Source organism: Anguilla anguilla, chromosome 7, assembly GCF_013347855.1.
Source record: "Anguilla anguilla isolate fAngAng1 chromosome 7, fAngAng1.pri, whole genome shotgun sequence".
Lineage (NCBI taxonomy): Eukaryota > Metazoa > Chordata > Actinopteri > Anguilliformes > Anguillidae > Anguilla > Anguilla anguilla.
Genome location: NC_049207.1, coordinates 43479499 through 43551587, shown reverse-complemented (window position 1 = coordinate 43551587; position 72089 = coordinate 43479499). Strand labels below are relative to the sequence as shown.

The 72089-nt window shown below is 38.7% G+C and overlaps 3 protein-coding genes and 2 long non-coding RNA genes across 6 annotated transcripts in view; 1 reads left to right on the top strand and 4 right to left on the bottom strand.

The window, feature by feature from the left end:
- LOC118231307 (tryptophan 2,3-dioxygenase A-like) overlaps positions 1-3935 on the bottom strand; it is a 4767-nt gene extending 832 nt beyond the window's left edge. Inside the window, exons 1-11 of the mRNA XM_035425001.1 lie at positions 3779-3935; positions 3330-3432; positions 2955-3045; positions 2749-2819; positions 2376-2503; positions 2070-2256; positions 1401-1508; positions 1143-1254; positions 631-688; positions 458-537; positions 1-27 (exon numbers count right to left, since the gene is read on the bottom strand). The exon at positions 1-27 is cut by the window's left edge and continues 64 nt beyond it. Coding sequence (XP_035280892.1) covers positions 1-27; positions 458-537; positions 631-688; positions 1143-1254; positions 1401-1508; positions 2070-2256; positions 2376-2503; positions 2749-2819; positions 2955-3045; positions 3330-3432; positions 3779-3813 — 1000 coding nt within the window. The 5' untranslated portion in view covers positions 3814-3935. The remainder of the gene's footprint in view (positions 28-457; positions 538-630; positions 689-1142; positions 1255-1400; positions 1509-2069; positions 2257-2375; positions 2504-2748; positions 2820-2954; positions 3046-3329; positions 3433-3778) is intronic.
- An 8940-nt stretch (positions 3936-12875) lies between these two features.
- On the bottom strand, positions 12876-19958 carry LOC118231281 (guanylate cyclase soluble subunit alpha-1-like). Its single transcript, XM_035424952.1, has 8 exons — positions 19448-19958; positions 19019-19080; positions 18275-18375; positions 17401-18110; positions 16301-16786; positions 15191-15334; positions 13591-13745; positions 12876-13372 (listed from the first exon to the last, which is right to left on the bottom strand). Exons 1-8 carry the CDS (start codon positions 19688-19690, stop codon positions 13234-13236), a joined length of 2040 nt encoding a protein of 679 aa, XP_035280843.1. The 5' UTR covers positions 19691-19958; the 3' UTR covers positions 12876-13233.
- Positions 19959-31779: 11821 nt separating this feature from the next.
- LOC118232482 lies at positions 31780-32914 on the bottom strand. The gene is made up of 3 exons (XR_004766314.1): positions 32439-32914; positions 32095-32217; positions 31780-31877 (listed from the first exon to the last, which is right to left on the bottom strand). It is a non-coding gene; the product is annotated as an uncharacterized LOC118232482 (long non-coding RNA).
- A 624-nt stretch (positions 32915-33538) lies between these two features.
- LOC118232487 lies at positions 33539-39990 on the top strand. Of its 2 annotated transcripts, none has more exons than XR_004766316.1 (3): positions 33539-33843; positions 36798-36867; positions 39793-39990. It is a non-coding gene; the product is annotated as an uncharacterized LOC118232487 (long non-coding RNA). The 2 variants fall into 2 exon arrangements; XR_004766317.1 differs by lacking the exon at positions 33539-33843 and adding an exon at positions 34520-34723.
- Positions 39991-47867: 7877 nt separating this feature from the next.
- npy2rl (neuropeptide Y receptor Y2, like) lies at positions 47868-56367 on the bottom strand. The gene is made up of 2 exons (XM_035425263.1): positions 55975-56367; positions 47868-54405 (listed from the first exon to the last, which is right to left on the bottom strand). The coding sequence occupies exon 2, from the start codon at positions 54372-54374 to the stop codon at positions 53259-53261; it is 1116 nt and encodes a 371-aa protein (XP_035281154.1). The 5' UTR covers positions 54375-54405; positions 55975-56367; the 3' UTR covers positions 47868-53258.
- Positions 56368-72089: the final 15722 nt, after the last annotated feature.

Below are 72089 nucleotides of genomic sequence, written 5' to 3'. Positions count from 1 at the left end.
TTCGGTGCACCATGCACACATGGTTGTCTGGGTGACAGGTGAAAGAGAAGTGGTTACTGGGGTTATGGCTATTATTTTGCAGAGGAGAAGAGCCAAGAGAAAGTGTCCATCAAAATGACTGAAAAAAATTATGTGAGCCTTAGCAAAACTACTACACACATGGTGATTGAAACAAAACACACATGCAAAACATGCATGAAAGGGCACCTTTCAGAGGAATATCTTAGTTTGTATCATTTTTTGTGGAGCACAAAAAATGTTCTTACTAATCTGGGTTAAAGATAGGAGATGGGACAAAAGTATATTTTTCATGTATTTTTTGCATAGTATAACTTGTATACGTATATCAGAGTTCTATTTTATTTGGCATATAAAAAAACATAATCGGAAGCAATGGTGGGATTGCGTTTAGCTGCGAAGCATGTCTTGCTACTCTGTGTCGATAGTGGGAGCTCACATCTCCACTTTGTCATGAGGGTGTCGATGTCCATCAGGAAGGTCAGGAGCTGGAACGGCACCTGGAATCGGGGCTCCTCTCTGTGGGGGCGAGGGAGGGACACGGGCGAGTGTGAAACTGAGCATCCCAAGGCGCCGGGATGAAAGAGGAGGTGCAAAAAGGAAATGGACTACCTATAATAGTAGATCATCAGCGCTCCCTGGAGTGCCTTGTATGACAGCCTTCTCTCTCCTGTGTGAATAGAGATGCGTGTGAATTCAATGCTGCATTCATGCATTAAAGGGACATCCAGTAAGGCTCAATGTGAGAATAAACTTTGGACAGAACGTGATGACTCCAAGTCTCCAAAAGATGACTTATTAGACGTGTGCGTGTTATTTCCATATACTGTGATCAAAAGTTTTCAACAAAATCAAAAATGAAAGAAGTACAAATTTAATATACTGTATACCAAAATATTCAAGTTTTCTATGTACAATTTTGCAATAAAATATGCACATCTTTACAGTACTGTTTATACTGTAAAGAGAAATCTGCATGTGAAAATAGCAACAATTTATACATTTTGTAAGGTAAACACTAAATACTGACATAGTTTGAAATATGACTTCATATTTGGATTTTGGATTTACTTGTAAAATGGATAATTCATCATAATTGAAAGAGTCATGCAGAACACATTCACCTTTGCTCAACAGGTGGTCATGGCGCTTCTCATCAAAAAGAGCAGTGAAGATTTCTTTCTGTTTGCTCAAGTCCGCCATCATTTCCTCCTTTGCCTCTGACTCTGGAATTTTCTGTCAGCAGAAACATGCATATTAAGTTTGCAGTACATCTGATTTGAACAGAAACCATAATAGGGTATATACAAGCATAATATTATATATTATATAAGTATGAACAAGAATCTGTAGTGATTCATGTTATTTGAAAGATGATGTACCTCAATATTTTCCTTCTCCAGTCTCAGCCATTCTTTGATGTTGGCGTGTAATTTCCCCCAAAAATTGAACCCTTCTTCCTTCAGTCCTGGGGTTCTCTCCAGCCATTGCTGCAATGTGAAATTCCCATGTAGTTTTAGATTCCATACAAGATACTCAATATTGCAGAATTCTAACATTGTCCTTTCTTAAGGTTAACAGAGTAACCAAGGGGTAAATTCTTATCGAGATGTATTACCATCAAACTGGATGTGACAGTGAGCTGACATAAAGTGGCAGGAGTTTATGTTTCATTAGTCTGCGAGGGAGACCATTTAGTCTGCTGCATTAAATGGAGGATCGTTTGACCTCCTGTGCCATTAGTTGTCAGGAATCATTTAAAAGTATGATTCATTTGCGCAATCCCTGGCCACAACATGAATAAGTAAGCCTCGCAATTCCCTCGTGGCCTTATCTGAACGAGCTCATTAGCGGCAACATGAATGTTTTATCTGTAATTTGGCCACTTAAATCATCATAAAGAAAGTGAGTCATTTCCCCCAATTACAAAGGAGCTGGACACGCTCTATTTAAGGGTCGGAGATTAAGAATGTATTCATCTTGTTTGAAGTCCAATGCCAGCTGCCTGAACCACTGATATCAGATCTGGCGAAGGGATCTACAGTACGTACATCCACTAGAAGCAGCAGCGTCGGCTCCTGCTCGGATTGCAGCAGCTTCTCGCTGTCCTGGCCTTGGAAGTTGTCCCTGTAGTGGCGTCGGTTATAAGGGACCCTCTGGCTGTCCGCAACGCCAATCTTGTTTTCCAGCAGGCGGAACTGTAGGCTCTGGAACCCGGAGGCCGGGGACAGGTAATCGCTGCGCAAAAGTAACACGAATCAGTGCATACAATAAGAGCCTGCGAAATAAACCAATGCATGTTGAGAAAGCCCATGCCATTTATCCTCGGAGTTCGGGGAATTTTTGTGGCAACTCACCGGAAGTCAAAAAAGTCCAAGGCGGTCATCGTTTCCAGGACAGAAAACTGGTTGACCAGCAGCCTAAAAATCATGGTGATTCTGTGCAGTCGTGTCACCACCTTAAGCATGTTCCTTTCATCACGAACCTGACGAAACATTGATATTTAGAAAAGGTAACATATAGCCAACTGTTCATTATATAAGAGGCACATGTAATGCTGATACCGATGCACTAGTGCTTTGCTACCTCTTCATGTCAAGCAGACGGGTCAAACAAACATGGCACCGAGTACAGTTTTGCAATAATTAATGACTTTCATTCAGCTCTGTCTGCTTTTGAAGTACTGCATAATGTGACGATCTGTGCTATTTTGCAGGAAAAGATACTCACATGGCCACTTATGAAAATATCTCGTATTGAATCCAGCTCCCACAGTATCTGTTTGAACCAGAGTTCATAAGCTGAAGTAAAATAAAAAAAGGGAAATGAAAATCCCCACAAAGTAACTCCGCATTCATATTTTTAATTTAGATAAACAGTAGTCTACCCTTTCCCAGTTTATGCAAGCCAGTGTGAAACACATTATTATGCTTTACCCTGGTGGGTGACGATGAAAAGGTGTTCATCGTGGATTTTGTTGCCCCCCAGCTCGCTCTGAAGAACCTGAGCTGTCACCACCTTGTCCAGCTGCAATGCAAAGTGCAGATCATAAAAAATAAGTTCTCAAAGTTAGGTCCAAAACTTTTGCTTGTTCCAAATTCAGCTCTCTGTGCTTTGTTATACGATTACTGACCTACATTATTTTTAGTCTCGCCTGTGCAGAAAGCACAGTATCTGTGCAGTGATTGTGATTTGGCCGTCTAGATCACTTCATTACTTGGCTGTTGTGTACATTATTGTCAATATTGTCACTTTTTTTGTGTGTGCTGTGGTTGCTTTTGTGCTGTTTTGCTACCTGAGAATATGCATACCTGCAGGTAATCCCCATAGATGATGCCTCCTTTGCTTGCCTTGTTGACACCTTCCTGTGAGTCATCCTCTTCTTCCTCAAGCTGAAGCTTGTTCTGAGGTAACCTTAATACAATAATAAGAGCATTTAAAAATAAGCACAAATAAGAATTTAAAATCCAGTGTATCACACTACATAAAGGACATGTTTAGACCAAACAGGGGCTTTTATTGAGTGCCTCCAAAAAAATGAAAAAATGTTTGACAGAACAGAAATCTGTAAGCTGAAAACTTTAATGTCCATACTTCTAGCACGGTCCATTCATCTCTGTATCTGTTGCCATTTTCCACTAAATTAATAAATGAATGAATAAAAATTAGAACTTCCATCCAGCTCATGAATGTATACCATCAAATGGTTACGAATACAAAGACTCTGAACAAATTCTATGTTGCTGTGATAAATACATACAGATGCTTTTTTCCAAAATACGGACATCCGCTCATGGTTAGTCCAGCCGTCTGAAATAGCTATTTTGGTCAGTCGTCTGTGCCTCTGTCTGTGTTCTAGTTCTGAACTCTTTCAAAGTGAGTAAATCCTAAAAAAATCATTATTTAAGGCTTTGCTGTGTCCAATCAATCACGCACATCCAAACCCTCCCAACTCTGCTTGTTCTGTCCAAATATATCATGTTTACCTTTCTATGTTCTTTTTTTTTAGAAACTGCATGAACTTTGTTCTGGGCTTCAAAAGTTCTTATTGTGGAAGAAAAAGAGTCCGCTATTGAGTGTTAAAAGGACATATTTATATTGAGTCTCTAGATATCCCCACAACAAACATGCTGTTCCTAAAATTATACATGTATGAACCTATAAGCACACGGAGGATAAAAAAACAAAAAAAAAAAAAATATTTAAAAATAAAAATGCATATAAAGGCTCTTTGTGGGGCAGTGCACCCAACTTGCCCTGGTTTTTGATGCATTGCACATGATACAGGGCCAAATATAATTGCCCTCACTGTCACTTAGTTAAGATGAGGCAAACAATTTGGCATACTGCCTTCATTGGTGAAATAGTTGTGTTTATATATTATAGCAAAAATGCTGCATAATAAATACATGATATGATATGATATGATATGATATGATATGATATGATATGATATGATATTATATTACATTATATAACTTCTTGGAGAAGCCAATGCATGGATTTATGCCAGGTGTTTTGCAAAAGAGTCTCTGTTCCCTTCACTTTCCAGGGAATGACCTGATAAATGTAATTCTCGAGCTTTAATTGGGTGACTGTAATCCATATCGACCAGAACCGATGGACTTTTAAATATTTGGAGAATGGCTAATGATTAAGCCTGTCTGAAAGAAAGGAAAAGGTAAAAACTACATAAATTGAGTGAACTCAAATGAACTTAAGCTAGCCCTAAAGCTCAACCAAGACTACACCTTGCAAGAACAATGAAGACAATGAGCAATTCAGCCTGGCAGTTGCAATCAGCTATGTTTTGTTTTATTTTGGTGATGGACTGTAGGAAATTAATTATGGTACAAATGGAATCATCAGAAATGTATTTAAAGAATCTGCTTGTAGGATAGAACCGCTAGCCATGGTGTCATCATCACCCACCGCAAAAAACCTTGGAGTGGTGATGGACAACAGACTGTCCCTCTCCCAGGACATCACGGCGGTGAGTCGAACGTGCAGGTTCTTCCTGTACAACATCCGGAGAATCCGCCCCTTCCTCACCACCTACGCAACCCAGCTCCTGGTTCAAGCGATGGTCCTGTCCCGTCTGGACTACTGCAACACTCTGCTGGCTGGTCTGCCAGCATCCGTTATCAGACCCCTGCAGCTCATCCAGAATGCTGCAGCGCGTCTGGTCTACAACCTCCCCAGACATTCCCATGTCACCCCCCTGCTCACTGACCTCCACTGGCTGCCTGTTATGGCTCGCATCAAATTTAAGACCTTGGTGCTTGCATACCAGGCAGCTAAGGGGTCAGCACCAGGATACATCCAGAGGATCATCAGACCCTACACACCAGCCAGACCTCTCCATTCTGCCACCTCTGGACACTTGGCACCTCCCCCTCTTCGCGTCTGTACTTCCCGCTCCCGTCTGCTGTCTGTCCTGGCCCCTCGCTGGTGGAATGACCTCCCCGTGGCGGTCAGAACAGCAGAGAATCTGACTACCTTCAAACGCAGACTAAAGACTCATCTCTTCAGGCTGCACCTCTCCCCACCCCTCCATAGCCTATAGTTTAGCTCAATGTACCTAGTTAGGCTAATACGATTATGCTAGTTTTTATTTGGCAGGATTGTTTTTGTTTTTGTCTGATTCTGATTAGGCAAATGTGATTTCAGTGCTAGTTTGTACTTGGCAGGATTGTTGTTTGCTGAACAGGTTACTCTACAGGGTTGGAGTCCTGATCTATGTGGTCACTTCTGGCACTAAGACCTTTACTTCACTCTAGTGTGTTTCTTTTGCACCTCTGTACCTTGAACTAATGCACTTGTTGTACGTCGCTCTGGATAAGAGCGTCTGCTAAATGCCTGTAATGTAATGTAATGTAGCCATGTGAAAACAGTAGTTTTCCTCTTGATAGCTGTTTTCTCAAAACTCCATGCTGTTCTTTTGTCCACGCTTGTCTTTTGTTCTTTTATGATACACTCAGCAGAAAAACCTCTTAATTTACATTTGCTATCGCTTGTTAATTATTTTCCCATTATTTCCTTATGGAAGATGTGGCACACAAAAATCCTGGGGCATTAGCATAATGAACAGGGTTTCAAAATTGTTTGTGTGTGGGGTTGTTGATGTTGGTGGTGGCTGGATGTCATTTTCATTGTTATTTAACAAAGCACCACCGTGTCTCTTTAACCTCAGCTCTTTTTGCTTAAAGACACTCATTGTGTTACTGAATTGATTTAGAAACTTTTAATTTGAATTGTAACTTCGCCTAAACAAATACAGACACCAGAGCACAATTTTGCCTGTCACGAGATACCTGCATATTAGATGTTTGCACAGAAACACCATTAGAGGGCACTATAACGTCAGGCCTTCCAGAAAACCACGTCCTGTTGTATCTTCTCCAGCAAACACAACGAACGGGTAACGGAAGTATCAGCTATTTAATTGGATGAGAGACGGTCCACATAGTCATTATGTTGGTACTGTTACTAGTGGTTGTTAAGTGACGTCATCAGCTAGCAAATTGTATCTTTTCCTGTGCTATTTAAATGGGGTGGGCTGCAGCTGAGGGCTGCAGCTGAAAATGAGTCTGTTACAGTTAGCGCAAGTAGCCAAGTGTCAAGGCAACAGTAGCCTATTATTTGTCTTTTGCTCAGGGAGCTAATTTGTGCAGACGGCCAGGGCCGCAAGATGAAATCCACAGCAGTCCTTCTTCCATTGCACATCTCGCTGATTTTTACAGGCATCACCAATCAGTACCAACACGTTATTTTGAAGTTAATCCTGTCTCTTGTGGTAACATTACCTTTTTGGACTACAGATGAAGCAATTTTCACTCTACATGTTTTAGTTTAATTAACACAGAGTGAGTGGACCAGAGTCACAATTCTACCCTGCTAGTCTTCCACAGAGCTCTGGAGCAGTGATTTTAGTCTTACAGCCGAATCTACAGCACGACAAAAAAGCATTTAATTAAAACAGATATTTACTGTATCTGTGGTTCATATAGATTGAGGTAATACGCTTGTATAGGCATTATGTGCAGATATTAGGTTTCTTATAAGGTTTGATCCTCCTCTGTGCCATGTGTATATCTATTTGATGCAATATGCTTGCAAAATGTCACGTCATAGTACCTTACATTTAATTAAATCTCTTCAAACTATTTATTTACTTTAATTTATTGTAACCCATACTGCTATTACTTTTGCTTTACGTACTGTAAAGAAAGGGCAAACCAACTTCAAAAAATTTATTGGTGAAGACATTTTGTCAGAATGCAACTATTTATGGGGTGAGCACCGTTTTAAGAAGTATTTTACAGTATAGTATATACAGAGAAGACAGATAATTCAAGTCATACTTAATATAAAAAGAAAAACCCATCACTCATTTGGGCAAAGGTATTTTTAAAAATTCCTCGACCTCACATGAAGTTGGAGTTTTTAACCGAGACTGTAGTTATAACTCATTTCAAATTAGCTGGAAATGCAAGAGAGGAAGAATTAACTGTTTCTAATTTTAAAATTGACCTGCCAATTTAAAAATGGTTCAAACAATAGTTTCCAGTTTCCATGTCTAATTAAACTGCTATTACAGGTCCATAAATGAGGAAATGAGGAAAAGAAAACAAAGAAAAAAGATTTGCGATCTTTTCAGAGTAAGGAAAACAAAAGAACAATAATTTGAAAGCACATTCTTAATTAGGCTAGAATAATAACTGCAACAACAAATGGCTATTGAATTATTCTTACTTTTTCTATCAGACAGTAAAATGCCTGGTGTTAATTCAACACTAACAGAGTAGAGTCCAGTAGGGGCCATATTCACTCTAGAAGAGCTAACACTGAACATTATATTGCGTATCCAGCAAAAACTACATTAACCATTAAACAGAAGAAATGACTGAGAGGCCCCTTGTCACTCAGGCGGCTGCACGTGTAGAAATGTTTTTGCATCAACAAGAAAGAAGACGTGTGGAGATCAATCCAGACAGCTTGCTCTCTGCTGTGCACAAAGTACCGCTCCTTCCCCCCCAAAGCATTTTGTTCATGCACTGTACACATGGAGTACAATATATTGCCCTTGCTGAGTTTAAAGGATGCATCTAATTAGCTCTGATATGAATGGGTTATGGTCGGCATGGTGGTACATTGGATAGCACTGTAAGAAGGGTTCGAATCTGGCCTGGGCCTCTCTGTGTGGAGTTTGCATGTGCTCCTCCTGGGTTTCCTTTGGGTACTTCGGTTTCCACCCGCAGTACAAAGACATGCAGGTAGGCTAATTGGAGGCTCTAACTTGGCCATAGGAGTGCATGAGAGAATGGTGAGTGAATGGTGTGTGTGCCCTACGATAGATTGGTGGCCTGTCCGGGGTGTATTCTGCCTCTCGCCCTGTGCATGCTGGGATAGGCTCCAGTACCCCCCCACGACCCTGCCCAGGATAAGCGGGTATAGATAATGGATGGACGGATAGAGAACTGGGCTACTCCAACTTGTCACCTGCAATAGCTGGAGTCAGAGAGGGTGCACAGTGACTTAAATGTGTGTTTTTTATTTTACAGATTATAAAATACACATAACTTTGCAGCAATGTTCGATTAGTTCTGAAATATTCTTAATGGTTTTATGTGTATTTTTTCTCTTCTAGAAATATAATGTTAATTTTGTACATTTATAGGTTTGTAACCCTGTTTTACTGGGTATACATGAAAGTCTCAAAGGCATAAATAATTTGTTCTGAAAAAAAAAGCATAAAATGCATAATACATATAAAAGGAAAGTCAGGAGATGCTAGCTCTGACTTACCATCCATGTCAGTAACCTTTAGCAAAGTTTTGCACAGGTGGTTGGAGGCTGCATCTGCAAACAACATTTTAAGTGGATGCTCCACGGTAAACTCTCCAGTATTAATTCAACAGAGTACACATCAGTCCAATAGTCCAATAGAGTGCATATGGCCCTAGTTGATTAAACATTGAACATTCTACAGTGTAGTTAAATATTTAGCTACCAGGGCTTGCGACTAAAGAGCGTTAACAGTGGATGTCTTTTGGCTTGTGAGTGTGGAAAATGCCCCCTAACAAGACTACAGGGGGTTGATCTGCCCAGAAACAGTCAGGATCTTTAACCTGGATGTACAGGTCATGGAGTAGTCTTTTTTATGTTTTTCTCAGGCAGAGTGTCCCTCCCACAGAATATGTAGGATTGTAAAGGTCACAGTTCTACTGAAAAAGGTGGTGTTTTCTCCCTCCAAGTTGATAGAGTGGAAATAGTATTTTCCCAGATTCATACAGTTTTTAACACATACTTTCTCCACAACAATTTGTAAACCACTGCATGAATTTTAACATTTATTGAATCTAATTTTAAATTTGACCTCAATTTAGGTTATATAAAGCTGGATAGGCCTGCTTGCTATTTTACTGATAATATCAACCTTGTTTTAATAATGCACCGTACATTGGTAATTATCTTTGCTAAGCCATCACAGAGTATCATCATAAATAAAAGAATGTTCCTCTCATATGGTCTATGGGAGGAAAGAATCTCAGAGAACCCTAGTCTCTGGGAATGCAGGCCACAAATGTAGAAGGGGACGTTGTCATGGTAACTGGCCGAGTTTTATTCTGAGCGTAAAAGCTACATGTTTTAAATAATGCATCAGGATTTTAGGGCTTATGGTTTGCGAACAAATAAAATTGAATCAGACATTAAAAAGCGTGCACGCACGCAGACACACACACACACAATACAAAGCATGACGGTGACATTTGGCACGAACTTGATAACAATCCTAATATCTACACATGATGCCTGCTGTACGCCATGCTCATGACCTTTATATGAACCACAGATACAGTATTTACTGTATGTGGTATATACTGTATGTTCATTTCTCATTCAACAACTTCCATACGTCATGTGTCTGCAATGTGCAGCTAGGAATTCTAACGTTTACAATTCACGGCAGTATTTTTCTCTGGGAGATTTTTCTGTATGAATGGAAAGTGTTTACCATGTGTATGTTTTCATTAAATTGAGTGAGATCAATTTCTCATGACACACAAACATAAATAGTGTTAGATTATAGCTGGTCAATAACTATTTAATACTATTTATTAATGAAAAAGTGAATTTCACAGAATAACATTTTTGCAGCATTCTGTAGACACAGTACAGGAGTTAAGTGTTTATTTTCTAGCACAGATTTTTGATTATGAACAAAGATTACAATACCTAAAGTAGCTTGGAGAGATGGGACTACAGATGAGATGCACTCACACAAAGCAATTGGTTACCTCTGGACCCCCCCTATTCTCTGTTCTGCCAATCAGGGTTGTGTGCATGCAAGCTCGCTACACTGATCCCACGGAAGACGGGAATTCAATTTTCATGAAGTGTTTTGATCCAGTGTCTCTGTGGGTCTGATCTAAAGTCTCCGAACAGGACCACTGCATAGTATTTGAAAGAAGGCTGAAATAAATAGGATTTCACATAATGGGCAGCAATTTAATGGCTTCAAAATGTATGCCAATTAAAAATGACAGCCCTTACAGCAGCTACAACAAGCCATTATCCTCCACGCATTTAGACTTGCTGGAGATTAGCATCATAATTACACAAGAGATGGAACATCTATCCCTCATAGTTTTTTTTCTCTCCAATTGTAGCCCAACTTCTGACTTTAAAATCTCAGTGTAGCAGTGTGTCCATGCAGTGACTGATTATGTGTTGCCTTTTGGAGTGTCAGTTTTCCACCGGGTTGTGTTCTACAATTAAATCACAGGATTAAGCTTTAGCTTCCATTTTAGAATAATACTGGGATAACAGGAACCTTGCAACCAATAAGAAGAAAAGCCCAGGTAGAAAAGGTTTATCTCCCTGCATAATTCAGTGGAACTGGTAGTCAAGTGAGGGACAGATTTTTCACAAAGATGTTTTATGTCTGGTAGAGGTGTGTTTATTCACAGCACACAGACATTGTTGATGAGTGGAAGAAGTAAAATCTCAAGCCAACAAACACAGTACATTTTTTTGTGTTATATCAACTGTGATGGCATCCATTTTACTCTGATAAAGTACATTGATCTCTACCAGACTCATATAAACTGTTAAATGAATGACACAGTGCTTTACTGTGTCTGGGTTCCCAGCAGGTCTCTGGTGGGAACCCAGAGACCTGCTGTGTCAAGTAGGGTTAATTATAATGTGTCTCTTTCTGCCTGATCAGACTTCTCTTGTAAATTATCACATTGATCTGCCATCTACAGTAAATAGCAGAATATGTTTTCAAATCTCTTATTCATCAGTAAAATGTAATGTACATTTCTAGTGTGGCTCAAAGAATGCTGAAACATGATTTGAATGTGAAATGTAAATATCACCTATTAAGATTTGGTGTAAATATGTAAACAATAAGTAATGATTAAAACAATGGGCGGGAATCACTTTAGTGTCAGGTTTCTATGTCTTGCACAAATAATAATTTTAAAAAATCTCCCCCCCCCCCCCCCCCCCCAAAAAAAAAGAGATCTCTTGTTAAAAAGATCACATTTTAGGCACTTTAGCAGATGGCCTTTAAAAATGTATACTCTCATGGAACACAGCATTGTCAGTGATGGATGGGTTCATTCCATTAGTAATGTCTTGCACATCAGGTAAGACAACATCTAAGCACTATATTTAATAGCATTAATACAAAGGTGAGGCTATCCAGGCGATCTAAAACGTAGTTTAAGAGCAAATGTGACTGTGGCTATTCTCAGGAGCATGACATAATCCACAGAAAGCAAAGTGCAATTAGTCTCACTCTCACTACTATAAATATTATCCATTACTGTTTACTTAATCCTGAGACCTAATGGTCATCCATGATGGTTACCACTACACATTGTCTCTTTCTCAGCAAAATCTGACAAAAACATTAAACATCTTCACAAGACATGACATATCACTCTAAATACAGATAGATTCATATTAGGAGATTTATAGTAATGCGCAAATGTAAATTATGCATTCGGCCAGCTGTGAAAAATAATTAATGGAAAGTAGATGGCTCATTTTCGTTTGTTAGGTTCAACGATTTTGATTTCAGTTCTTCTAAGTGGCACATCCAGCCCTGGCTCAGTATAACTTCTGTATAACATCAGTAAATGAAGTGTATTGTGCAATTTGACTACATAAAACATTTGTAAAACAACATTACAAAAACACCAAAACTATTTGACTTTGAAGATATATTATAACACACATATTATTCTTTCCCAAAGTATGATTGATATTCAAGAACAATATTTAGTTCCTGTGTCTGTCCAGACAGTGTATATCGCTGCAGAGTGTAAACAGGGGAGCCTTAGCTCTACAGTAATTCTATGTTGAGTCACTGAGTTCCACAGGTGGTGAGGCAATATGAGATTAAAACCAAAACTCTCTTTCTCAGCATGTACCAGGCATATGTCTTGTGGGCAATTTAGACTTCCCTTGTTGTTTGTGGTTTCTGAGGTGATAGAACATTTGATTACAAGTACTTCTGAAGCTCAGACAGTTGTTTGTAAATTAGCATCATCTTGACATCAATAATCTGGTAGGCAGATTTATAGTACTTTAGTTCTGTTACACATTCGTAGTGTTTAATTGGTGTATGTGAGTAACTTTACTTTTTGCGATTTTATTTTCTCCAAAATCAGGATTTTGCTATTGTAACTGTTTTAAGTTTGAACTCAAACACCCTCTTTGTAATAGTCACAGGGGAAAAGTATGTCATATCAGTTAAATACACTTTTTCTATTCAGAATCTGCATTTAAAAAGGTACAATATATGATCATTAAGTAATGAGCACTGATTTGACAAAATATCAAGAGACAACCACGTTTTTGTTAATTTATTGTAGATCATTGTCATTACGTCATAATGGAAAAACAATAACAACTGCAATAAAAATGCTTATTAGAACGATAACTCACAGATCTAACAATAACACTCTGGTCTCACATTTCCAGAGATATAAACCTATTTTGCATTATAAAATCTACATGAAATCAACTGATTCCAGCAAAATGAATAACGAAAACATAAAAAATAGGCTCTACTATATTTACGTATTTTACACCAGTTATCAAATATCTAGGCATGGTTAACATTATTTCAGCATTACAATGTTATCTGTTATGTAGGGTGAACAATATTCAGTTTCAGTTGGTTTATGAATACGACTACATGGCTGTCTGGCTGGTGGATTGATGAGATGCCTCTAAGAAGTAACAAACGCCAGGAACATCTGAGGGAAAATTTGGTGGAAGATCCTGTCTGGTCCTGGGTATGAAGATGAAGTCAGGGCTGTCCTTCAAAAGTCTGAAAACAAAAAGCCAGCTGTTTATACTGCTACATTAGTTTGGCCTAGTCGAGCTTTTGAACTTCTTAAAATTAATATCAGCAACCTCAGATGAGAAGAAAAATAACACAAAATATTTGAGTAAATCTAGAACTAAACTGAGGGGAGGCAATTCTTTAGACAATTCAATTTCCATTGCAGAGTTCCTTTGTGCTACATTGCTTTACCACAACTTTACCTGTGTGTTGTCGGGCTAATGTTGATTCTCCCGGGGAGGCTACAGGATTCAAACTTGTTCGCCAATGTGACGTTGTTGCCGAAAAGACAGTATCGAGGCATTTTTACGCCGACGACACCGGCAAGAACCGACCCGGAATGGAGACCAATTCGCATCTGAAACCAAGGCATTTATTTTTGAGCAGAATTAAAAATAAAACGCACATTACAACACCAGAGAGAGATACTTTCATACATGCAACTGATTGATACGCAGGGTTGGGTATCCTTTAGATTTTATCGATTCTGCTTATCGAAACCGGTTCTTATTGAATCCTGGCTTCAATTCTTGTCACATTTTTTGAGTACAAAAAGAAACCAAAAGTGTGTTGTGCACAAAACTAGCTTTTTTTCAACAGGTTTAAGCTGCCATAACATTTGGTAAAGAAGTAACATAAAATAAGTATATAAAATAGAGACATAAAATCTAAAATCAAAAAGTTTTTGGCTTTGTAATTTGTACAGCCCATGCAACAAAGTTTCAGCATTTTCATAATCCTTTTTTTATAATCCCCTGACTGCTATAACACTAACTATATGGAGTGCAACAGATTGTTTTCCCTCATCGTGGGAGTGTGGCCTATTACAGCCGTGTTGATGCCTACGTATTATGTAACCAGTGACATTTTATCCAGGCAGTTGATTAAAATTCTTTGCATTTCACTCACTGCGAATGCCTCTGAAGGTACATTTTCATGATTCCACGAGCGGAATGGGAACGCACATTTCTTAATTCCCGGTTCGAATTCCCGGTTCTTGGAAATTTGGAACTGACGTTCGATACCCAACCCTACTGGTATGAGCGTGTTAACAGGAGAACAGCAATAATTTTGCTTTCGTATTGATTTAAAAAATAAGTATGTACAATGCAATAGAAAAACTAAATATACATATAGGGAAATGTAAATATAAATAAAAAACGGGAATCATATTGCATTCTTTATTCTGTTAAAAAACCCTCTTTTTCAACGGTCTACACCCTGAGGGCCCTCGAAGGTACTGTAAGCGGTCTGCAGGCCAGCTGACATAATAATAATCATAATAATAATACACTATGCACATCAGGTTGTTAATTTAAATGTGTTCTTGTTTTTGTTCACTGCTGAGCATTACTTGTGCCCGTTTTGTGGTTGTGAGAAGTAAACTAACTTTAAAATTTTAAACAGTTTTTTCTCACGCCATTTATATTTTGACCACTTGCAAAGCAGTTCATCTGGTGCAAACTGGCTTATTTTTCAAACAAGGGAAAGGGCAGACTATCTGATTCGACATACTGCCGTCACACCATCCCCACACCGCCATGTAACAACGTCAACATGGAAAATCTTTTTACAATAGCGCTACACTATCTGCGCTGCAACAATAACAAAATGGAATTTCAAAACATGGCCACCATGTGGGCGTGCTACTCTGCGTTATGAGCAACCATTGAAAATATGATCAACATTAAAACAGCGGACGCTTCCTTTATGAATAAAACATGTCCGCATGCTGCACAGTTTTGTACTTGAAAACAGTGTGTATTTATGGACAGTTCCATGCAGTGGCTCTCGGTACCTCACCTTAATGACCTCACCAGCTGGCGTCATGACCTCGTTTGACAGTTCCATCATCTTCAGAGCCATGAGCGCTATCTGAACAGCATGCGTACAGCTCTCTTTGTGCAAGCCACCAGCCACACAGTAAGCGTCTCCTATTGTCTCTACCTGAAAGTCAACAAGAGATTTAGAACACTCAGCAGGTCTGCCTACTCCAAAATTTCTAGTGCAAACAAATGTCAAACTGACGTGAATTCAGCCAGAGGGGAAAAAATAACAGTTCTTTCAAAAGGTAAAATAACATGTGTAATAGAAGCCATAAGCACAGTAAAAGCACATGACAAGTTAAAAGGATGAATGGTCTCCAATATATACACACAGTAAAACTGAAACTCCTGTCAGACTGTACTGCTATTTTTGAGTATTAGAAAATCTTTCTAATACTGTGTACTAGAAATCATCTTGTTTTAGTCTGCTGCTAATGATGGACTGTTTGGCCAAATAATAAAGTGGATTGCTCCAGCAAGGACAATTAAACAGTTTTTTCCCTCCTAGAGATGATTTCTCTGTTCTGAGTAGTGAGTTTGGACTCCACATAATTACTGGAAATTGGGCCAGAAAAAAGAAATCATTCCTCTAATTTAAAATGGAAATTGTTCTTGTAAAGGAAATCAGGGAATTAATTTTATCTTTTCACTTTTTTTTTTCACTTCATCATTTTTGATGAACACAGTTTTGAACTGAACCCAGACATTTAGAAAATATGAAAATCATAAAAATATTAAATACATCAATAAAAATAAGTTCCTTATTTAATGATAAAATTATGTATCATATTTATGCCTTAAAAATAAACAGCTTGTCTCCACATTTGCATAAGTGAATAATGAGAGGTTTCATGAACCACAAAGAGGGTGGCGCTATCAGATATTATGAGCGAGTTGCTTGATTTTAACCAAGCATAGAGTACGATCTTTTGACTAGTCTGTTCCTAAAAGCAGATTCACATAAACAAGCAACTAGCAGCTTGGAGGACTACTAGTCCCTGAATATTACTCCATTGGGTTCATGGAGCCTCATTCTTTCCTGGTCTTGTGTGTTAAAACTAGTGCCGGACAGTCTGGCTCACAGCACCTTGTATATGTCCAGCTCTCCGCACTGGTGGTCGAACCGAGTGTAGAGCTCGTTCAGCATGGCGACCACCTGCATGGGGGTGCACCGGGAGCAGATGGCCGTGAAGCCCACGATGTCCGAGAACAGCACGGTCACGCTGTCGAACTTCTTGGCCCGGACGTGCTGTCCCTGCCACAGCTGCCGCGCCACCTCTCCGGGGAATATGGTGAAGAGCAGGTCCACGGTCTTCCTCTTCTCCTCCTCCAGGGCCTGGTGGGCCTGCTCCAGGGCGGCCTTGGCCTTGCCCAGCCTCTTCTTCAGCCCATCCTGGGCCTTGGCCTGCTCGCCCACCAGGACCACGTCCCGCAGGGCGTTGTGGATGGGTATGTCAGAGAGGTACAGGCCCCGCCCGATGAGCTCGTCCAGTTTGTCCACGCACGGGGAGCCCAGAAACAGGATATGGTGGGACTCTGTCATGAAAATCATTTGTCCCTTCAGTTCCATCAGCTTGAATGGAAACAAGTACAAGGGGAAAATTATCAGTAGAATCTTCTTGCCATTAATTTTCTGTTTAATAATTCCCACATATAATAGAATCCATAGCATCACTTCACAGGATATAGAAAACACTGTTGTGTAAAGTATGCACAATGAGCACAGGAAAGGGTTGTCTTGTTCTCCTTGAAACTCATGCATAATGTTTCAAGTTGTGGGATTCCTGGGTGTAATTCTGGTTCGGGTGTTCCCTGAACACTTGTAGAGACTTACTATCTCTTTCTAAGATCCTAAAACCTTTTATACTCAACACAGTTTTGGCACTATACCCACAACAGAAAATGCAGGCTTTGATTGGAAGCTCCTCTCTAAGTAGGCTGTAGGCTACATCAGTGGTGACAATTTAAAGGTTGAAAGTAGCATTTTATCCTTAAGGCCCATCTTCAATCAGAACTTGTTAGGAGTGGATCTTTCAGACAAAAATCAATAAATAAATATGGTATAGTAAACAGTACTTGTGAAAAATGTAAGTCCAAATGGTACAACAACATATGCTTTATAAGAGATAAGAGTTGATTTCACACTGAATATTTTGCTGAGTAGAACCCATACAAAAAGCACCTTACCTTTGTTGTGCAGTCAGCAGGGGTGGCTCTGTCTTTTATCCTTAGAAAAAACTGAGTGTTCAGCATCGTCAAAATGCCCTGGAAGGTGCCGCTGACCACAGGAGCCACAATAATAAAATGCTCATGGAAAACGGGCCTCCTTTGGACGTCTTTACGACCCAGCCTTCGCTTCAGACCGTCTCCGATCTGCAACAGGCTCATGTCCTGGTCCAACAGGATGTGGAACGGGAACGTCTGGCAGAACAGCGCCTTTGGAATGTCCACCGAGGAGTGTGTCTTCAGAGGGCTAGGGCTGAGAAGCTTGGTGTGCTTCACCATCACGGAGTAGAGCAGGTGAGGCTGGCTGTGCTCCTCGGAAGCGCTCTCTCCACAGGCCAACTGATTCATTGCCACCTCCACCTCAGTCTGATAGAGCACGCTGGCAGCGGCTGTGATTACCCCCGGGAAGAAGAGTTCGGTCGTTTTGTGAGGATTGAAGTAGTACACGGTCAAGAACCCCGGGTCTTTGTCCAGGCAGAGCACCGATGCCTCCTTTCCACAGGCCGTGCCACCCGAAGCCTGCATCGGGCTCTGTTTCAAAAGGATGTTGAAACTGTTCAGGAAGTCATGGAGGGCGCCCCCGACCACTTCCAAAATGTGCCCGTCCTCTTCATAACATGTTCCAAAAACCTCAACCCCAAGGCAGACTCTCAAAGTGTCCATCGGTATACCTGAAATACGTAAAAACACAGAAAGTACTGATTTACTTGATGAGTGACTGAAATAAATATTGTAAACACACTGCACTTTCACCAAATTTCAAATTTCGGCAACAACAACTGTTGCAGTGATCGTTTTTAATTGTTTACTGTGCTATAGATGCATTTCACTTTACCTGATTTCACAGAGTAATTTTTCATGGTCTCTATGAATATATCTGCATCTCCATAGTTCCTGAAGACATACTGGTAAACTTCAGAATAAAGTGCAGAAGAACTGCGGAGAGAGACATGAAGTCATGCTTCACTACTGTTCACAACGCAAGATACAAGCACATTTCCACTTTATAAATGAACGATTGTTATTTGGTAATTTCCCACTTTACAAGAAACTATAATCCTACCGATTAATAATTACTTTACAAAGACCACAAAGTTTAATGTATAGTCTGCAAATGGACAAATCATGATTTCATACTTTAAAGGACCTTTGAGGATGAGAAGTGTAATATGTATATATATATATATATATATATATATATATATATATATATATATATATAGTGTATAGCTATAATACCAAACCAGTCCATCATATCATAGAATTTCTGCAGAAAAGCAGTAAGAATAGTAACTGTTTATTCTCCAATTATTTTGGTCTGATGATGGCTGATGATGATGGTTGCAGAAATGCTAACATGAGACACATCCATCACAATAGACTGACCCCCTTTTTTCAGCTCGAGACTACACTTCTATTGATGACGTTGGAATGTTTCATTTTGGTCGGTTGGTCCCAAGGAATAGTGTTATAACGGCATGTAAAAAAGCCACTTAGAAGCAGTTCCATGTTTAAGCATTGTAACGAATTGTTGACATTATGCATGACATTACATAACATATTACAATTTCACTCTTACCATATCATGTCTAGTTTGTGTTTTTTCACCATTCTCAGGAAAGCATTATGCAGCCTCTGAAACTGTGGATTGCAATATATATATATATATATATATATATATATATATATATCAATAAAATAAAAAACACAAAATTAGTCATTTGGACAATCAAGGGTTATATACCATATATGAAACATAGGCTACTACAAAACAAAGTGCGCAGTAAACCTTAACCTTAAAAGGGTATTCACGCTAAACTAAATCGCTTATAACACACAGAGTTGCACATCACCATTTTTGGAAGAGACCAGGCAGTCAAACCATTCTAACTGATGCGGAAAGAAGCTGCACTTAATTTAGATTTTATCTCACTATAATAACGGTTATTAGGCTAGTGCAAACCACTGTGCGACTGATTATTTCCGAATTCACGTGAAATACATTTACCTCTGGACATGCTAGTTTGCGGATGCTGTCTCCTAACGTATGCAGATTCACTTTGGTTCTACTTGTCTTCCGCTGAGGTAGGATCCCAGGCACAGTTCCACAGACCTCTTTGGAAACTGGCAGCAAGTCCCCCGAACCCTTCAGTGCGCAATCCTCAGAATTACCGGGTTCTGTGTTTTGTGTTCCAATAGAGAATGGGCACTCTCCAGTGATTTTCAGTTCTTTCAGTTTTGCACAAAACATCCTGAGCGGTCGATGTGGTTTTACACCTTCTGAAATACAAGCGTCTACACTTCCAGTCAGGAACTCTTATTTCGTGCGCGTCAATATGCATTCCCACGTTTTGATGTTCCCAGTAAATTCGTCGGAAAACGCATGGGTAACATCATCGCGTAAAGCACCTGTCCTACATCACACTCGTGTATTTAAAATGTCTACATCTCCGACAGCCCGTGTCCGAATAAAATATTAATAGTAACTTCGAAGGCAAGTGTAGGGTAGCAAGCAGTTGTTTGAGCCAATCACGTGTGACACAATATGCCTGACCTGTCCAATCAGTGAACGAGCTAGCCGGGTTTTGGAAAAAATACATTTCACAGGATTCATTAGGAACGAAGTGGAGCCCCAAGGTAACTAATGAATTTTAGCCTATCACGGTGGATCTTTGAGGTACGATCCAGTTAATTTATCTTAAAAAGATACTATTATTTATAAACATAATTAATGTTGATAAGCAAACGCGATTTAGAAGCAAATCACTTCGATATAATTATGCATTTTTAAATGTACTATTTGTTGCATGCAGACTTGACAAAAATACTTTTGATAAATGGTGTTGTGCTAAAATAACGCACTAAGATTGCATTTACTGTTAGTCAGTTTTCTTGTAAGTGGCTAGTATATTCCTCAAGATTGATTGCAGGTGTTCCCAAACTGTCACCTTCCTTAGACCATCACCATTTTCTGTCTTTCTGCAGCTCCTATCATAATCTATCAAAATAATCTATCAAAATTGTAGTTGCAACACGAAAAGGTACTGGACAGAGTGGCTTTCTAAGATAACTGAAAATCCAGATGACCCTGAGCAAGTTGAGGCATCTTTGAAGATGACAATGCCCTATCCACAAAGAATAAATATTTGCTGGTTCCAGGAGCATGAAACACTTGAGAGAACACTTCCACGTCCATCAGTAACAGTGTGACATACTGTAAGAAGTGTGAAAATGAAATTTAGTTATACTACTCTGCAGACTCCATTGTACCACCTCCATTGTTTTTTGTGACGAGACTCCATCTTGAAATCCATGTTGAACATTCTGGATATAACAGAGCATCACGTAGCACAGCAGACAACAGAGACAGAATCCAGATCATCCAAGAGTAATCTTGATCTAATGAAGGCTGTATTATTTTGTGTGCCAAAGTGTAGTGCCTATTTAGCTGTGAGTAAACTAGAGCCACTTATCACCTGCCTCGCAAAGTGCTATGTAAAATAACATCTCCTTGAAACCACCGCTGCATACTCAGCAAGGAGTCTGGTGTTCTACAGTATGTGAATTATAATGAGGCTTTGCTTTCATTGTCTAAAGCATGACACATATTTGGCCACTGGCATCTCAATGGCCTCCTTCCTTTTCTACTCTTTCTAGAGTTTTCACCCCTTTTGCTGATCTGTGTTGTGTGAGAATAATAATAATAATAATAATAATAATAATAATAATAATAATTTTAAAAAAAACATAAAATGTATAAAAAGTCTGACTAATGAAAAATAGAACTCAAAATCACAAAAAATCCCAATATGGATAACGTTGTGATGGAAAGTATAGAAGACTGGTGTCAGGGAATCCGACATTTTAGGAGCCACTATACAATTCCTGATGTCTCATACATGTTCTAACTGCATTAAATTTTGTTTTACCATGTGGAAAAAGAGCTTAGCCGTCTGAATATACTCTGAAATATAGGATAACTACTTCAGCATATTCTGGAGCAATTTTACACGGGGGCATCCTTCAAATTCAGTGCCTTTCTTTATTTTCCCATGATTCGTATATTCTTTATATTCAAATTCAGTCACAGCATACTTCTCTGTTGTCAACCACACATGTAGCCAACTACAGGCAATGGACTAGCTGATTGAAATTCGCCATGAATGAAATCACTCGCAAATTTCATACAAATACATAAGGCAAGGAACAGCCATTTATGATCATTCTGTCATGTGCTGTGAACTTGTTGTGCATGCTGTGCATTCAATAACAGCTGAAGTTTACTGTATTCTGATCTCAGTCTCACTGAATGAGGCCAATTACCGTGTTGCACAACAAGGTGTTTCTCCAAATGATGGTCATACAACAAAAATCCTAAACTCCACCGGAACCTGGACTGTCTAAATTTGCAGCCTGTCTTGGATCTTCTATAAGGAATGTCTTTAGGCAATTTTTTTTATCTTTATGTACAAAGGACATTGCAGGTAGGTGCTTGTCACTAGGCAAATGGGAAGGGTTGCTGTGAGAACATGAGGAGACAGATATTGGCCTACATGGCAGTTAATGAAGTGACAGGGTTGAAAAAAGATAAAGTGCGCTGTCTGTTGGAGAACAAAAGCCTTAGGGGTTTAATTGCACGCGTGTTAAAATATTTTTTTTAAATGTTCAAGAACATCCATATCAGCCACCGGAGAGGCTGGTTTAAATATATTTGGAGACCAATTCCAATGAAAAAAAAATTAAATATTAAGAAAGGGATCACAGGGATTGTGTTGCTATGGCAACCGCACCGTAATCCGGAGTTAGTGTGCAATAAAAGTGAATGGGAAATAAGGCCGCGTAACATGGCGCTTGATGCATGCCGGGATATACGCCACGCTGCCGTGGTTTTAACCTCCTCGCCGTCTTGGAACCGCAGGAAGTAATTCGATCCATATTGGTCCCCGAGACCTCACGCTTTGAACTGATTAAGACTGCAGCAAAGCTTTTGGCCATAGGCGGCCCTTAAAATGAATAAATTATGAATTGACGTCGGTTATTACTTGGTTTAACAGTAACTTAACCTTTTTGCTTTATTGTCATGAACGGTAGTATCATTCTTCATAAAGCTTTTTAAAAAAAAAAATTATTTCAGCATCTGTAGGATTCAGTGTTATGTAAATAAGTAAATAAATAAATGATGCTTGTTTAATCTCTTGATTTAAAAGTTGCAGGCATTAGTGAAAATTAATGTTCAGATTGAATGGTGTACTGAAATTAAAACATGAAACAGAATCACTTTACTTGAACTCTTCAAAAATTGTGCTACATGCAAATGTGGAAAAAAGCTATGCAGTTGTAATATTTCTGTGAGGGACTGACAGTGTCTATCCATATAACCTCTTAAGCATTCATATTTCCATAATATGCCTCAGAACACACTGAGAGACACTGGGGTATTGCTGGTGTAATTGCGCTGTGGGGCTCTGTTCCATTTTTATAGGAACACTGCTTGCTCTCACGCAGCCAATTTTAAGATTGTTTTTATGTAACACAGAAACCTAATTTTAAGAAGAAAATCAATGCTCATTTGACAGACTCGAAGGGTAAAGTTGAAACCATGTCCCCTTCATCAATCAATGGCCTAAAATAACATCATTTCACTGCAGAGGACTGCAAAAGTCCGATGTCTGATTTGCTCATTTGGTAAAGGTCACACCAAGCCATGGACCACATCATTAATTAGAAATTCAAAACATTCCTGTGAGTTAAAACCTGGCCAAAGGCATTTTCAAATGTGCAGGTTGTTATGATGCCGCATCTGGACTAGGCAACCACATGCGGTCATGCTGCACACACACACACACACACACGCACACACACACACACACACACACACACAGAGTTAGATGAAAAAAGTATCGGGCAGTTGTGGCAAATGGGTTGTTTTTCCTCTACACTAATCAAATTTGTATCTCAAATCAAAAAATCAATTTCAAATCAGATGAGTCTGACAGACAACTATTTACAGTGAAAATTCCCATGCAGTCGATGTGACTGCATTGTTTTAGGTGCACACTCACACAAACCCTGCAATTCTGTAAGGGCAATACTGGGTTCTGCATATATATTTTACAGCAGCTCACAAATACATTGATATTTTCATACTTGAAGGCGTTCATACTACTCAACAAACATTGCTTCATACTTCATACTCTCAGCCAAAATGCAACCTTCCGAATCTGCATTCAAATGCAAAATTCTCCCCAGTGTTTTGTTCCAATCACCTGGATTTGCTCATTAGCACAACATTTCTGCCAGGAGGTAAAACTAATTAGTGAAATCAGCTGGCTGGGCTCATGGGTATAAGAAACACATGGCAGGACTTTTACTTTCTGACCTCTGAATATGTGTAGAGTTGGGAATAATTTTGAAGAGGCACTGTGTAGAAAATCTCCCAGAGCTGTTCCTGTTGCAGAGCTGTTCTCACTACACAAGTTTAAACAAAACAGGAGAGCTGTGGGTATACGGGCATTAATTTGGGCTCCCTACATGCACTTTAATCTTTGTGTTTTGGTGACTCTCAGTGACATTTTACGGAACCTATTGAGCCACAATTTAGTTTCAAGGACTATATTTACCTTAGCAGTCCATCTGCAAGACATCACACACAATTTTGTAGAAGGTAGGTAGAAGGGAATAATATCTACATAACTAAATATAACAAAAGGCCTGTTGTCAACAATCTGGCTGAGAAGAATCATTTCCAATGGGGAATGTACATATATGTCTATCTAAGCTGTTCTAACAGACAGAAAATATAGCTAAAATGTACCTTTCTGTTGAGTGCTGAGAAAAACCTAAAATTTGCTGCTGTGGAGGGCAGTATCATATTCAAAAAGAAGTTGATCACAAAACATTACTCTACGAAATGTCTCATAGACCTTATAAACCATGACTGCACATTATCAGTTAACTCTTCTGCTCTATCTCATAAGTTTCAAAAAAGATTGCAGAACCAAGGACATTCCAGAAAGAAAGATGTCTCCCATGTCTACACACATTTTTTTCCCTTTAATTCTGATTTCACCATTCAATGCTCATAAAATGGGTGTGAGTATTACCTGAACATAATAAATAGAGTTTATCATGAGCATTCAAGACCGTCCCTCGGGCTGGGACACCAATGCGTTTCATTTACTTCCTATAAGAACAACTTTTCACAGAATGGCTTCTTCCTTTAATACTCAGCTTCCTATCCTAACAGCAACACTTTGTTCTGAATACAAGAGCAAGACCACTCCGGACTACCCATGGCACACATATTTGGAAAACAATTATTAGATTATTAGAATATTATTTCAAGCAATATTCACAGGGATTTTTTATTTATTACGAGCTTTCATTATCACCTTGTGATTTGATCTCTGCAGAAGATTCTTGGTGCTGATATGTCTAAGGCATATTTGCACTGTGTTGCCAAAAGCTTTTGGAAAGCAGTTATAGTCATGGTCAGCAAAGATTTTGCACCAAATTCGCTGTTACTTTAGGCTGTTGTTGTTATTTATAGAACAGCCGGGTGGAATAATTAATGTAATCACGTAAATATATTATGTTTCTCATCCAGCAGGCTTTTCATATATTCTATTCAGATTCATAGATAATACGCCTGTTCACTGGGATCAACATGCAAATAGGAACCTGTGAATCTGGGACACACATTGCTTCCTAATGCATTCAACACGAGCTTTATATAAACAAATCATAGCATGAAAAAAGGCAGAACAACTAATGTGTTTGAAACCATTATTGCTTTTTGCAGCCTTGATATAAAGACCTTATGCAGCCTGTTTAATGATACAAACATAAAATTAACCTCTGCAGACATATTTGATACCAAACTCCCAATGAAGACATCACTGAAGTTTCCCCACTGCAATCATCTGTATAGATCATTAGTGTATATGTGAGACTTGTTGCTATGACACCAAGTTCAGAAGCCAGTCTGGTATCCAGAATTATGACTTGCTGCAGGATGTAATAAGACGGTCTTTCCTTTAATGCTCCTCAGACAGACAGTCAAAATGTCCAGCTTGCCTTGAAATTTTTTTATGGCCTTTAATCACAATGGCCTTTCTAGCCTCAGACACAGCCAGAGAATGGCACGGAACACAGAAGCTATTCTCACTCTTCCACAGAACATCTCCCCAATTATCCTGCTGTTTCTTTTATTAAGTTGACTTATTATTTCTTCTTATTCTTATTCCACATCAATTTTCTGTAAGCTGCTCCTCCTACAGCTTTTTTGCCAGACCTACCAAATTGGCCAGTAGCTTTGGGTAGTACAGGATTGCATTGCGTGTGCTTTTTGTGTCAGTAGATCAAATATTTTTGAGATATTTACAATGTTATATCAAAAAATTTCCCATTGACTACAATTTATGGAATATTCAGAATCTGTATTTCTATCAGTACTGCTACCATACTTGGCTTTTTCAAACAACTTAAAGTTTCTCCTCAAACTTTCCTTTCTTGTATTTTTTATTTTTATTTTTTATCTGCCAATTTCTGCAATCATGGATATTGATAACACAAGCTGCTCATCCAGAACCCTTCTGATTTCCAGACCACAATGTCAAATTCCAAGGATATAAGGCCTCCTATTATAAGGCTCTGGCGCATACACTGTGGTTGTTTTCCAAACTGTGTACTTGTGTTCTTTATTCTTGTGTTATTATTAGAACATGCCTCCAGGTACCCTTATAAGACCACACTTATTGAGTGTAAGAATGCTTAAAATCAGTTCAATTTGAAATGTACATCTACTTTGATGTCACTACTACGGTCCTCTAACACACTGACACTAAAGAAATCAGTAAATAAAATATAATTACACTCGAAATCCTTCTGCCTTCTGTCATTAATTTTCTTGGCTGAGTAAAACATTCTTATTTACCCTCAAATACAGAGCAGAAATGGCTTCTGGGAAGGGAAAACATGGGAAAGTCTGCTTTGAAGCGCACTTTGTTGTTTCATCTTCCCAAGAACATGAAGAGAACTGCCGGTAAAATCTCACATTCTTGCCTTGTTGCGTTCTTGAGTTTGGGAGGCACTTGATCACATGACCGTTTTTTCTTCTACACCTGCTATACACTCTAGGTAGAACATGAGAGTGGAACACAGCCTATGTGTGTATGTTACTGACACTTTAGTGTCCTTCACTGTTCCCCAGATACATCCCACATACTTCTCAATGTTTAAAAGACATTTTTTGAGTAATGAAAATGTTAAGAATAATGATGTTTTGGAGGAAGCTATAATGAATACAGAATTTTGAACTATCAACCATGCCACACACCCTGCGGAAAAAACATGACTGTTGAAGCTTGTGCATCTAATCAAATGCCAATCAAAGGAGAGGTGCGCTTCTTACTGATGGCAGCTGGTAGCCTGTGGGGATTTGCTAAACTGTTAGGAATATTGTTCTCACTGTTTCAGACTCTTGGTTATAGTCTGCTAATGGTATAGTTCAACATTGTGACATGTTACAATTCAGCCTGTGTTCATGGCAAGGAATTTTATTGCCTGAGCAAGGACAGAAACCATATATGAGAAAACAGCATGCTTTTCTCACGAAGCATTTCCGTGTCTGATAATGAAAACAATGTTTTTGTTCTTTCTTTCTTTCTTTCTTCTTAATTTTGCTTCTATTTCTTTCCACTCTTTCTGTCGTCCTTCTTTGTACATTACTGCCACTGTTTGGAAGTCTGCATCACATCTACATAAGAATAAGAAAATACAATTATTGTTACTTAATGCTGTTAAACATTGTGTTTTCACTTTATATTTACATTTGTTTGTGGCAAGCCTGTTACATACTATTCATTGGAAAAGCCAGAGTCAGCATGGTTATTTGAAGATGCAGCAAAGAATATATACAATGTGGAATATCATTGGATTGTTTTCTATTTGCACACCAACACCAGCACCAGATGTCAGGTTATTGCATTGATGCAGAGTATTGAATTGCATTGGTTATTAATCATACATAATGTATGCAGTCAAAATAGTTTCAGGGAAAAATATTTAAACTCTAAAAATTGAAACTGACATTCACATGTACAAGCATTCGTAATTGGTTTGGTGGCAGAGGAAAAGTCATTTGAGATTATTAAATTGTGCGGATGACTCACTGGATTCGTGAGTCAGGGGGAAACCTTTTTGGAGTGTTTGGAAAACAAAAGCGATCATCCACAGGGTAATAAACAAACAATTATACCAGTCACTGAAAATTGCTCTCACCACATGGTGAGGTGATTCTGGGAGAATGTGACAGTTTCTCAGCATGAATTGCTCCCGAGAATTAACATCCCACGTTGTGAATAACTGTACAACAATTTACAATCGTTTTCTCTGATTTCAAATGACTTCTGCCGTTCGTAAATTGTGATCTGCAATCTCATATTCACCATGGCTTTAAACGGCTTTATCCAAACGTGTGCCATTTTCATTGCAGCCCCGCATTTCTGTAAACCGCTGAGTGCACTCTCTGACCTTTATGTCTTATTAAGCAACAGCCTGTGGGATGAAATAACAGCTCTGACATTCAGCCAGCCAATATTTTGTTCCATGCACAGGAACCGTGTCTAATAGGGTTGTGAGCTGACAATAGCCTTGACCTGATCTCACCCAAACAAAAACCCTCGGATTTTGTTTTTGTGGTCTTCATATCCCGATTTCTTTGGTCTTATCAAACATTACAGAAAGTACACTTTGTTCAATACCACGTTAACACCAGGCAGAGTGTTCGTTCACACTTTGGAAGGGTAACGGGGGTTAAAAGAAAATTATGATTCGACTCGGAAACTATAACCATTCCACAGCGTGAAAGCAATGTCCACCGGTTGCTGAAATGAAGTGCGGGTCGAGTGTTAGTTCCGCTTTTGATTTTGATCGAAACTGAATTTGTCTCCCCGCACCAGTGTGCTTCACCCAGCATGAACCTCTGGCCAGACAAGATGGGGAGTTGACGAATCAACACTCATATGACATCATGGCTGAACGAGCGTGAAGGGTCAGCAGGACGGGTGGAACAGAAAAAAAAAATGAGATGGAACACGGCCCTGGAAAACAGGACTGCGTGTATTCTGCGGCTTCGCTTCATGTTGTGTTCCGTCATTTGTCAAAAGCAACCCTTCCAGTAGCAGTCTCTAAAAGTAGTGCTGGGAAGGAGCTTTTCCCCCCTGCTTCCATTCTTCTACAGACTAGCCAGATGAGACAGTAATGACACAGTTTCTTCACTTGTGATTTTTGACTAACAAACATGGTCATCGCTTAGCTCGGCTAATGAAATACAACAGCTTTCTATGATTGTGACCTTTACCTGTCAATTCTGAGAGCTTCATTGGGGCATTTAACACCGAGTAGAAAGAACCGAAGTAAAATAAATGGTCCAAAAAATCAGACATTAAAATTCCATTGTAAATTCTGGTGTAGCTGTTCAGTCACTAATGGGGTGAAAGTTTGTCAGTCTGTACCTTCAAGGAAATAGGGTTTGTATGTCATTTGCATGGTTGAAGTTGGTCACATTAAAGTAAGTTATAATAACAATAACAATAACAATAACAATAATAATAATAATAATAATGTGGTCAACCTCTATGGAAAGCTCATATTAACATTTCACTACTTTATATTTTCTCTCAGTGAAATGATTTCTACTTTAATGGATTGATATTTGGTTGTAGCTTAAGATTAATGAGTCCTTTCCTGATGAGGCTGTGTAAAGAGGTGGAAGTGTGATTCATGAATATTTGATATTTGGGCCTGTGTTTCATAACACAACAAACAGACCTCAGAACTTAAATAATACAGACGCTCAGCAGGATACTTCTACATGCTCAAGCTTTTAGACCTTTGTTGTTCCTCTTCTATATGCTAATCCAGTTCAAGGATAATTGAACTGTGGAGCAGGATTTAAATTTTAAAACAGCATCTAATGGGAAGTTAATGCCTGATGTGTTAAAAGAAGAATATCTACTGTAGCATAATAGGGTAGCATAAAATGTTACTGTATACAGCAGTACTCCATCTGCTTTGCTGAACCACAAAATGTTTACGGTGGTTCAATATCCAAGGGATTTTTTTCCATTTGAACTGTATAAATGTCATGCAGTGTAACTGTCCAAAGGTAAAATTTAAACAACAAAGACGCTCTGAACATGACACAAAATCTTTAAATAATTTGCTTTCGCATTATTTGTGAGAAGACAGAAAATATATGTACAAATTGTTTATTTGCTTGTCCTCCAGCCCCCTACGACCCTGACCAGGAGTAAGCAGGGAAGATAATGGATGGATGGATGGATGTATGGATAGATGGATTGATCATACATGCCAAGACACTGAATCTTCATTTCAGAGCTTTGTGAAGTCATTGCATACTTACTTGGGAGGAATCCACACAGGTAATGATACAGTATGATGTTTAGTTTTAACTATACTGGCTTAGCATGCTGATGGTCCACCACACATGCCTTAGATGCCCAGACACAAACAGGCATAGGTTCCTGTGTGATGGAGATTTGAGATGATTATAGCTTAACTGTGACCACGAGCAGAACTCCCTGCTGGCCCGGCCAGTGACTCGCGCCCTCACCCTGAACTCTGGAGCGATGTGTCCTTTTTCTGTCTCTTCTCCGCCCTGTTTAACAGACACATACAATGAGTGCATTCTCACATCTCAGACTCAGGGATATGCACGGAGCAAAAATACAGAAGGTCACTCCAAGGTCAGTTCCCTTCACTTAACCACTCAGAGAATGCTAACTATGTTTCTTTGCCATTTTTTTGGTCGTGTTAATTCTGGCTGGACAAGCAGAAGTGACACTAATAACTCCATGCTTCGCGCAATGAAGGGTCGGCCTTGTAATTTTTGTACAAATGCATAATTTGAGTAGGTGATTATTAAAATGTATGTGTTTTCCTGGGGACTGCCAAATGGCTTAAAATAATGCGGGCCTAAATAATGACTCACACTTCTGTCACGGGGAGCTGTAGTTATCATCTCAATGTTCTGTGAATGTGAGCACTAAGTATTTACCGTGCCAGCTCAATTGCCCATGTGGGAGTACGCATCTTCTTTATGTCTGTGCTCACATACTGTTGGCTCATTTGCAATACCCAAGGCATTGCGCTTCTGCGATTTCCCATGACAGCAGCTTTCAATTACCTTACATTCTCACACGTGTACTTATGCTACCTACGGCAATCCCTGTTGTCACGCTTAAACAATCAATGTCTTTCAATGGGGAGTAGCTGCTATGATATTTATAGGTACAAAATTTTGCCCTTGTCTATAAAAAAAAATATACCATAGAAGAAGCAATGCATATGGACCAGAGGGCAAGATATATATCAAAGTTTATTTCCCAGTATCTGTATCCACTGAAAGATGTTACCTCAGAGTTTTTGTCTTTATTTAGATCACTGAAAATAGGAAAAATTGGCCAAAATTATTTTCTCCAACTCTCTTGGCATTAAGTCTATCAATATATTACTTCTTCTTTTTCCCATGTTAATTTTAAATAGCTTTGACTTCATTTTAATCTCTGCATCACCAGCGATCCCTTGTAAACATACATATTTATAATATTACAGTGGCATTTATTTTGATAAAAAATAGGTTGAAATAAAACTGTTTAACCTTTGCTTTTGTTTCTGGTTTTAATTAGTTGATAGTCGAGGCCCAGTCACTTCCTTATCTTTCCCTATGGCCTTCTTCAAACAATAATGAGCAATTGATGAATAGCACAGCACTTAATTTAAAGTGGAAAACACTGACCTCTGGTGGTTATGCTGTATTTTAAAATAAGGACCTTCTATTAAAGAATATTTACTTTGCCACAAATAGGGAATGCAATCCAGAAAGCCAACTAAATATTCATATAACTTGGGTTAACATCTAGTTTACCACTTCTTGCATGTAGGCTGTGCTTACCAAGACTGGGAAGTTAAAATATTACCCCATTATATTGCACATTTTATATTATATGATACCATTTGATTTGAAGATTATATTGTCTTTTTACAGCAGATAGAAAGCAGATAGATTTCTGGATCATGCAGTTTGGTGCAGTTGCTTAATAAAATTTCAGTTTGTTCAAAATGTTCACTTCAGGAATGTTCAAATTGACTAGATGAGTCAATTAATTCTTCCTAGCTGTGATCAGGTGAGTTCACATTCACCATGTTAAGGAGTGATTTACCTTTACATGGTGAAGCTAGCTTATGGTAGTTCAAGTTAAAGGTAAGGTTCATGTAAATAATATTTATTAGCCTTTCACAAACTATTTACTCCATTTAGTCATTTTATTTTCTTTCAGAATGCATGACATCTTTAAGCCAGTTTGACAACAGCTGAAGATTCAGTGGGCTGCTTGGACAAAATGGACAGACATCTTTGCAGGGAGAAAGATCCACCATTGGTCCACCATATGGAGAAAATTATATGCCGTTAATATAAGTGTGAACAACTTTCGTATTTTGAGTATTTTTGAGGTAGCAATGAAAAAATAAACGCTTTCAATTATTCTCTGTGTGGGGTTTGAGTGACAAAGACTGACAGTTTGATTTTCCAGGCTAGTGATCATGGAGGATAGGGCAAAACAAAAGTACCAGCCATACTGTTTGATGAATGTTTCCTTTCTGTTTGGTTCAATGTGGAAAAGCTATAAGCTGTCCTCTGGTGAGCAGGAAATCATTATTCTTCATGCCTGCCTTTTACTCTCCAGACAGTAGCTGAAAAAGCAGTTACAGCATACGTGCGGCCATATAAAATTGTAAATATTAAAATATGAAACATTTTATTATTACATATCATGCATTAAGTATGTTCAAACACTTGTGTCATGCAGCACACAAGACCGAGGAATATATGGAATAAGATAAACATATAGATACATATGCATGCACACACACACACACACACACACAGACATATATTTATGTCACATTCTTACCTGGTATGTGCATTTATACCACAGATACAAAATAATCCAAATGGCAATGGCAGATGCAGCAGAAATGGCTTGTTGAGTGACTTTTAATGTGTCGTTTGTTCCTTTTTTCTGTTTGTTTGTTTTTTTTTGAGAATGGAAACACCTGAAAGTGGAACTGACTGATGAGAACACCTGATTCTAAAGCCTTCTGTCTGCTGCCAACATGGCACTTGTCAAACCTCAGAAAATCTGAGACGTGAACAACTACTCCTAGAATTTTGTAGGATTTAACAGTCTCCAGAAGAGGGTGCTGTTGCACTGTCCACAGCTACTTTAATTCCCGAAGAGCAGCATATTCATTTCCCGCTGATTTATAAATTGAGCAATAAGAGTCATCTCTCACTTGTCTAGTGTTAAGTGCCTGAATTGAATGCATAGAAGACTGGAACACCACTTAGAGCAACATAAAAATGCGAGGTAATGCATAGAACAGTGGAGAAGATGGACGTTGCCAAGTGAGAAAGAGGTGTTTGACATACATATGATTGAGGTTAATTGTTTTTTTGTTTTTTTTAATGAAAGGGCAACCTGTAGGTCATCATTGCTGGATGAATAAATTGCGGCTTTCAACAGCTCTTTGCACCATGATTCTGCTGTTAGAACACTAACCGGTTGCATTAATGCGTGAGGTGTTTTCCTGAATAGCATGTTAGTCACACTGCGGCAAACAAGCCTGCCACAGGCCACCGAAGTGGCTTTCCAAGGGGCCCTCCAGCACAGAGACACAGGGAGATGATGTTCAAACAGTCCACGTTTATTTTCAAGGGTGGCAAGATGGTACAGCCAAAGAGCTGTCATGACAGAGGCTCTCCTTTGTGTGAGTGGGGATGGCAGATTTAACCTGTGCGCACTGATTACCTCACTACGCACAGGTGCAGCCACTCCTGTTCCCGGGTCCAATTAGCCTGGCCAATTATCTAGTTCTTAACCAATTATTCAATTGGCCAGGTCTAATTAGCTTGACCCAGGGCAGGTGTGGCTGCTTAAACCAGCCATCCCCACACCACACACACTATTTCAAGAGAAAGTTTAGTAATAATTGATGTTGTTTATGCCACTGCAGGGCACCCCAATATCTGCAAGGCCTAGGGAAGTATGATTTTTAGAACACAAAACAAGGAATTGTGTTCTGCAGCTTTTCATAAGACCTTGAATAATGGAAAGAGAAAAGGGGATATGAGCATAGAAAACAAAAGCATGCTGGAACAAACTGCAGAATGAGGAAGAGAGGGGGGAAGACAGAGAGACCAGAAACCTGCCTATGCTAAAGGCTAATTTCAGAAATATTATCAGGGATCCACAATGCCAACACATACAGAGTGACTAAAACATTGTGGACCTGTAACCTATCATCAAATTCTGGAAGGTAATATAATGGTGTATGTGTGTGTGTTTGTGTGTGCCTGTCTGTGTGTCTGTGCATGAAAAACAAGCATTATAGGCTTCGAATTGGAGACATTGCCTGAGGAAAACAATCAATATTTTGACATTACAAGAACTAAATATGGAGATGTATTATAGATAAGCATTATACCACTGGAAGAATCCTAGGCGAATGGTGTGTGTGCCCTGTGATAAACAGGCACCCTGTCCAAGATGCATTCCTGTGATAGACTGGCGTCCTGTCCGAGATGTATTCCTGCCTCCTGCCCAAAGCATGCTGGGATGGGCTCCAGCTCCCCATTGACCCTGACCAGCAATAAGCGGTTTAGACAATGGATGGATAGATGGGTGGAGAATCATAGGAAAACTGACAGAAAGATGGCAACATTAACAATGGATCAAGAAGGCTTAACATTAATGTGACAGTAGGGAGCCAAAGTGGAAGACCTGAGCCTTTGAGCAGCTAGTCACATGGGTTCAGGGGCTTAGTGCTAAGGTCACAGAGAACGTTGTCGAACCTCTCAAGGTAGCCGACTCTATATCAACCTTAATTTAGCACGTTCATAATGCATGAAATTATATAATTTACTTCAGGGTCAAATTAACCACAGGCATGCAATCGGGGGCAAGATTCAAGCAGGAATAATTTGATGAACAGTCACTAAAGTCACGCATTTGCCAAGCCAAGTTTGTGAAGGCAGAGTGTAATGCTCGCGTTTGATTGATTGCATTCAGATCTATCCGTTAGAATGCCTTAACAGAGCATGCATTGCAACAGGCAGCGCAATTCTGAAAGAAATGCACCAAAAATGCCAGCGGCAGCTGCTACTGTGCTCCAATAGCTGTCAAAAAGCGCTGGCAACGTGAGTATTGTGTTCTTTCTTTGGACCACTAGCTATTCCATATTGACATCGGTGTATTTGCATAATGGAATGACTTGAAAACGTTTCAGAGGCTTTACGCATCTTTCTGCCCAAGATTTTTGGACGATAGGTATTTTGGCTGGAGAACAAACATTCTATACTCAGTTGCTCTCTCCTTTGCTTTGCCTGCGGAGTTGCAGATCGCTTGCAGATGGCTCACTCCGGGCCCATCGCAAAGAATGCTCCCCCTTTACACGCATCTAAAAACGATCACGTAATTATGATTCCCATGATCGCTGGCAGCCTTGAAAATTACCCGTCTATTTGCACCTTTCTTGTGCGCTCATTTCCATAGAAATCCACTCGTGGTGTTGTGGCATGACAGCAAATCACCACTAATTGCATACAGCAAGCGTGAAGGCGAACGGCTGAAGAACGCACTGCAGTAACATAATACGCACGGAAGACACCGATGTACAAATAACAATAAATAAGCTAGCATTCTGTGGCTTGCCACAGATCTTGACAGGTTAACCACATGGTGATGAACTAGTATGGGGGAATTTTTGTAGCAAAAACTCCCAAATCTGAAGAATGGATTCACAGATCTGTAAAGGGGGTTTCACATCCGTAAATTGGATTTCGAAAATCTGTAGCATAGATTTGAAAATCTGTAAATGGTTTTCCAAATCTGTATAATGGATTCACAAATCTGCAAATTAATCTGAGAATACACACAATAACAGTTTCAAACTTGAACAAAGACAACTCAGTAATTACAATCTCTCAAATCAACTAGTCTAAAGACAACTCAGTACCTGCAACCTCTCAAATTAACTATTGCAGAGACAACTCAGAAATTACAACCTCTCGAATCAACCTCTTACAACCTCATGACTTTTGCACCCAATTTTGCAGTGTACCTAGATTTGCAAACTTGTAAAATTGGATTCGTAGTTGTGCTAATTTGAATGCTCTGGTGGGGAGGGGCAATGCCTGTTCTTCCAACCAATCATAGCGGACCAGTGCAGTATCAGAGTCATACACACCTTCATTCCTCTTCCACTGACTCTGCGTGAAATATTATTTTATTTAGTGAAACGGGGGCATGTCTCTCTCATTCCAAATGCAGTCAGGGGTTGTGGCAATCACTTTCAGTCAGCCTGTCACTAAACAGACCTACAGCACAGCTGGAGGTTAGAGCGTAGCTCAGTGTGAGGGGTTGAGTTCCCTCTTGAGGTGGGAATTATATTATATGACATGTATGTCAAATGAGGCCATGAGGTACGTTTCTCAAATTCTGTATTTTATTGTGCTCATGCCATGGTCCTCAGCACAAATATATTACTTGTAAACATATGGACTAATCTTGTGAGAAATGTGGGGTAATACAATCAACGTACGTAAGTGGGCAAGGTTTGTTTGTGGTTTAATTGTTTTTCAACTGATTTTGTGAGTGTGAAATTTTAAACTTGATTGGTTTTTAGAGACTGCTTGTGCAATTTTTCACTTCACTACTTTATTTGTGCTCTTATTTGTAAATTAATTCTTTATTATGTACCCAGACACAGAACAAGGTGTTGTTGCTTTTGTACTGTACAAGTAATTCTGTGGGGATATTTGCTGTTGGCCATACATTTCAAAACCTCAAAACCTGAAGTGAAGGATTGAAAGGCTTTTCTTCCTCCTTAAGGAGGAAAGACCAACAGTAGCATAAGGGAGGTTCTTAAACAAGAGGTCACAAAATTCTGACGTGTCACAGAGTTCAAATTGATACTAAGAGTTTAATGTTAACTTTCAGACTTTAATTTGCCGACCATATGAAACTATAAAGAACCAGAAAACAGTTAGCCCTGCTAATTCTTTAAACACTAGTTTGAATGTTACCATATCATGTTACCCTCAGTTTTAAACTTGACAGGGGATAGACACATATACATTTCTGAGATTTCCGTCAGTGAAGTGAAGCTACTGTGTGATCTAAGCCTGTTGTCCGTATTTGCCGAATGTCCTGCTTGAAGGAAACATCAACTTGTCTTTTTGAATCCAGGCTTTCCTTTATCTTTTTTTCCAGGATTTGATTGATACAAGATGGATGACTGTTGATACTGTACATCTGGCTGAATGACTCTAAACCTTGATATGTAAGACCCTCATACATAATTCCCATGTCTGTTATTCATAAAGATGCAGAATATGGATTTGTGATAAGGGTAATTGAATCAATCAATGGCACCACATTGGCATTCAATCAATGGGTGCAAGATGGTCATTTTAGGTTAATAATGGGGTCAAATTATTACCCTATAATGGGTACCGGGGCATTTTAACCTTTTAGTTAGATTGAACACTCTGGCGACAAAGGACTTTGTCATGTGTGAACATTTAACAACCCCCGCAGGCTTTTCCCTCTTTTTAAGACATGATGAGGTCTGTTACCTTTGACATGCCCCAAATGCCTGCTAACCCATTATGGGCTTTCTGAGACGGTATTCATCTCCCGTCTGAAACAGATCATAGGCCCCTTTCCCCCCTACGCTCAGATGAAGCTGACCCACTGGACTGCAGCAGAAAAGCTGATAATGTGTATCATTAGCGCATGGAGGCATAGGGAACTTAGAAAGAGAGCGGACACAGTTCATTTTACATTGTCTTATGCTTGTTGTTCAGATCGTCAAATGCCTAACTTTTATCATAGAGAGTGCTAAGCAGGAAGTCGTTAGACTACAACACAGCTCCTAATTCTGCTGTTTCAATTCCATGACTTTCTTTCCATTTTTATTTAAATAATTAGCAATTTTAAAAAATGAAATAATTCGTAATTAAGCACATTCAATAAAACCCAGTAAACTAACCCACTGTCACTGTAAATCTGTCGAATATATCACGCAGCAGAATATAATAATATAAAAGTAAGAACAGATGTGGTTTGCCTGAACTGGTGGTTAGTCCTCTTGTAACACATCCAACAACTCTCTCATAAGGTTGCGGTGCACGTACTAGAGACTGAGAAAACTGTTGTCATTTTCAGTTGTGGAGGAGATGGTGTTACCCTGAACCAATGGAAACAAAATGTAACTGAAAAAATATATCAGAAAGCCAGGGAACACCTTCAAGAACTGTCTGAAGTTCAAATGATAAATGAAAGGACACCTTTGGACACTGTTTCCATAAATGGACCATGATGGAATTTCACTTTTTTTTCTGACAATATTTATTCTGTCTATTTGTAACGTTAAATCTCTTGTTCATTCATGTGGTTTGGTACTGAATTCCTTGGATTCATCTAAAGCAAATAATTTTCTTCATGCAAGAAATTGAATCCTGTGAGATCCTGTGAGAGATAGAAACACATTTCAGATCCTGTGAAGATATTTTACAGAAAGATAATTTTATCCCACGTGTGTGTGTGTCTGTGTGAGAGAGTGAGCGAGAGAGAGAGAGAGAACACCTCACTCTTCCTGCTCCATCCAACAGTGGAGAGTCACATGAGCGACTGATTGGGAAACGTCAGTCAGTTGTCTTTAATCTAGGCTCCAAGCTTATTAGTGCTCTCACATGTAATGCCAGCATTCACCAAAAAAAAAAAAAAAAGAAAAACAGGAGGTAAAATAATCAAGTTGTGTGTTGTCTTCCCAAAGGGAAACTTAAATCAACAGCTCAATTGATTGGCTGAAAAAAATCAATGGTCATTTAGGTGTGGAAAACATAGACAATCTGTTTGGGTGGCAGCGCACTGGATAAGACTGACCAGAACCAGGTTGTAAAGGGCAAACATGTCTGTCACCCCAGAGAGACTAATTAAAGTAATCTATCCTACTGTGAGCCATTATGTATTGATGTATTGGGGAGTGTTTCAATGATGACTGGGTATCCATATGTATATATTTCATATCTATATCAGAATCGCTATTATTATTCCATTCCTTACTATTCATTCCTTTCTGTTTTTAGTGCAATTATTAAAAAAAAAAAAAAAAAATATTATTGTCACTTTATTTCATACATTATGGCCACATTGATTGATGCTTTGCAAAGCGCATAGATATTTATTCCTTTGTTGAATATGAACGGTCACATTGTTTTTTCTCTACCTCAGTTAGTCAATAATAATAAAGCACAGTTGCAGTCAGTGATGAGATATTTCATTTTGCCATACCTCCACCCCCCCCCCCCCCTCCCTGCACCAATGGGCTAATGAGTTCTTTCTCTGGTCAGGTGTCTTTGTACGGGCGACATAAAATGGTTTTGAATTAACTTTTAAAATGCAATGGATATGTGAGCACAATTTTAATTACAGCATCAGACTGCCTCAAAGTACCCTGTGTGGAGAGAAAACCCCATTTATTATTTATATTTCAATTGAAAATCTAAAGAGTTTCCCACCCAAGGACTCTCAGAAAGCTGTTAGACTCGAACTGGACTGATTTACAGAACTGCCACGTAAGAGTTCGCTAGGGGAAACAATATAAATAACAGCAAGATCATTTGACAAAAATTCTTCAGGGTGAAAAAAAAAGAAATTCAAAAACGATGCTCACAATGCCATTCCTCTAGGGAAAGAGCCCTTCAGTAAAAAAAATGCAGGGAAGAGCAAAACAAACAAACAAACAAAATATATTACAGCACAATCACCACTAAGTGTTAAACGTTATAACACTGTAACAGATTTGTTCACACTTCAGTTATGAAGGGGCATAAAGGTAGAAAAAAATGTAATTATATTATATACATATATTTTAGATTATCCTGTAAAATTTGAACAGGACTCATTACAATTACGGGGGGTGACATAGCTCAGGAGGTAAGACCGATTGTCTGGCAGTCGGAGGGTTGCCGGTTCAAACCCCGCCCTGGGCGTGTCGAAGTGTCCTTGAGCAAGACACCTAACCCCTAACTGCTCTGGCGAATGAGAGGCATCAATTGTAAAGCGCTTTGGATAAAAGCGCTATACAAATGCAGTCCATTTACAATGCTGTGAATGAAATAAACAGGAAGACTTACTAGGGGATTCACAGCAGGGAACTGTCAAAGCAAACATCATTGTCTGCCTACTTTCCATTTGCCAGATTCAGGCAAGGAGACTGCAGCTCTGCCACCTGCCTCTGTCCCAAACCCCCTGCGGCAGCTCAGGCTTCCCGTCACTCAGGGACGACCGGCCAACCGTGAATCGGGCACGACTGTAACTGCTCTCAGTACAACACCACGCCCCCTTCTTCTGGAATGAAATGCATATGCAATGGAATATATATTTAAAAAACAATTTACCCAAAAAAAACAACATAACCTAAAGAAAAAGACATGGTAACAATGGTGAGAGTGCTACTGAGCGGAGGAAAAAAAGAAGAAAAAAAACCCGTTCTGATTTACAAATTACTCTTCAGACTCTCACAAAATAGTTTGATTACTTTGAAGTGAAAGTGTATTCAAGAAATATTAAACTATTTGTTACAACGGACATAATTGTGTCTAATGGCACGGTACAAAGTACAAACAATGAAATATGAATGCCAACAGACTACAGAGCCATATCTTACTTTCAAGTTATTTCAGCAATTATGAGTGTCGGTCATGTAAAAAGAGTGAGGCCAAGTTGATTCCTTTGTTTCTATTGCAATTGTGTCATGCGATGCAAAAAGGCTTTTTGCTTAGAATATGTGGATGATAAGTATAACCAAAATATCTTCCTTGAATTTGGGCTTTGTGATAAAACTAAAGGAATTGTATGTACTGGTCTGTTTAGCCTCCGGATAAATCTGACAGACACAATGTTATTAATATTCTGGACAGCTCATCTTCCGTCTTCTTTGTGTAAGCGAAAAACTATGAAAAGTCCGCTGTAATGCTAACATTTAAGTCTAGACTTGACTTTGCTTGGTTTTCCGCTATTTGTATCAAAATAAATATTATCTGTTAAAATGTTACTTCGGCTCTGAGTGCTGTTCATCATTGTTTCCCTACACAAGGTTCCCTGTGTGTTAAAGGGATATTTTACTTTGGTATAACACAAGTAATTTTTTTGGAGCTTACCCAACTGTATTTGTGTTAGACCAAACTGCTATACTAATGCAGCTATAACCAATCAGTAAATTTCCATAAGGAGTGAAATCCCATTGGCTGTGGGGATGTCAGGTCATAGCACCTCTCACCCTGACTAAACAGTATTGAGGACAATGTATTTCTGTCAGGCTGGGTAATGGGAATTTGATGGTAGGGCCATCAGGGGCTGCAAGGGAAATTATCTAGCATTGTTCACCCTGCATGACATACTGTAACTTGTCCTGCCCTTGCTACAGGCACGTGAATTGCATTAGTTACTTTAAATGTTTTATTTTTATTTATGTATTATTGTATATCTATTTAACAAGCATATACTCTACATACAATACAGAGTTAATATATGATGATACCTTCTAGTCAGGAAAGACTAATTTAAGGTACAAAACACCCACAGTACAGTAGATAAGGAGAAACTGTGTTAAAGTTAGCCACACCAATAAAACCATGCTCATACATTTAATAAAATGAACTTAATTAAGCAAATATAAAATTTGATCAAACCAGACTTAACTAGCTTTGAATGCAGTGAAACCATTCTTACAGCTTTTTAAGAAGAATCCAAGAAACAAGAAATAATGTGGCTTGAAAATAGTGGTGAATGGCCCTTTGCAAAAACATTTTCTTGCCTGTTTCCAACTTCACAGCCTCATTCTTTGAATACAACTTCTGAAACATAAAACAATTTGAAATTATGAATTAAAAAAAAAATTAGGGAATAGAGAAATTTCACTCTCCTGGATGCATGCGACATTTTAGGAATAAACCTATCAAGTAATGTAGCCCTTCTCAAGTCTAGAAACTTGAAATTGCTGTCAAGCACTTCAAAATCACCAATTCAGATTGAGGCAATTTAATTGAGGCAGTCAGAAGGATATTAGCTGGTTATAAAAAGAGGACTGAGCACGATCCATGTATATATTTAGTGTGCGTGAGCATGAGGCTGGGTCTATAGGCAGAAATGCTAGCACTAGCACCCTGGAGGCCGTCAAAAGCAGTTTACAGCAGAAAGGGGACACATCTCTGTGATGTTTGTGATTCAGTCAGCCTGCCATCATTTAATTAGCAGAAACAAAGACTGTCAGTACCATTGCTCAACCAGCACTGAGGAACCTCTGGGCTATTCGACGACACTGATTCATGCGTCAATACGTAAACTGAGACTGGACCAGAAAACTGTGGTGCTCTGTAGACTGGCTTTGTTTTGACAACCGTAATTTTTCTGTAAAGATCACTACAGTGGCATTTGGTGCGATGGAAATTACAGATCACATCTCATAAAGTGAAACTGTGGATTGTTATTGCTTTTGTGACGTGCATGTTTATTATTTCAGTGGTGTCTCATACAGTTATCATTTTGATGATCATGCTTTGTCAAACATTAGAATTCCAGTTTGTCCGCAGTTTCTTTTTCTGTCTATCTTCCGATAAATGACCCATGTGTAGCTCAGACCACCATGTAATACAATGTTATCTACAAATGTTTTCATGTCCTATTTTCCTTTTAGCTTGATGGTTTAAAAGCACACAGACAATTGTTGTTTTTTTTCTAAAGGTTAGTGACTGAATATAGAACAAGCCCAAAAATAAGTAATTTCATGCAGTGCTTTAGAGCACTGCACATTAGCCTCCTTGTGATCGATCTCAGATGACGAAAGCTTGCACCTTTGGAGAATTGAGCAGCTAACCAGCCAATAGACTCACACTGATCACATTTTGCATACATATTATCTGGAGCCTCTAAGACCACACTAATAGATCACGCTTACTTTCAAATGAATGAACAATGAAGGCCAAGCAGAAGTGAAAAGCTCCATTGAAACACCTTGATTTCAATTTCAGTCATTACATTACATTACATTACATTTACAGTCCAATTATAGGTAGGATTTTTTTCATCAATCCTCTGATGAACCTGCATTGGTGAAAATTACAGGGCCTGAAATCTAATATTGGTCTGCCTGTTTATGAAAAAAATATGCTTTCCTCCATCCACAAACAGTCTCTGGGTTTATATGTTTTTACTTCCAAGCCTTTATTTGTATTGCTGGCAAGAACACAGGATATGATTGTACTAGTGTTTCTGTCAGAGGTGCTTTTGACTGCATTTCCTGTGCAATCTGATTGCAGCAACCAAAAACATGTACATTTGCTGGATTGGATTCCAAATATTCCTGGATGGATGCTGATCTATTTTGCAGGAGCAACTTTTACTCCGAGAATAGTCGTATGACCCTGAAAGAATTTTGTTTTCCATTAAACCAGTCTCATCCGAAAATAGCAAGCAGTGAGTTTATCAAATTTTTAAAGACAGCACGTGGGATTATTTCTTTAAAGACTTAAAGTACAGAAAACAAACATGATTCCTGCACTTCATTCTCTATCTTTGAAAGAGTTTGAATGTTATGACCCTGTGGAAACTCTTACCTGAAAAAGAAAAGTGTTCAATTAACTACACAATCCTGAAAAATCTGGTTGTTACTCCCAACACAACAAATAGGCAGCTTAACACAAAATTGTTTACCATTAAATGCAGATGCTGACGATCCATGTGTTTGTATCCTACAAGACTGAAGCACTGCCTTGCATAGGAGGCCACATCATTTTTACCAAATAAATGCATCAGTGGGTCTTTCTGGACAATCTTGGTTGTTTCAATCCTGATTTACCATTATACTATTCTTTGTAGCCCTGGAGAAGCCTGTGCCAAAAAAGGCAAACATTGGATTCCTGACCTTATCACATTCTCACTGTACACACTCCTTTCAGGCGAAGGTATTTGTATACATGGTGACAATTTCCGTGTCTATGCTGTATATCACATATTCAGCTTTATAAAATTGTCAAACTAGTTGATAACACAACAGTAGAATGCTTAATCAAATGTTTATATGCGATAAATAATATGTCTTACTATCTTCTACAGCATAACCAAGAACAGAAGTATTGCTTGATGGTTCCAAGAGACAGAAACTTGTTTTGCCTTGACATAGGCCTAGACCTGGATTCAATCACCATCTGACCTTAAATTTTACAGTTAAATGCAAGAGATAGCCATTTTATTCACAGTTGCAGGTTGGTGCGATCCACAATCACAAAAATGAGGGTCCTATCTATGTGCAGGCCATATAGTGTATTACATTGAAGGAGGACTTAAGTTATTTTTTACCGAAAGTTGTCAGATAATACCCTGAATTATTTGCTTTAACAGTTACATTCTTTCATGGTAACAGACTGATATGATGGTTCAAGTTGAAATTCATAAATATTTCATGTGTGTTATTATGTTTTACTAAACAACTATTTCAGCCAACTACAGAAATGTACAATTTGATGGAAGTTTAACTATTTTTTATCATAAAAGTCAAAGGAAAGGCTTTCAGAAGGCTTGAAATGAAATTATATATTACAATATTTACTTTGTTCGTTAGAAAATGGAGACCTTATCTTTTTAATGCTTTCTTATACCTTCCCTTTGTATTTATTTCTCTTTTTTACTGGCATTTTCTTATCTCAGTTTAATTATTTCCTTTATTCGTTCCTATCACCAAAGTGTTTTCATAATTTAAAAATGGGAAAATAATAGCAAATGACTTTTCATTACATTTCTTTAGGAATTTATTTAAATGAGGCCAACATTGAGGCTAATTAACTTCTCAGTGTGTCTGTACCACCAATGAATTGAGGCTGGCCAGGGATTAAACAGCAGACTTTATTTTTTCCCCTCTTCTTTTTTGTATTAACTTCATGCTGAAATTGAGCTTTCCTTCAAAATATCTCAGAGTGAGATCTATTGACTAAATTACATACATCTGTTGTATGTAGAACATCCCACTCTTCTACTATATTATATTGAGTGGATCTGCTATTGCTATTATTATGTAATAAAATTGCCTTACCCCTACTGTGCAAATTAACATACAGAAAAGCCACACTTCTTTAACTATAACGAAAGACCAAAACAAAACTGAATTATTTTTGAAAGTTTGAACTGACAGACCATTTGACAGAATAAAGAAGGCAATCTTGAAGGACACAAGATGTCACTCCAAAACTAGTCTAAATTTTTAATTATCCCATTCACAGTTTCCTTTGTTGTCTGCTTTTATCAACCCGTAAGCACCATGAGATGAAATAAAGTCTTTCTTTCCCTGCTCTATTTCTTGCATCCCATTTTATATTTAAACTTAATTTAAAATTTTGGTCCTGCATATAAAGTGTCCAAAACAGAAACATGGTTTGCCTTTTATCTAAAACTTTCCCTTCTGGTGATGTGATTTAAATATGTTATTTTCTGCCAGTCTATTCTTTCTGTTTATTTTCCTTGCACCTTTCAGTCAGATTTCCATAAATAATGGATATTTGACAGACTCAAACAATCTCTCTTCCTCTCATTAAGGTGTGAATCATTTTTTATATCCTACACAGCAAAGGAAATGTGACAAACAAGACTGGATGTGTTCATTTGAAAGAGTTTGCTATACATGAATACTAATGTGGTTGACATCGAGCAGAGAATATTCATTTTCAACATGACTCCTATTTTTGGGTTATTAAAGTCAGAGAATATTATGGGTGCCCACAGTCAGGAATACAAAGGAATAATGCACATTTCACTTATTTGCAGGGTGGAAAAAAACCTGGTGAACATGGCCAGTCTTACAGCATTTATCATAACAAAAACTGGAACAAAGAAACATTTTGCCCAAGCTGTGATGTTACAGAAGAAAATGACGCTGCATTTTTGTTTTCCAGTTTGAATTATTAGGAATTGCTTGATAAAAGAGCAGGGCTATTTGCACATTACAAAAAATAAAAAATAAAATAAAAAACTTTCAAGTCACAGAGGTCTTTAGTAACAATGGATGAGTTATTTGGCTGCCGGTGCTATTTTATACCCAGAGATCAACTGTCAGAGTGAATGTTTTATCTCCTGAGTTGTGTAGAACTAATAAAGTAAAACCATTCAAGCATTAACTGTCGTACATTTCACATTATGTGGTTAGCTGCACCCCTTGAAATTCAAGGTGTCAGAAGAACTCAATTGGCCATAAGTGTGTGTTCCTTTCTTTAATTGGCCATGAGCGTTAATGTTTGCTGTTGTTTTTAAACCTACAGCTTTGCATTTTGTATGTTGGTCATAGTAAAGACCTCTGTGTCTAGAAGCTTTTTATGCAGGGCATACAAAGCCACATCCTTTCATCTACTGCAGACTTCCAGGTGCAGACATCTACAGTATTCAATCTTGACTGAGGGCAACAATCTTTCCCTGAGTATTTCACAAGAATACTATTACCACATGCACAGCAGTGTACAATGCCGTATTAGGGCGCTCGGTTTTGAAGGCCCCTTTTCATGTCTGGATTGGGTAGCAGCGTGAGACCCCACCTACTAATTTGACCCCTGCTGCTATGGCACTATCTATCCCACACATGTGAGATTACTGTGAATATAAATTACATGTGCACCCAATGAAAGTCATTACGACAACACGCAAACCAAGCTTTTGCAGTTATTATAGAGGCCACATGCTGTAAAAGGCACTAAGGACTACAGCAGCATTGACAGTTCCTAAGCTGAACAGTTCAATCAAATTTTAATCATGAACTCACAACTGAAAACATACTTCTATAGGATGGCATGTCACTGAGCTTCTTTATTTATTCATTTTATTCGTTTTTATTATTAATCTTTTACAATACTACGGTTTTAATTTAATTTTTGTAAATGCTCTGTGGGGTTTCATTGCAGTGCTATTTATATTTTTATTTGATTTCTGGTGCACATTAATGTTTTCTACCCTAAAAACCTTTCTGTATCTTGCAGTTCTCTTATTTTTATCTTTGATTACTTTCATAGTACAGTGATTTGTGTTTATACTGTGTTATAAAAAGTTAATTGTTTCCTCAATATTAAATTCATTTATTGCACAGGGGAAAAAATGAATGTATTTGTAAATACATTGCTTTCTGAGAGCTAGTACCAGAACATTATGAACTTTCAGACTGTGAGGTAGTTGTCAACCATTGTTTGAGATGGTTTACATTAGCACAATCAACTTATCAGACTTAGCAACCTGCTTTCAATTTAGTCCAACTAATCAAAGCTTTTATCTAACACCATAATATATAATAATTTTGCTGTTTTAATTGCTATTCCTTTTGTAAAAGGCCGTACCTGGTCCGGTTTTAATAGCACTAAAAAAACCTCTTGAAAGTTTTGACCTTTAAAAAGTGAACAGCAAAATGTTTTAAAGGTGGGGCTTGCTTAGTACAAAGAAAAATTAAGTCTTAAGAAAGTATTGTAAATACCAACTACGGCTATTTCTATGCTAACCAGTCAGCGTTGTGACTGCTTAGTGAACAGTCAGAATCCTATCAGGATTTTAAAAATTGAATTTTCATGTTTATTTATATATTTGAAAAACAGTTGTATGTCTATTTTATGCTTTAATGAACACTTCACTGGCAAGAAAAAGTTAAATCAATGCTAATTAATGGTAGACCCTGTAAATACGAATGAGTAATGAGCTAAAACTGTATACAATTACTTTACTCAGAGAGCGATGCATCTAAGTAATCAACAAGGGTACATGGTTAATGTACCATTGTGATCTGCGACTGGTGTTATTCCACTGAAGCCATTCCAACAGAGAAGGTCACCGGTTTGGATATTCAAACAGATGATGAACTTCAGTCGTTGAGGAGGGAACCAAATCTGAATCAAATAATATTTCAAATGTAATCTAAGTTGTCAAATGGAAGGATGTCTGCAAAGCACAAAAATTATAATGCACACATTAAGTTATAATGGTATCACCGGTAAGGAATACTTGAGTGTAGTCTGAAAGCTAATCATTAAAATATCAATTAAACTTGAATGAAGCTATGAAGTTCTCTGAATTAATTAAACTCATCTGAGCAGTCATAGTGTTCTCTTCCTTTTCATGGTTTACAATGTACTGCATGAATATTTATGAGGGCAAAGTGGTTAAATACATCATAATAATTGCAACACACTTGGCTTCAGGGCTCTACATACCATTCCGATAGTCCAGCTTGAATTAATCCCCTTTATTCATTTTATATAGACAGAAAGGAATTTATACAAATCCTCTTGGTTCATGCATACACACAATTTCCATTAAGTTGCTCATTCTCATGCAAAGTGCATAATTATTGCTGCACAAATGAAAAAATAATACTTTGTTTCCAAATACATTTTATTAGTGATTTTTTTTCGTGTAGTAAAATGCTTGCATTTGCACGAAGAAACAAATGAAGTTGAGGCAGTTATAAAAGTCAGTACTACTTTAGGTTAAATATGTTATTGATAGAAAAATAGGTATCATCAAATACTTTGTAGGTGATTAAATCAGATGCTTACTTTGTTTCAAGAAAGCTGATAGAATTTCCTAACTTAAATTATACTACGTTGAATTACCCTATTCTAAATAAAATAAAATTTTGGCTGTTCAAGCAGGAATCTATCTTAAATAATCCATGAACCAACAAACAAGCATATATTTGGAAATAAAATACTGTATACTAAATACTAAATAAGTTCATTTAATTTCACAGATTTCAGCATCTACTTTCACAATAATTTGTACTTCCATTCACAATAATAGAGCATTGAATCAAGGCAATACAAAACACATTTTCTGTTTGAATTCACACTGCTGAATTCTGTTTTCACAGGTCTGATAAAATAGTTTTTTTGAAGAATACTTCTTTGGTCTGCACATTTAGTGTGTGGCATATAAATCCAAATAATTGTACAGTTAAATGCTAAATTATTGGAACAGTGATATTACTTGTTGTTTTGGCTATGTACACCAGCACATTGGATTTCAAATAAAACAATGAATATGAAATTAAAGTGCAGATGGCTATCAGAATAAATCAATTAGAGACATAGCCAGTACATTGAGCATTTCAAAATCAACTGTTTGTTACTTTGACAGTGAGCAAGAACGTACTGGTGACCTCAGCAATAGCAAGCAACCTGGTAGACTGCAGAAGACCACTGTAGTGGATGACCAAAAAATACTTTCAATTGTGAAGAAAAACCCATTTTCAACAGTCAAACATATCAAGAACACTCTCTAGGGTGAAGGAATATATGTGTCAAAGACTACGATGAAGAGAAGACTACACCAGCATAACCTCAAAGGGTTCAACGCAGGACGCAAAACCTTGAACAGAATGCCCAGGTTCTCTTGAAATACAATAAAAAACTATAGAGTTCTAGAGCAAAGTCTTATGGATAGATGAGAAGACTATTAACCTGTGATGGGAAGAGGGAAGTGTGGAGAAAAAAAAAGAACTGCTCATGATCCAAAGCACCCTCCCCCCTCCCCCCATATCCATGAAACATGGGCATGTGTGGTTGCCATTGGAACAGGCTCACCAGCCTTCATTGATGATGCGACTGCTGACAGTAGCCACGTGATGAATTTTGAAGTGTACAGAAACATCTGCTCAGATCTCATTGGATGGTGCTTGGTCCTTGTAGAAGGACAATGACTGGAAACATACAGTTAAAGCAACCAATAATTTTTTCAGGGCCAGAAAGTGGAAAGTTCTTGACTGGCTAAGTCAATCACCGATCCTGAATCCTGAACATGCATTTCACTTGCTGAAGACAAGACTGAAGGCAAAAATCCCCCAAACAAAAAAACTGGATGGCTGCAGTGCAGGCCTGGAATACAGGATGTCTATAGGTCGCAGACTTCAAGCAGTCATCAAAGCAAAGGATTTGCAACCAAGTACTAAATTTGACAACTTGATTTCAGATTATGCTAATTTGTCCCATAAAATTGGGGGACTGTATAAAAATGGCCATAATTCCTACATGGATCACCCAATATGGATATAAGTACACAAAAATTAAATCTGACAGTTTGCACTTTAATCTCATATTCATTGTGTCATTTTTAATTCAATGCACTGCAGTATAGACCCAAAACAACAAAAATTCTGTCACTGTCCCAGTACTTTTGCCTTTAACTGTTTGTGCTGCATATACTATTTTCATGAACTTATCTGAACATGTATTGTCCTCAAAATATATTGTTAGAGCAAATACCTATCTTACATAGAATTCACATCAAGAATGTTATTGGCACCTCAGTATAAAATGGTTTCAGGATATCATTTACAATTTACATGTTATAACAAAATATTTATTAACAGTGACTTTGTGTGCACCCACCCTCTTTCATAATATTAACTTCCCCATCTCATAGCATATTATTAGGCTCATATTTCACTTTTTTATCTGAGAAACATCAACATCAAAAACCCATTGAATGAGATGAGCAGCCAATTATCCAACCAATCCGACCCATATCCAAAACTTGCAATGTACTTACAGTGCACTTTTAATCAAGGGTAGAGTTAAAGAGCATTTCTTCTGAATTATATCATTGCTGCGCATTATCAGGTTATCCTGTAGAAAATGATCTCCCCACGATAACACATTGAAAACGACACACATGGATATCTTACTGTATCAGCAGCGTGTGTAACTAATTCAATGTGACGTTTTCATTTCCTGTTTGTTATAAGTTGATAAATGTTTCTGCATAAATGACACTGTCAGACTCCATTTACATACATGTGGTGGCCACTAATGGATCTTTCAGCAGCATGTACATACAAGGGTTCAGACCTGTGATGCGGATTTTCAAATGAGGGAGAGCCACTGTCTACCACATCAAAATAATGTTTAAAGTTATAACTTCTGAACAGACATTCACGGAATTGATCAATTAAACTACGGACCTCTTGGGATCAGAAGAGGACAGGTCTGGTGGAATCTATTTTCTGTGAATGGCACAACTGTAATGGAATTATTCCATGGAAACATTAGCTTCCTACACTGCTAAATGTTCAGCAAACAGTTTACATGCACCTAATATGTATAAAATGTACTCTATCAGAGTGAAATGTACTCTGCCAGAGTTCCTTTAACATGTTTTGCTATGAATGCATTATGCAGTGTCATACTGTATCATAGCTATCATAGCCTACAGACATTATTGAAACAGGAAGTACAACCAAGAATCTCGGAGAAAATGGTTTCCAGTAGCCTTGCTCACTAAAAGGTCATGAAAAACCAAGAATAAATCCATCAAATGTCTGTTGATTCAGTCTCCAATTACACTCCAGCCTCTCGCTGAACAAATCCTTTTAAGGTGCTCTACATGAGCTGTTTCTGCTTATGCAGTAGTAACACAGATAAATGGACTGGCTAGCAACTATCCACAATCACGGAAAATGTGGTATCATGGACTTTTCTTTTTTTCTGTTTTTAAAAAGCATATGTCAATGTGACTCAGTATGATTCACATCATAATGGCGTACATCTGCTGAATAATAGTGTAAAATCCATTAAATGTGTGATGCCTGGGAAAGGAATTGTATATTCTGAACCCCCTCTTCAAACCCAGTAAAACCCATCAGGCTTTCCAGATCGCTATCATTGACACTGCCATGCATTTGCTCATTTCAAACTGGAAATTGCTATGCAAGTCTCGGATCAGCTGGCCCTTGTATTCAACTAGCAAAATTGTCCATAGATTGGAAGATGAAGCCATTGCCTTTTCTACACTGGGAAACTGAACATTGTGTTGGATACGTTCCTTAGCGTTCATATAGCCTTGATATGTTCACTGATGCTATTACCAAAGCTTGATATCTAAACTATAAAAGAGTTCTGGAACTAAAGAAAATTGAAAAGTGAAACGAACCGCATCGTATTCCACAGGAATTTATTCAGGATAAATTTATAGGAACAGACTAGCCAACAAAGCATTGTTTATTTAATTTAGATAATGATAAGTGCAGTGCACAGTGTCTATTTATAATGCCACCATTTCTGAAGGAATTTTTGAAGAAGCTTATCATTTAATGTAATGACTCATTTCAAAATGAGGCTTTTATTCAAGAGTATGTCAAACAAAGGAAAGCAACCAGTTGTACATGTGTCATGGCATTGTTTATATAGCCATCCAAATATTTATGACTCCCAAGCTTTTAAGATGCTTAACATTCACAGTTTAACTATTTTGAATGCAAGCATATTTTCACGTTCAAATGTAAGCACTGGGTGCACAATTTCACATAATAATTAACCAGTATTTAATTTATGGGTAAAGATGTGCACAGTTCACATAACATCCGAAAGCTTGAAGAAGAAAATATATTAGTTGGCTCTTCAGGAGGTGGAAGAGCAGGAGAGAGCCGCTGTCTGTGACTGATATATTTGTGATTTACAAGCTATGGTGATAGATCTATATTTTTATACTCATAGTGTTATAATAAGGATTTGCTGGTAAACTGTTTTAATAATCAAAGCCATAAAACCAATGGATTTAGATATCTCAAGCAAGTTACCTGATTTAATGTTTCTAGTTTTGTTTCTCCTGCATGCTAGCTAGCTTGCAAAATAAACTTTCATTGTGCTCTGTGTACTGTTTTTCCATTTTAACTCTCAAGAATCAGAGTTCTGGAGAATAAAAATGTGAGCATGATGCAACAAGTTTATTGTTGACAATGTTCCAGATTTGGCCTCCACTGGTAAATCTCACCCATATGAACCTATATCTAACATTGACCCAACCAAGTCTTGTTTACAGGGAAATTGAATACCAAAAAAGTGTACTTCATATTTAACCTGAGAGCTGCAATTACATAAAATTTATGCTATGAAAAAAATTAATATACTGAATGTAGATGCATTAGCATGCACTGATGTGGAAATTTGTGCAACTGAATAATGCCTATATTAGAATTGGTTATGATCCAGTAGGTGGCAACAGGCTGCCTCTAATACTTTCACAAGAGCAATATTCCATTTAATATGGTTGACCTGGCAGTTCTTTTCTAATGTGTACTTGGCCATTCAGATCAATTGTGATTAATATTCAACAAGTTTGTTTTCAATGAGACACATAAATTCAATCTTATATCTTATATCTAAAATATTTATCACCCATCACTGAAGCTCAACATGTTCCAATTTCATATTTGTTGTGACAGCTCAATGTTAAGCTATAAATGTCACTTTTCTTGATTAAAATTTCCTTTGTAAACTTATGGCCCAAACCAGAAATATCAAACTCATGTCCTGCGTGCCAACAATGTCTGCTGGTGTTTCAGCATTGCTTAGTTTAAATCATCAATCGGCTCACAAAGGAATGGTATAGGTGTGATTCTGTGTTTCACATGGATCTACCCCAAAATACAAAAATCATGCCCGTAGTAATGCTTTCACTTTTGACAGGATGCCCTTTTGTATGACTTTTGAAAATCATTGAATACAACACAGTAAAATAATCCACGACACATTACAATTCACAGAGCTGGCCGAGGTAATCGACCAATAAGAAACCGGTTTGAAAACACCACAATACCCTACGCAAGAGTACACTCTTATGTGCTAATGGGTACAAATATACATTACCACAAACTCAGACATCCGTGGCATTTAAGTGCGGGCTGACAATGTCCGCTGTCTCCAGCGTCTTTTTGGTCCGGACTCGTACGCGAGCTTCGGGGTGGACGCAGTCCAACCTCTGCTCGCATTTGAACACGGCCAGGAAGGCGGTCCTGTAGTTGTTGTTCATCCAGCCGTACAGGATGGGGTTGGCGAAGGTGGAGCACATGGCCACGACGTGGAACACGGTGTAGAGCAGCTTGAAGTCCTTCATGTCCAGCACGCTGCTGTCGATGTCGATGGCCAGCTGGAAGGCGTGGAAGGGCAGCCAGCTCACGGCGAACAGCACCACCATGGTGACCAGCATCTTGGTGGTCTTCCTCCTCCGGTGGTGGCGGTCGCTGCGGCCCCCCGGGCTCACGTGGTTCTTCAGCTTGCTCCAGATCCTGACATAGGCGAAGGAGATTATGGACAGGGGCAGCACGTACTGGAGGAGGAGCATGGAGATGCTGTAGACGGTGCCGTCCCGGCTGCTCCCCGGCCACTTCTCCGTGCACACCTGGATCGACTGCTCGGGCGTGAAGTCGACCCGCCCGTACTCTCTGAAGATGGCTAGTGGGCTGGCTAGCACGGCGCTGATGGTCCAGGTTATCCCGATGACCAAAAAGCACATGTCCTTGGACATCTTCGTCTCCAGGTGGTAGACGATGCAGCGGTGTCGGTCCAGGGCGATGACGGTCAGCGTCACCGTGGAAATGTGCACCGCCAGGCCCTGGGCGTAGGGGAGCAGGAAGCACAGGACCTGCCCGAACTTCCACTCCCCCAGCAGAGTGTAGATCAGCGTGAACGGCAAGCACAGGGTATTCACCAGCAAGTCGGCCACCGCCAGGTTCGCGATGAAGAAGTTGGTGACCGTACGCAGAGTCTTAAACTTACACACAACATAAATCACCAGCGAGTTTCCAATGACGCCGAGCAAAATGATTGTGCTGTAGGCCAGGATGAGAACCACTTGCACTCCAAATAGTTTGGTGCTGTCCTCGAGCCCTAAGAGAGAATTATCGCCGTGCACGATGGAGGCCGTGGTGAGATCCATGCCCAAACGGGAGAGCTCCTCCGGCGTAGCGTTTGCTCGGCTTCTGGAATCCATTGGTTACAGTTCCTCACCAGACACAGATACCCTGAAAGTACAGGGCATGTTAGGCCTCCTAACAACCATGCACAGCTTTTTCTAAATTGCACATTTGTCAGCAGACAGCATTGGTTGGTATAATTTATTACAGTACCACAACTAAAAATGTGGGTAGTTACATTATAATTACACAAAATATTGGTTTGCCCAATGTGAAATATGATTATGTAGTCATAGGTTTAAAAACTTATATTTATAGTTCTTTTTCTGTGGGTTTTTAAATGTATTGTTCAGTTTTTGTGGTATGTTTTCGACCTGGACAGTTTTTCTACGTGTAATGAAGGACATTTTTCAGATTAAGTTTCAGATGCCCTGCTGTCTGTACTATGGCAGGGACAGTAACTAAAGGACATTTGGGGATTTGTGGTCCAAAGCATGAAAATACACTTCAAGTAACTCAAAATCAGCTTATGCAGCAACAGTAAACTATCCCTTTAATCACATGTAGATTAAATTATCTGCCTTTATGGATTCCTGTGCGAAGAATACTGAAGGTTTCACATGTTTCTCACATAATAAATTACAGTACTTAAGTCATAACTGCACTGAAACTATACAGCATACAGTGTGTTTGTGGAATATAGATGGTGGTTCCTAGCAGAGCTATGATACCTTTTATACTTATGCAAATGAGCACTTCTTACCGGTTGCACTACAGAGAATGCGGAGTTTTCTCCATCACATGCATTAATATTAGAGCAGGTGCACTACGGGACCTCCGCCCGTCAAACCATGAACTAACAATGTCCATGCATGTTCGACTTAAAAGATATACACTTGGACATTTGATAAAATCTAAAATCTGAATCTGACATAATGCCTCATCTCCGTCTGGAAGCAAAAATAATAATATATAAATAAAATATTTAAAATATTGATTGGAAATTAAAATAAAGACTTTAAAACTAACGTTATGTAGCTGTTTCAGTGCATGGTCGCTGTGCGAGTATGCATCCCCGTGCTGAGATGGGTGAAATTCATGTTCATTTGCTTTCTGTGACACGTTCAGCTTTGTCTCCAAGGAAGCTATCTGATCAGTCTACAAAACAAAAATCAATGGCACTGACCAAGTAATGAAAGGAAAAGCTAAGGATACGATAGGTAAAGGTAAGAATACGATAATATGGTTGAGACAGTGCTACTCCAACGTACATAGGTTTATACATTTTGAAATACGCTGTTATTCAAAATTAAAATTGGTATGAATTCTTAAAATATATAGAATTAGAGCCACTATTTGGATGAATGCAAGTTGCCAGCGCTAAATTTATACAATTTTTCATGTCAGCAACACATGAGAAAGTCCCTCTATTAAAGCTTATTCACGCCAGAAAAGCGCATGGTATATATGCTGATAAGTAGAGCCTATACAATTATTTGCTAAAGATAGGCAACTATTTGTAGCCTAAGCACTGTATCTGTGTAAATAAAAAAGTAGATAATAGCTTTTCAAGGCAGACGCCCCTTGATACAGCAAGAGAATGGGTTAAACATTTAAACACCTGCCTTCGAAACTTGCAGAATTTATACTGGTGATGCGAACGAACAGACTACTCACCGCGTTCATGTGTTATGTATGTATCCAATAATGCATTCTTTATGGCATCATTTCAGGGAAAGGTTTTGGAGATTATCCTTTTACATCGATCTAAAATCTATATTCCCACGTGATATTCAGCAAAGGTGTATCAGTTTGATTGCCCGATTAGTTTTCACATTGTCATTTGGTACAAAATCGCATTACACCAGGAAAACCAACAAAAAAGTTATTAACGTTGCTATATTTCCAGATTGCAATTAAGTGGGCTAAACGATTGAAAAACTATCAGAACGTGCTATGATTTCTTCACGGTGGCCCCACATAGAGTATTCCCGATCCTCTGTAATGTCTGTATCTTCTGCAAACAACTTACGCATTACACGCGCACAGCGCAATTCCCTACATCCCATCCTGCTGGGACCAACAGACACTGAATCACGATGGAAAACCCTGCAAGTTTATAGAAAGCGCCTGTGGGAGGAGTGGTGCAGCCACCTTACTATGCTTCATAGGAGGAGCTTCTATTTAAATGCAGAACATACATTCAGATCAGTTACTCGTGCCTGACCCGACTATAATTTGATTTATAAAAATGTAGTCAGGTATTTATGTCTGAATAAAACACATTTTTTCCGTCATTGAGATTACGCGCTGTGCTGTTATGAGCATGGTTTTCAGAGGAGTTCTTAATGTGCTCAGCACGTTAAGCACGCCAGCTGAATATGTTTATTTGTAGTGCTTTACCGCTAAAGACGAGTTATTATGTAAACTGCGAACCCTGTCCAGTACAGTATCCGTGCTATATCTATCTCCACTATAATACTGAGTAACTATACATGTAAAATCCTATCGACTTTCCTACTTATCCCACCAGACCACCTGTCGCAGTGAATACGTACTTTGTGAAAGTGTTATGAATTTCCAGCTTCCTCGGCAAATCAGATAATACCCATAACACTTAGATTGTATAATTCCAGTATAAGGTTTTAAAAGCAAACACACTTGCAGGACAATTTAAGACATATTCTAAATATGATCTCTGATTAATACAGGGTACTAGACTATCTATAATATAGGCCTATAGTATATGTTTTTCATATATATATTTAATTTATTGTGCACACCTCAATGTGTTTTTAACGAAGACATCAACACATTTTATTTTCACCTTCATCATTCATTTTAAATGTGATGCTCACAGAAAAAAGCACACACAGGTCCATGGATTTCTGTTTAACTCGGTGCAAATGTAGTTCAGACCTCTCCACTGTATTCTGCTCATTTCAGTGAGATTGAGTCAGGGTCATACTCTGATTTTGAGTACATGACAGCCAATAGGTGCATTTTTACATTCCTTTGGGTATCCCTGGGGTTGGTAACTATGGTAACACCCCAGCAACAGAATGTGTCATTGAATGAGCCCTTGAATTCTCTGGGGGGGGGGGGGGGGGGGAAGGATAGGGGCATTCCTGGGATATGTTTCCTAGAGGTCAGGATGGCTGATGTTGATGTTTCTATTTTATGTTACTCTTAACTTCAATCAACAAGCAGCTTTTGTAAACATATAACCAAAAAGACTCTTATTGCTTACTTTTGAAGCACTTTTGAAATTCACATATTTGTGCAATTTGGCAGCAATCACACAGCACTCTTTTTACAAATGTGCTCAATGTCAAAGACAATTCCATCACTTTGTCTGATGCTGACTGACGTTGCCAGATCTGCACTCTGTCTCCCTCATCTTGCATCATTTTGCACCTGTCTTAGAAGTTTTGAGAGTGTAGCTGGGCGATTCCCTGAACTCAGTGCCTTTACTTTTCATATTCATTTTCAGACTATGATGCTATTTAAGCTGGCCATTTTTCCACCAGCAGAAATATACTTTCTTTTAAAATTCTTTCTGTTTTGTTGTTGAAAAACTGTCAAGATATACAACTATTCAAGATATAAAACTATTTGAGTATCTAAACAGCATTTGAATATGATTGAACCCGTCCTGTGGATTTTCATTACCACATTCAGGTTATTCTTACATACTATATTCTTACAAGCCGGTCATACACAAAAGTGCATAGTGCGAAACCAAACCAAATCCAAACATTACTAGACATCATCTCTCTCAGTTTTAATGTCTTTTGCAGCCTGTTCTGAAGTATCAAATGCAGTATGTATTTACTATTATGGAGCTGTTGCTTTATAGTTCTTGTCAGACAGCGTGAATGTGTGTTCAGTTATATTTGTTAACCATAGTTGTCATTAGATGAATGAGTTAACTATTTTCTGTAGTGTTATTGAAAAAAGTAACTGGTTGCTGCAGTTCCCTATTTTTAATAAGCTCCCATTGCTCATGTTTATATTGTCACTGAATAATTTACAGCACCAGTATCCTTATTTTATAGAGCAGAGCATTAATGAAACTGTAAAAGTTCTGCATAAGCTCCTGCTATTAGAAATTTCATAACAAGGGTACGCCTACACAGTTTAACGAAAAGATTTTGAAGCTCTAGTTTATGACCACGGAAGGCTCGAAAACACGACAGATGGAGTTTTAGAATTGAAAAAGTTTAGAAAAGATATGAGGAAAACAATAAGAAAAATTATGCTGGTGTTGCAAAATACTTTTTGATCTGAAATATTGCTTGAACTCATATTTTGGTGACTAGAGCTTAATTTGTACCTGCCAGTAGGACGTTGCATGACTCACGGACTGACCTATTTTAAAGAAAATCCTATGCAGGATTTTTACCTTGGAAAAAATGACAAAAGAGCCATGCTACGGCATAGCTATGGTGCAAAATCCATCACCGTCTTTATGCACTTTTGCCGAATTTGTGCACCTTTGCCTGTATTTGTTATTCTAAAATGTTTTTGGGACGTTTCTGGGCCTGGAACCTGGTTTGTGGTCCTGACCTGGCAATGCAATTTACTTCCTGAGTACTTGATGTGAGAAATTTACTGATAGTGTATAATGAATTTCCGTGTCAGTGATTTGGTCAGGTATTTGGGGGTGAGTGGGCAGGGTTAAAAATGGAGGAGGAAATGTCATTGCTTGCAAACAGGACAATCAGCAATTAGCAAGGCAAAAAAAAATTCTGCATAGCATGCCCTCAAAATGAAGTGTTTACTATTTTTAACATTTTAAAACATTTTTTTTAAAGTGAAGTCAACTAAACACTGCTTGAACACTCCAATTTATGGTCATTCAATTTAATTTACATATCCCACACAGGTCAGGTGGCTCTAATTAGCATATTATCAAGTACACAGCTTTTAGGATCCAACTTGGTGATGACATTCACATCAAATACTACTGAAATATTAACCACTTCACTACACAATGCTTCATATATGTTTGTGCTCATCCACAAAAAAAGAGGATTGAAGTGCATGCTTGCATACTCATACCCCAGCTCTGGAGTTGTGCGCTACATCATTATTAATACAGCACTGTTTTATTGCAGGTCTTTCTTTTGACAGATAATTATTTGATCCTGCCTCAGAGTATATTTACAACTCAACACTTGTGGGGTGTGGATATATATCAGGTAAATTTGTTTTCATGTTCAGATTAGAAGACCACAGAGTGAATTCTTAAAAAAAAAAAAAAACTTAATTATTCATAAATATGCAGATCACATACTGTACAGTGTTACGGTATATCGTTATTTAGGCAAATGTTAATTGCGGTTCAAAACACCACTGTGAAGTTCGATTCATTTTTGAGAAATGCAGAAAAGGCATACAAATGTAATTATTAACCTCATCTGCGTAATTCATTTCTACATGTTGTATATGCCAGAGCACGTGTCTAATAAACAACTATACCAAAATGATAAAAGAAAATTTTATTATCACAAATCTATTGAATTCACAAATGAAGAGTTGATTACCTTAATACAATGTTGTAGTTCAATATAATTTTATAGTACATACATGTAATAATATTTGTTCCCCTGAAACATCACATTGGCATGGATTTATAATTGCTGTTATTATCTATTGATTAAGAATGGAGGTGATTATTATTATTATTATTATTATTATTATTATTGTTGTTGTTGTTGTCTTGTTTGTTCATCAGTACATGCAATCTTTGGTCAAATATTTGTCTCATTCTTTGGCTTTGTGTTAAATATTCACTTGAAACTGAGAGGCCCACAACCACGAACCGCTGTCAGTCTAATCTGGGAAAACAACCTCCTGACTGACCCTTTTGTAATACAGAAATAAATATGAAAGAAGATGACCTCATGGCAATGACATTGGATACACGCAACACCGGCCTTGTGAGAATATTGTTGATATCTGGACTTTCTAATGTATATAATTATGGCTTTGGAATTCAATTTGTGGTAATGCGGAAATTATGTGCAATAAAGCTGAAAGGAATTATTAGCATGTCTTTATATGAGAAATTTGAGGAAAGGAGGTACAGTAACAATAAAAGGCCATTAAAATGCTTTTGCATTGAGGCAAGGTTGAGAGGGTGATTTGTTAGATTACATCTTTGGGCATGCTCATTTTATTATTTCATCACTGGATTGCTATTGCTAACCACTGATGGTAAAATACAGTTGCTGGAGACTCTGTTACTCTATACTGTGGGTTCAGTCTATTAGTCTTAGTATCAGAACGGACAAGAAAATATATGTACAGTACAAGCTGCTCAGCCAATAAATCCATCTGGCCTCTATGTAAAAATTTCATAGATATCTTCAATGAAATATAGCTGGCACTAAAGGCTCCTCCAAGGCCAGAACAGTACATGCACACCCGCAAACTCTTGGTGAAAGACCTTGTCTCAGTGTTCTTATAGGGAGGGCATTTTAGCTGCGCTTTAGAAAATAAATATCCATATGTGCTTAGTTTTGGTAACTCATCAAAATCCACTAGGCAGGTCAACATCTCGGACAGACATCCTTCGAAAGAAATAGGCAGAACCAATAAACATTAAAGCCCGCCGTAAAAATGAATGTCATTCGTTCATTTACTTCCCTCGATAAATGTCTTTTGACCTGGCAATGACCTGGCAAACTGTCTTTTCATCAAAGGCCACCATAAAGCATCCTTTTAAAAAGGAAGTGTATGGACAAGGAAGATCCGGCTCAGATTCTGCTTTAAAATCTCTTCGTGTTAAAATATGCAAAAAATAGTTAAAAGTAATAAAATTGATTATTAATATGCCTCAGCCGGAGCCTTCATGTTTTGTAACATGATATTTACCACTTTGGTTGCATGCCAAACTTTTCTTATCTCCATCTTTACAGCCGCAATTAACTTCTGAGATTTTTGATGTCCCCCTCAATGGGGGAACAAACGTCCCATGGTGGTCAGAACAGCAGAACCATTGACCATCACCAGAGGCAAACTGAATGCCCACCTCTACGGACTGCTTCTCGGTTCCCCTTCCATCCATACCCTCTAACACTCATAACTTTTGAACAATTTCAGGTTGTGTTATTGTAATGGTTTTAGGTTTTTTAGGGCTTGTTACAGTATGGATGTTACAGTATTTGTATGTATTCAGGATTAGCATTTTGGCTTTCACCCTGCACAGTTATTTTGCATCACATTATATTACATATATACTTGCGGATATGGTAATGTTGTTGGGCAGCTCTGGCACTAATATTTGTATACGTTAAATGAATGCACTGCAGGTTGCTCTGGATTAGAGCCCTTGCTAAATGAATGTAATGTAACTTATATAATATTATGTAAGAGGTGTCCCTTAGTATAAATAACAATAGTTTGCAACCACCCACTAACAATTATCTACAGGTGATGCACCTGAACAAAACCTGTGTGTCATGACGAAATCGCAAATGTTTGTAGACATGTACTGTACAAATTAACTCTATTTGTTAATTTGAGAAGGGGGGCAGTGGGCAGTTTAACTGCCCGGGGAAGGAAATGTTGTTTTCTACTGTGTTTTAGGCTCCTTTCTACAGTACAGGGACAAACAAAAGGTAATTTTCTAAACCACACAACCGGAAGGATTTAGCCTTAGTGTAGCTATAAGGTGAGTGTGTGCTGTTTCTCCTGGCCGCGAAGCAAAGATTAAATTGACATTGAATGTTACTACAGCAGCAGCGTTGTAAAACCCCAGGTGTAATCACAGCTTGTGATGTGGTGTGAAGGACAGTGATCCTCTGGCGACGAGGATAGAACTCGCAATTCCAAGATCTTTAGAAATACGCCAATGAACGATTCTTGCTAGCCCAGTCACGCTGCCACAGCATGTATGCTGCACTTTGGGAAGGCAAATGGCTTAAAACAAAAATATCGCAGATGGCTGCATGTGTCAATCATCCATGCTATGCAGCAACACAAGAACTGAAACATACAGTGAGGTGAACATTTTCTCTTCTACTGAGGTCAAGGTGGGGTGCACCCACTGTCTGATATATGAGATTCTAGCTTCTGCATAATGTTATGCTCTGAGTCTCAGTACTGTCGCCAATTGAGTAGACCATCGGATCTCCTGAGATGTGCGGTGTACTTTGTCAGTGTTAAATATGAGGGAGGTAAAAATTTAACGAGAGGCATAACTCTCGCAAATAGACTACATTAGAATGGTGTGCTGAGGGTGCCCCTCAGTAGCTATAGCAAGGATTTCCCCTAAATATATATGCATCTGCAGGTGAATGATAATAAGCAATAATATAAAGAGAAGAGGTTTTGGATGTAAATCGAGGGCGTAAATTGAAAATCCAGGTCCTTTCGATAATGAAAAAGCCAGAGTGAGTAAAAAAAAAATAAATAAAAAAATAAAAAAACCACCATCTCGCTATTTGGCAGCACATCATTGTACAAATGGGATTCATTTTCTCGGTTTCCCTCGTACACTGGCTGCCCTTTGAGCCGACTGAAAGGGTCGGCCAATTCCTTTAATGTGTCGTGGGGAGAGAGGGGCAGACTCGGAGGGCTGATCCTCTGTAGCACGGAAGCATTAGCACCGCGGCGGCTGACCTCAGCCGACAGGTCACCGAGAGGAGTGTGGCACGGGGAGGAAGTGATTGGGCTATACTCTCAGGCATGTGGGAGCTGAAACCTGCTGACTTAGCGTATGTCACGGTTGTATTTACTCTGAATGCCTAAACTATGTAGTATAATGAATAAGGAACTAGTCTTGTAACCTGAAGGTCACAGGTTTGATTCCTGGTTAGGACACTGTCCTAGGATCCTTGAGCAATGTACTGTGCTTAACCTGTATTGCTTCAGTATATATCCAGCTGTATACATGGATACAATGTAAATGCTATGTAAAAGTTGTGGAAGTCGCTCTGGTTAAGAACGTCTGCTAAATGCCTGTAATGTAATGAGCCAATCTAAAATGAATATTAACCGAAGTGTATTTGTTTTCTGCATGACTGAATAAATAAAATACATTATGCAGAATAGAAAAACAAGTTACATAATTTTGTTCTGCCTTTCATTTTTATTGACATGAATTCTGCAAGGTGACAGTCATACGTTTAAATATGCAACTTAATATTATGACCCATAAAAACTGCAGAGCCCAGTTAATAACCATGGTAATTATTGTTGTTGTTGGTCATCTCATGTTGCATGTCTAAGTCATACCCAATCCTAAAAACATATTTTATTCCTGCTTAATGTGATAAATTGGTATACGGTATTTTTCCATATGAAACTTTCATTATAACGGATTAACAGAATCAGCTAAATATCTTTTCAGAGCACAGAGATATCAGAAAATTTCCAGACAGAATGGCAGTCAAAATAAAAAATAAATAAAAAAAAAAGTCAGCATTAAATTCAATCAAAACATATGAGAGGGATATAATGTCAATTACTTCTCAAAAGCAATTGATTTATCTGTCAAAAAAGGTAATTCTGTCTAAATGAACAGATATTTCTTTGACATTAGGACACATTTAGCCTCAGATATATTACAGAAAGACCGATATTGTCTTCCTGAAATAGTGCTCTCCTTAACAGCATATAACTGAAACTCCTCATTGGGGCAAAAAAAAAAAAAATTATATGTGTGCTGCTCTCTGAGATTTCAATATTCTGTCTATGTCTGCTGACTGTCAGGTTTGCCTAGATTTAAATGTATTTATGAGGGCAAAAATCAAAATGGTTAAAAACGAGATATATTGAGTTGGGTCAGAGAATTCTCCGCTGAAGTAGAATATATGGTGGGGTGTGTCATAAAACCGAAAGTCTTCAGGTGCCAGAGCTGTCCGTTGGATTTCATTTCTGAACAGCCTCCATCACCTTTTCTGTTTTTTGTCCCTAGCATCTTTTCGTGTTATATAAAATCAATCTCTCATCCAATAAAAGTCTAACGTTGGTCTTGGTCGGAAATATTTCCTGATAGAGAATAAGCTGTATTTCATTTTCCAAAGGAGCAACCAGTGAGTGATATTGCCTACATATGAAGATTTATGGAAGATGTGCCTCACTCCATGTAGCAGTTTAAAGGTTGATTCACAGTGTCACATCTTTGACTCTTTAATCTCAACACAGTAATCTCAACAGCTTGTGCTTGAAATGCTCACCAATTGCTTAAAACCAATCATAAAAGCAATTATTACTAACATTTGATTTATTTCCGCTGATCTGTAAGTTTGATTATGCTACTGAGTATATAACCCAGCATAATAATTCATTCAGATGAACCTCATGTTCTATTTTTGTGAAAATTATTATCTGCATTGGGTTGTGAATTCTAATTATATTTAAACAAGATGCTTTCATGAAGAACATCAACCATAAAATGGTTCCATTTCCTATTTTCAGCTTGAGCATTTCACTTAGATGCCTGATCGATCCTATTAAAACTATACTGCAGTTGTCACTCAAAATACCTTCCTTGTAGAATAAATGCATGCATGGATTCATTTGAATTGATACAGTTTTCCTGTGTGAAACTTTTTTCTCCATCCTAAATGTTTGCCTCATTTCCACCCACTCATAATTTATATTATAAGACATAATTTACAAATTCAAATTTCCAATAAAAAATGGCACACATTCTCCATTGCACCGTTGCAAAATATAATATTTATTGACTTAGACACACTGTGTTCTGTGAACAACGTGGGAAAATCAATTGATTTGCATTGCTTGGAAATGATAACTGGACCATTGTCTCACGTATGTTTGATATTTAGACTAATAATTATACTGGAGCTTTTTGTGAGCAACTGTAGCATGCATACACCCAAAAAGCACTTCTAATCCCATTCCCTGCAACTCAAAGAAATATTAACCTTCACGACTCTTCTTTAACAGAGAATCAAAATACCTGAATGCAGGATTGCCAAGTGCCTTTTTTCATAGCTAGACATCAAAAAAGTCTCCCCTCTGGGTCGCAGAAATATTTACATCTTAAACAAACAACTGCCACAACTAGAGTGGCACCGAACTGGAACTGTAGCAGAAAAAATGGCTTTTTTCTGCTGGTATAAAAATGCTATTTCAGGGTCAAACACCTCGCTTGTTCTTTTCTTTCAAAAAAGAGACAAACAAGAATAAAAGTTATAGAGATACGGCTTATAATAGAAATAATAAATATTCCATACAAAGCGTGTCCTTGAGCCTGTGAGTCAAAATGGGAAGCGTGTGTTCAGATTACGTGTTCATAACATGCCAAGGAGCCTTTCATGTGTAGTGGAGCAATATTGTGATATTGTCAAGGTTTTCCTTGTCATTCTGCATGCGTGTGTTCTGAAAATGCAATTCAGTCCTTGCTTTACGATTTTGCTTCTTTCTCGCTTACATGATACCATATCAGGGACAGTGATCTGTGAGACTGTCATGCCATTTGTTATATTGTGCTGCCAGAGTGTGCACTGGCATTTTGGGTCCCCGGTCTCTACTTTAAACCGTCTGTTCTCGTAACTGCTTCCTAATGTTGACCTTTTCTCCCAGAATGTATACCCTTTTAAATGCAGTGTGAGAAGAGAAAGGACTGCAACCTCATTCCCAAACACAGACCCTTTCTCAGATGTTTATCTAAAGTCCGAGGGAGCGGGAATCACTTTTGGTGCTTTCAACCACGCATGGCAATGCATAAGAAAAGCTGTATTGTGTGTGTGTGTGTGTGTGTGGGAATCTCTCTCCTCTCCACTGCTCGACAGACTGGTGGAACACATTTCGGAAAGTGCTCTCCCAGAAACAAAGTGGTTTCCGGAAATCTAGATCCACTACCGACATGATCTTTGTCTTACGGCAGCTACTAGAGAAGAGCAGAGAGCAGCGCAAAGACCTGTACATAGCCTTCATCGACCTCAGTAAAGCTTTTGATACCATAAACCGTGAGATGCTCTGGAAACAGCTCTCCAAACTTGGGGTACCACCCAAGTTTCTCTCCGTCCTGCAGCAACTGCATGACGGCATGCAAGCCAGAGTCCTCACGGGAGGACTCCAGTCAGAGTCCTTCAAGGTCAATGTTGGGGTGAAGCAAGGCTGTGTCTTGGCACCGGTCTTGTTCAATCTCCTCCTCTCAGCCATCACCCACCTCTTCCATCCTTGCCCTGGGACACAGAGATGGAGTTCACCTGGAGTACCGCCTTGACGGAAGTCTATTTAACATCCGACGGTTCCAGGCCTATACAAAGACAAAGACCAGCCAAATCTGTGAGCTTCAATATGCAGATGACTACGCTGTCTTGGCACATAGCCCAGAGTCCATGCAGCATGCCCTAAACACAATTTCTGGCCTATACCAGTCCTTTGGTCTCCAGGTTAACATTAAAAAACTGAAGTTATGGCACAATTCACTATCCAACCTCCTTCACCCCCCAGCTTCCAAATCAATGGTGTTCCACTCAAAGTAGTGGGCCAGTTCACCTATCTTGGCTTCACACTTTCCTCAGACTGCTCCCTTGACACTGAAATAAACAGCCTCATCAACAAAGCCTCATCAGCCTTTGGGCGCCTCCGCAGAAGGGTTTTTGAAAACAAAAACCTGAAGGTCAGCACCAAGGCTGCCGTATATAATGCGGTATGTGCCTCCACTCTGCTCTATGGGGCAGAAACGTGGACCCCATACAGACGGCACATCACAAACTTGGAGGCCTTCCACATCCGATGCCTTCAAAAGATCCTCGGCCTGTCTTGGGAAAATCGAATCCCCTATACTGAGATTCTTTCCATGACCAACTCCATCTGCATGGAAGCAGCAGTGGCTAAAAAAAAACATCTTCACTGGATAGGGCATACTATCCGCATGCCTGGCCACCGCCTACCCCACCAAGCCCTCTATGGGCAACTCAGTGCTGCAAAACGGGCCGCTGGCAGACAAAAGAGGCGCTATAAGGACTACACCAAAGACCTCCTGAAGTGCTGCAATATAAACTCCATCCAACTAGAACCTCTGGCACTATAGATACATACACGATAGATTGGCATGGCAGGGCACCTGTGCCAGGGTGACCGAACAAATACATTACACCATCCAACAGAGGAGGACCGAAAGACGTGCCCAATGACACCAGAGGGCTGCCGGCATTACCCCAACATCTGGGCTCCCTTGCCCCACCTGCGGACGAGTGTGTGGCTCACGCATTGGCCTCCACAGCCACCTGAAGTGGCACCAGCGTCAATGACGCTGAACCCCCCCCCCACCTCGGAGCAAGCGTCATCATCGGACATGATGGACAGCTAAGAGAGTGTGTGTGTGTGTGTGTGTGTATTTGTTTTTTTTGTTTTTTTTTCTAATTCAGCCCCAGGTACGTGTGGCATTGCAAATATTCCTAAAGGCATATTGACTGAAACAGGCTGTGTTCCAGTTCATTCATTGCTGAAGAGTAGAAGAAAATAAACAAGTTAATGGACTTATAAAAAATGTTTTTGTGTACAATAAGCTCTATAACCTTAGGCTTATCAAAATCAAGTGTTTAGGCATCATTAAGAAGAAAGAGGAAGGAAGGAAGACATGTTGATGATCAAAGAAGTATCACCGTAAAGCAAGAAAACCACCAAACACCTGTCTGACAGATCGGAATCACTCTTCAGGAGGCAGGCATGAATTTATCAGTGACTGTAGAAGACTTCATGAACAGAACTACAGTACAGAGGCTACAAAGATAAAAACCACTAGTTGGCTGCAAAAACAGAACGGCCAGGTTGCAATCTGCTCAGAAGTACCTAAAAGTCCCTGCATAGTTCTGGAAACAGGTCTTGTTGACAGAGGAGACCAACACCTACTTGTCTCAGAGTGAGGGCAAGTGTGGAAGCCAATAGGACGTGCCCAAAATCCAAAGCACCCCCTCATCTGTGAAACAATATGGCTGCTGGCTCACTTGTCATCATAGACAATGAAACAGCTGCTAACAGCAGAATGAAGTTTACAGAAGCATCTCATCTGCACACGTTCAAGCAAATTCCTCCAACTTCATTGGATGGCACTTCATCCTACAGCAAGACAATGATCCCAAACATACATACATACATACATATATATATATACATATCGAGCTATTGAATAAGTGAACTAAATTAATATTCTTGTTTTTTTATATGTTTCTTTTTTGTGCATTGTGCTGTTGTTTTTCTTTCTTGTCCTTTTTGTTCTGCTAACTTGAGCACCACTGAGTAATCCCATAAATCAGAAATCCATACAGCTGGCAATAAAAAGAGCGGGAACAATTTTGGCACACTACACTTTATTTCTCATTTGTGGCCTTTCACATCATCAGAACATTTGACATTTTTTTGTGATCTGCCACTTTTAAAAATGTTTCCTAACATGTTGAAACAGAAAACGTTTTGGCTTTTTCAACAAGAAAATAGCAGAAACCCTGGGTTTTGTCTTTTGATTTTTAATATTTATGATGACTAACCCACCATCGGTACGACATAATATTCTGGGCATGTGCAGTGGGGATTGCCTTATGGATGACCACATGTTAACATAAAAATAAAAGCCATGTGGGAAATATTGTAGGTGTCATCCACTTTTCACAGCCCGAATATTCCATTTGTGGCCCTTCAACACCTCTGCTGATTCAGCCGCTTTTAAGCTATTTAGTAGACGCAAATCGATGCAAAGTTGATAATGGAAAATGTTAAAGTCCGGCTACAAATCCTGAATCAGCGATTCAGGCACGCTAGGCACATAGCCAATGATAACACCATGCCTGATCTCACTGAGCTTATAAATAGCCTTCATGATTTGTGTGTGCTAAATAAAAGATAAAAGGTAATCAAAAACCGATTGCTTGAAAGTGTGGGGGGAAGAGGGCTCAGACTTCTGCTTAATATAGAATAATGTCGCAGTCAAGATTTATGTGAATAAGGAAAAGCAGGGGTCCATACGCCAATCCTTGTGAAGCTCCACTTCCCACTGCATCTCTCTCATATGGGTCCCTCCCGCAGTCACGTTTTGTGTTCTACCACCCACCCACTCTGAAATACCTGCAAAGATTTCTACTTTTAACTTTATTTTAACCAGTCTCTAATGTGGTACTTACAAATGCTTTTTCGATGTCCAAAGATATATTATTTGAACAAGATGTACTTGCCTGGCTGAAGTTAAAACACTGTCCTTTGTTCACTGAAATTCCGGTGTATTACGCATGATTATCTCCTGCAAATGCTATCTTGGTTATCCTTCAAGATACTGTTTTTCTTTATTCCTTGTTTTTTCTTTATTACTTGTCCCTAATGATAGATTCCGGTATTGTACATGAGATGTAAATTAAACTGACAGGCATGTAGTTTCCTCAGTCAGTCCATTTCACATTCTCCTATATTGTTATAATTATGCTTCCGTGTTTCCAGTTGCCTGATATTTTTCCAGTGTGCATAAAAATATGCCTGGGTAGTTTGGTATACATTCCACTGGAGCCTGTTGCCTTAATTGTCTAATGCCCTTTAGTGACAGTCTATTCTCATGGTCCAGAAAATGGCCAGATGTAGGAATGTTATGAGTGTTGAAAATGCAATGGTGGCAAGAAGATCATACTGAGAGTGGGCCCTTCCTTTTTTTAAATTTAAGGGGAAGTTGAGATTAATTTCCCTCTATAGTGCTCAAGCAGTGAGAAAAATGTCTTTAATTTTTGTGAGCACATACACCTTCATTAGGAGAATGTGGACATTATTTCTCTTAGTCATTTCAAGGAAGGGTATAATCTTTTGTAAGCCATCTCCCATATCTAGTCCGCCCTCTAATCGAATTACATACAGTCAGGTGAATCTGAAAAGGATTCCGTATGTCACCAAAAAAGTCTCAAATTCATTATAGTAGCGTGATTTCTAGAAGGTGCTGAAATCACGCTCAGTCCTTCATCAGTCTTCATTTCTCATTTTCTCTTCATGAGATCCGATCAATGACACAGCCAGATGTCCACAATGTATTTCTTTGGGGAGGAGCGAGGAGGCAATTTCACTTTGTTACAGACTGAATGCAGGCTTCTCAGAGGAGCTCACACCAACAAGAGTGAGAATCTCAGCCTTGTCTTCAGAGGAGTGCTGAAAATGACTCCATATGCCAGGAGGCCACTGCTGAGAGCAATTCATTTCACGACAGGTTGAAATATTATATGGCACAGCTGTTAAACATCGAAGCTGTGGCCGTAAGGACACCAGTGCTTATGCCCCCCCCCCCCCCCCAAGAAAGAGGAGGAGAGTGGGGTTGGAGGCGTTGGAGGCTGGGCGCAGGGAGGATTATTGTGCATCCTTCCACAGAATAGGCATAGTTTCGTTCTGTCCCTGAGAACAACCATGGCAGTGTTTGTCGGAAATAAGAGAACACATAACGTTTTTGATGCATTGACAAATACAATACAATTGTCTGACATTAGCTGTGACACAGAAGAATGTCACAGTATATTTCCCTGCCCGGCACAGAAGGCGATCGATTTCACTACTGCGTAAAAATCCAACATGACAACGTGACCGGCATTTTTTTCTGAAGAAGTGGAATCAATGCGGAAAAGTGGAGTCAATTTTTTAGTGCTCCAATGAATCGAGAAAAGATTGCATAATATCTAAAGGCTGACATCGTGTCTTTCACATTTAGACAAGTGATATTGCATTTCCTTCACTAAGACGGCAGGAGAAAGCTAAGGTTGCTCCACTCCTCAACATAACTATAAAATAATTTAACATGAGTACAAAAACGAAAGTGTCTTTAAAAAGATAACTGATGATTTGGATATTTTGTCATATCGTATACTGCAAGACTGAAAATGGAAAGAGGTAGATACGTTTCTAAAATCTCAGTCAAATATGCAGCATCCCATCACATTTAGAACTGGTGAAGCCGGTATGGCTCCGTCCAGCGTATTAATAAAATTTTATATTGACTTTGGGGGAAAATAAAATGACAGCTTTGTGCACAGAAAATGCACACACACACACACACACACACATGCACACACACGCACACACACGCACACGCACACACACGCACACACACGCACACACACACACACACACACACGCACACACACACACGCATGCAAGGAATTTTTACTTCAAACCAGCCCCCGCTGGCACAGCACATTTCCATTAGGTTTCAATGGTAGGCTACTCAGTGGTACTAAAGGAAGGACAGAACAGCAAGACACGCAAGTTGAAAAGAAAAGAAGATCAAAAGCAGATTCAGGGCTCTATGAAAAGCTATTTCATTCCAGAGTATCCTTCTCCTTGTAGTAGCAGCACCTTGTGTATGATATGTTGTCTGTTTTTCTCCGCCAATAACCTTTCAGGGCCTGTTTGAATGGAATGCGATGGTTGCATTCAGGCTTTTGATTACAAGTGACAATGGACTTGTTTGATGTCTTCACTGTTCCAGAGCCTGTTTGGGGGAGGGCAGGGGTGATAAGAATCATCAGATATATCAAAGTGCAGCTTGTTACACTTACATAGGCCAAATCCATTGCATTGCTCTTCTGAAACACAATGTGTGCAATCAGACACAAACCTGTGGACTTGCAAAAAGACTGTTCCAATCCAGAATTGATTCTTTTTTTTCTTTCTTTAACAGATTTCAATCGATCATCATCCGTGGAAACAGCCAAGGCCTATCTTACTGACTACAGTACACTGAGTTTTATTGGACTGTGTCCACATAATAACACAGCTACAACCTGCTGTCCAAACAGCAGTAATTGAAGGCCGTTTGTGAAAATGACAACATGAAAGTATTA

Excerpts from the sequence above, each read along its gene's own strand:
- LOC118231281 (XM_035424952.1), bottom strand. The coding sequence starts at position 19,690 with ATGTTTTGTGCAAAACTGAAAGAACTGAAAATCACTGGAGAGTGCCCA. Across the intron at positions 18,376-19,018 it reads CACAAACTAGACATGATATG|TTCTTCTGCACTTTATTCTG; the intron begins GTAAGAGTGAAA and ends CTCTCTCCGCAG. Across the intron at positions 15,335-16,300 it reads GAGAGCTGGACATATACAAG|GTAGAGACAATAGGAGACGC; the intron begins GTGCTGTGAGCC and ends GTTGACTTTCAG.
- npy2rl (XM_035425263.1), bottom strand. The coding sequence starts at position 54,374 with ATGGATTCCAGAAGCCGAGCAAACGCTACGCCGGAGGAGCTCTCCCGT.